Source organism: Ambystoma mexicanum, chromosome 4p (genome assembly GCF_040938575.1).
Source record: "Ambystoma mexicanum isolate Mex_15411 chromosome 4p, UKY_AmexF1_1, whole genome shotgun sequence".
NCBI classification, from domain to species: domain Eukaryota; kingdom Metazoa; phylum Chordata; class Amphibia; order Caudata; family Ambystomatidae; genus Ambystoma; species Ambystoma mexicanum.
The window spans coordinates 807,703,564-807,775,652 of NC_090927.1; the positions used below are offsets into that span (position 1 = coordinate 807,703,564).

Sequence of the window (72,089 nt, forward strand, 5' to 3'; positions counted from 1 at the left end):
GTCCCCGAGCCTGAAGGGCTTCTGATTGAGCTGTATTCTTCCTTCTCTGGTCTGTTAATCCCAGGATTGCCTGGTGTGTTAGAGGAGGTCTTGGTAGCAGGACTGCTGGCATTGTCCACGAGGGAGGCTAGTATTGCCTTGTTGTTAAACACTGGTTAGCCTAATAAGAAATGCTGATCATCTGGGCCACTTTAGATCATTAACAGCAACATTAAGATTTTAAGTACAATTTTAGCAAGCAGAACTACTCGTGTCTTGGCAAGGTTGGTAACTAAGGATCAGGTTGGCATTTTGCCAGGGAGGGAACAATATTCTTGAATTAAGACTGCTTTCTCTCATGCTCGCTTGAGTTGAACTCCACCCTGGCGATTACGCCTTAGCTAGATTGGATGCCAAGAAATAGTCCAATTCATTGGATAGGAAACGTATGGTTTGCATTCTACAAAGTTCTGGGTTTGGGCTCGGTTCCTGCGATGTATGAAGTTGTTAAATAACATGCCCTCAGCTAGAGTGAAGAGTAATTATTTAATTTCCAGGGAATTCTATATTGGAGAGGAACCAGGTGGGGGTGCCACCTTTTCTATACACTTTAATAATCGTGCTGCTTGTGAGTACGTTAGGAGCTGGCTTTGCTGACTCCGGTATAAGGGTCGCTGGAGAGCAACACATTGGGCCTCATTATGACTCAGGCGGTAAGGGTTTTACGGTGGCGTAAACAGCGCCGACCCTTACCGCCTGAGTACGAGGTCCCTTAGCGCCATGGCGGACTTAACACCTGCTTTTAGCAGGTGTTAAAATCCATGGCGCATAGGGACTATGGAGTTAATTACGCCACCGTAATTTACGGTGGCGTAATTAACGCCTTCCCCACTCCCATTATGCCCTATGGGGCAAAAATGGGAATGGGGAAGGGTAAATGGGGATTGGGGACTTACCGCCCCGCCAACCTCGGAATGGGGCGGAAAGTCCGCCAACCACCATGGCGTAAACGTAGTTTACGCATTGGTGGTAAAGTCACGGCCCAGACGGTAACTTACCGCCTGGGTCGTAATGAGGCCCACTATCTCGTTGTATGCTGACGTTTTTTTATTGTATGTATAGCCTCCGGCTGTGATATTGCCTGAGTTACTTGAATTATTTGAGCAGTTCTGTTTACTGTCCCGGATGAAGATCAATTGGTCTAAATCAGTTGTTCTGAATAAGATGTACCGGATACACGGCTTCACATTATTAGTGAGTCTTTAAAATATCTATGTGTGTGTTTTAATATAGATTATGATGCAATAGTATCAGAAAAGTATGGGGAAATGTTTTCAGAATTTGGCAAAGTCAGTTGAGTGGTGGTCCTCATTGCCATTATCCCTTATGGACAGAGTTGCCGTCAGTAAAAGGGCCATGTTGCCCTGGCTGATATACATGCGCCATGTTCTGCCAGCTCTGTTGCCTGCTAGTGTGTTCAAGACCCTCGATAAGCAGCTCCTTTATTTGCTTTGGGGCAGCAGACCAGCTCAGATAGCTTTGTCCTCTCTAAAACTGACTTATGGGTTGGAAGGTTTAGGGGTGCCAGATTTTGCTGAATATTATTGGGCTATGCAGTTGCAAAATGTGGTCTGAAGGTCAGTCACAGTTGTGCTGGAAAAAACCCTCTAGAATGATTAAGGCTTTAGTTTACCCTAATGAGTTGTTCAACTTTTTGTGGTCAGGTAGGGCTTTGGCTGGTATGTTCTTGGTCACGGTTAAAATGCTTTGGGGGGTGGTGCGCACAGTCCAGTCATGGGACTGTTTGAAATATGCACACACCAGAAATTCCTCTGTGAGGTAATTCAATTGTTAGGGGATCTATTTGTTCATGTGTTAGACCTTCATGGATTGGTCAACGCTGTATGACATTGATGGAAAGAGATTTACAATCATTTATAGGGCTTTGCTAACGTCCTCCACTGCGGTTGGGTTGAATTTAAGAGTAAATGGGGAAAGGATCTTGCTACTGAACTAGATCAAAGCGACTGGAAAGGTAATTTTTGGATACAAACACTGTTTAAATGAATGCTTAAGACGAATTCATTATAATTTTGTACACATGATAAATCTTACGCAGGTGATTCTGCAAAAATGGCATCCCTGAAGTAACTGGGGATTCTCTAGGTGTAGCTGTTCTGTGGCCAGATTGTGTCATAAGGTATGGCAGTGTGAACCAATTGAAGACTTATGGAGATCAAGAATTACTTTTCTGTCAAATATGACAGTACGGGACAATATGTTATCTCCCATGGGCCGCTTCTGTCGGATATTGCAGTATTGATCATTATGTTATCTCACATGTTCTGCTCCAGTCGAATATTACAGTATGGGACGTTATGGTATCTCCCATGGTCTGCTTCTTTCGGATATTGCAGTATTGGACTTTATGTTATCTCCCATGATCTGCTTCTGTCAGATATTGCAGTATTGGACATTGTGATATCTCCCATGGTCTGCTTCTGACAGATATTGCAGTATTGGACATTATGTTATCTCCCAGGACTGCTTGTTTCAGATATTGCAGTATTAGACATTATGTTATCTTGCATGGTCTGCTTCTGTTGGACATTACAGTATTGGACATTATGTTATCTCTAATGGTCTGCTTCTGTCGCATATAGCAGTATTCGACATTATGTTGTCCTCCATGGTCTGCTTGTGTTGGCTATTGCGTGATTGGACATTATGTTATCTCCCATGGCCTGCTTCTGATGGATATTGCAACATTGGACATTATGTTATCTCCTATGGTGTGCTTCTGTCGGGTATTGCAGCATTGGCCATTTGGTTATCTTCCATGGCCGGCTTCTGTCGGTTATTATTACAGTATGGCATATTGTGTTAACGTCCCTGCCCTGCTTCTGTCGGATATTTCAGTATGGGACATTTTTATCTCCCATGGCCTGTTTCTGTCGGATATAGCAGGATTGGACATTTTGTTATCTCCCATGGCCTGCTTCTGATGGATATTGCAACATTGGACATTATGCTATCTCCTATGGTGTGCTTCTGTCGGGTATTGCAGCATTGGCCATTTGGTTATCTTCCATGGCCGGCTTCTGTCGGTTATTATTACAGTATGGCACATTATGTTAACGTCCCTGCCCTGCTTCTGTCGGATATTTCAGTATGGGACATTTTTATCTCCCATGGCCTGTTTCTGTGGGATATAGCAGGATTGGACATTTTGCTATCTCCCATGGCCTGATGCTGTCAGATATTGCAGTATTGGACATTAGACATCATTACAAGTTTGGCGGTTCAGAAATAAGTGTGCCGGTAGCATCGTACTGGCACCCTTTCTGGACTTCCAAACTACAAATCTGCTGGCATGGGCACAGTACTCCCTGCAAGCCTGACCTGCCGGGAATGCAGGCCCCTACCGGAAGTGTTTTCACTGAAGCACCAGCACCATTAGCAACGGTGCCAGTTCTTCAGTGACCCCATTCCCGTGGAATCCTATTGGACTCCACGGGAATGGGGGTTTACTGTTCTGCCGCTACTCATGATATCCCGGTGGTACCGGGATATCGGGTGACGGAAACAGTGTTATGGGGTCGGCAGAAGCCCACCGCCTGCTGGCAGGTTCTACCGTCGACCTCGTCATGAGGACCATTATGTTATCTCCCATGGTCTGCTTCGGTCAAATATTGCAGTATCGGACATTATGTTATTTCCCATGGTCTGCTTCTGTCGGATATTGCAGTATCGGACATTACGTTATTTCCCATGGTCTTCTTCTGTCGGATATTGCAGTATTGGACATTATGTTATCTCCCATGGTCTGCTTCTGTCGAATATTGCAGTATTAGACATGTTATCTGTAATGGCCTATGTCTGCTGTATATTGCAGTATTGGACATTATGTTATGTCCCATGGCCTGCTTCTGCCAGATATTGCAGTATTGGACATTATGTTATCTCCCATGACCTGCTTCTGGCGGATATTGCAACGATGCATTTTTCTTGCAATGATATGCAAATTCAGTGATCCTCAGGCACTAGTGATCGTATCATTCACCTGTGCATTAATCTGAAGCAAATGCCAGTGTTATTATGTGATCTGGTGCTTTTTGCCAAATATAGGCTAAGAAGACCGAAGCACGAGCCATCCGAATGGTGTGTCTTTCATCCAGTGTAAATAAAATAATTACAGTCCTTTCAACTGGTTGAAATGGCTTACATACAACATTTTCATAAAATAATTAGTGGCTGCTATCCAAGCTAAGACAAGGCCGGGCTTGGTTATAGATACATTGGAGGTCATTACAACCCCGGTGTTAAGGGTTAACAACAGCGTTAACCATTAACGCTGGATTCCCACTTTAACGCCTGCTTTTGGCAGGCGTTAAAGTCCATGGCGCTAATCCGCCATGGTGCTAATTACGCCGCCGTAATTTACGGCGGCGTAATTAGCCCCTTCCCCACTCCCATTATGCCCTATGGGGCAAAAATGGGAATGGGGAAGGGAAAATGGGAAATGGGGATTTACCGCCCCACTCACCTTGGAATGGGGCGGTAAATCCGCCATCCACCATGGTGTAAACATAGTTTACACCATGGTGGTAAAGTTGGTGCACTTAGCACCAAGGTTGTAATGACCTCCATTGTCACCAAAATGCAAATACATTGGACTACCGTCTAACAGCATATTTTTATTTTCCGCCAGAATGCAGGGATGTTATTTGGGGGTGGACCCCTGAGGTCTCCCTTGCTACCCCTGTGGTCTCCCTTGCTACCCCTAAAGAAAAATGTAAAACTTTTTTTTTTTGTTTAAATGGAAGCCCCTGGGCTGTGGCCAGCGCCATGTGGTTCTTTGTTTCTGAAGTGGCTGGCTTTCTTGTTCAGGCCTCTTAAAAAACAGGGGGTTCCACAAGAGTACCACTTTGAGCAGTGACCCTAAATAAGAAAGAATAGGAATAACAAATAATGTGTCTTTCTACAATTCTATACAATAATTGCTAGACTCCTTAAAGGTTTATTTCAGGCACTGATTTAGTCTGTCCTTAAACACCTCAAATTCACAATGCCGACAAAAACTTCCAAAAAGCATTTAGAATAGAATAAGCATCAATTTTCAGACTATGTGAATTGCTTTTTGCGGGTTGCAGTTATAGCATGTTTTTTTATTCTGCCGTTGTCCCTGTTATGATCATCACAAGACATTCCATCTCAGTGTCCTCGTTCACTTGATAAAATCATTGTGCCTAAAAGCTTGTGTACATGTAATAGCAGTGTAGAAATGTTTGACCATAGCACAAAAAGTGGCCCTTGATTTCATTGTGCCACAATGAATGCTTTGTTGTAAATGGTCTATCTTTCCTATCTCCATGGCATGCTGTTCAGGATGTATGTTTGCATGTATGAGGTAACGAGGGCCCATAGTATGGGAAGACGTGTGAGTGCACTGCTTTCCCTGTGCTACTCTAAATTCTTTAATACACAGTTATGAACCCTCCCAATGGTATGTATTTAGCCAACTTCTGAAGCCTGAAAAGTAGATCCACGCTGACTTGACATGTGGCCAACTTTGCACCAGGCCTTCAGATGAACTGGCCTGCTGTTAAATCTCAGTTACCAGTGTAATGGTATCCGTAACAGAGTGGGCCTCATTACGACCCTGGCGGTAGAGTGATAACGGCGCAAGTAGTGCTGCCGGCGCCGTTATCACTCTAACGCCACATTACAAGCTCTGCTCGCGGGGCCGCTCTTCATGCCTGGTCAGACCAGACATGCACAGCGGCACCCGCTAGCAGACAGGTTGCTAGCAACGGACCCGTTAAGAATGGGTCCATTCTTACCATCCTCCCCATTCCCATTGAGCCCTATGGGGGCTCAAATGGGAATGGTGACGTACCGGGACCGGTTCCCTCGAATGGGAATTACCGGGTCTGGTTCCCTCGAATGGGAATTACCGGGCCCACAAAGGTCGGAATGGCCCAGTTATTCCCATTTTGCGGGACCCGGACCCAGGTTTTGGGGGTAGCCATGCTGGTAAAAACGGCATGGCTACCTCCAAACTCGTAATGAGGCCCAGTGTAATTTGCTTTCTGGCTTGGAGAGCATTCAGACATGTAATTGCTCATTTTACTGTAGCCGGTAAGATAGCTAAAGCTGGGAAGATAGCTCAATGGGTTGAGCGCTAGCTGCTACAATTTGTTATTGATCGGCAGGTTGCAGGTTCAAATTCTGGCATGGGCAACTCAGCCTTTCATCCTTCTGTAGTCGATAAATGAGTACCAACACACGTTGGGAGATATTGTCTGAATAGTTGTTCTATATGAAGCGCTTAAGCGTAAGTGTAATATAATAGCACATCATTCGGCCTTGCACTTCTGCTTGCATTCACACTCACAGTGACTTGATAATATGGGCCTATACACACTGATATTAACAATACATATGGTGATCCATTCTTGTATGAAATGTATATCACATTACAGCGATATCGTAACCATATTTCTTGTAGTGTACTTAGGAACAATGCGTTGTGATGCCACTTCCTATTTTTTCAAGGGGTGAAAGGTCGTGTTCCATGCTTCCCGTGATGTCACTACAGGGTGGGGTCAAATCACATCACTTCCTTTGATGTCATCAGAGATCAAGAGTCGTGTGATGTCACTTCCACTACCCCTGGCATGTTGGTGAAATGACATCCCTGCCAGAAAGCAGGTCAAATGTTCATCTGTGCAATGTAACTAACAATCTCCTTCAGAAGGGCTGAACAGCAAATCACCTGTGCTGTGCCAAACTGATGACTACTACTGATGCATACCCACTGCAACACTACAATGTAGAAACTCTTCAAACATAACATATGATGTTCACACCTTAATTAAGGCAAACTGCATCTAATCAGGAAATATGCATAGCAGGTGTCGGCCATAAACAAATTCCATTTTAAACTTTAACAAGATGAATGGGTCCGGGAGCATGTCATGTTTGCAGCCGTTCACTGATCTGCAAAACTACATGGCACGATACCCTGAAAGAGTGTCTGCAAGACTGCTATAAAGCATATGCACGCTGGAGGATGTAGGCATAGATGACATAGAGTATACAGTCTTTATATCGAATATTGTATATCGCACCCCACATATATCTAAACTTATATCTTGAAAACCTTTATATCGAACATATTTAGGGTGGGGTAAAGGGTTACATGTTTTGGGGAAACGTTCAGGATTGTTTTTAGGGGTCGGAAACACGGGTTTGGGTGGTTTCCCCTGACCCCCCAAAAGAATTCATTGAATATTAAGGTTTTCGAGATGTAAGTTAAGATATATGGGCATTCGGTATAAAATATCTTGGTATAAAGACATGTAACCATGACATAGATTCCAATAAAACAATACAAACTTGGGTTGTTTGCCAATCAGTCTTTCATATGGTAGCCCACATTGTGGGTTAGGCCACTGCATCATAAAGTGTTACTAGCCAAAAAGAGAAGGTCCTGGGCCATGATAGGGCGAATGGGCCTGCGATCCGAGAGTGAGTCACAGTGTGACCAGCCAGGACTCTCTGTCGGTATTATGCCTGCCATGCGAAGTGGGCACACATGTGGGAACACACTTGGCATCCATAAAAGGACGGAAAAGAAACAAAGGAATATTACCCGGACTGTGAATCTGAGCAGAGAAGAGAAAGATCTGGAATGTGCACGTAGCACAGCCACCTCTTCCGGACAAGGTCTCTCTTAAACTACGCCGTTTTATTTTCGTTGCATTTCGTTTTTGCATTCCGTTTTTAGCACTGTATGAAAGTCTATTGTGTGTAATGTCATGAAACTACAATTGATTTTAAATTGAATTTCAACTTGTGTCATCATTAGTTGGGGCCATTAGATAACGTACCTGCCCAAAATTTAGCATTTTATTAACACAGCTAAGATTTTAGCCTGTTTGTTTCCCTGCATGTGCTGCCTGGGCATCTGAACTACACAATCCAGCAGCCTTGTAGTTCTCTGCTGCCTCATTAGTTTAAACCCGGCGCGAACGCGCCGGCGCGAAGGGGGCAAGACGGTCTGTGCCGGTCTGGCCGGACGGGTCGGAGTTGGCGGAGCGGGGACTCGTCACACCTGTGTCAGTACCCGGGATTTGGGGAGCCTGGCGCTTAGGTAAGTCAAGATCTGCGCCATGTTGACTACAGGAGTAGCGAGAGAAACAGGTCAACATGAGAGGGATGAAGTTTTAATTAATGAGGTGGAGGGAAATTTGGTCACTGGTTCAGTACGGGAGGATCGGGGAAGTTCTCAGACCTTAATATCGGCCTACTTAACACACGATCGTTAACCAAACATGCTACCAATATTGGGGAGTTGATTACTTCCAACAATTTTGACATTCTCTGTTTAACAGAAACCTGGCTCAAGGACCCAGTAGGTCCCACATGTGAACAGGCTGTACCAGACGGCTACAGTATTTACTTTGAAAACAGACAGCAGGGTAGAGGCGGCGGGGTGGCAATTATTGCCAAAAACAGCCTTAAACGTTTTAAGGTTACTCTAGGACTTAGTGGATGCGAAGCTTTGCACCTTAAGTTAATGCTCTCACCCAATAATTGCTTAAATTTAATTGCTATTTACAGACCACCGGCTTTGGTCTCTGACTTTTCATCGGAACTTTGTTCATATATAAACACTCTGAGATCTGATGACGTATCTACAGTTATTATGGGTGACGTAAACTTTTGGCGAGGGAATAAGAAGGATAAGGGAGCTATTGCCCTGGAAAAAGCATTGAATAACCTGGATTTTTCTATTCTCAATATGGATCCAACCACCCCTCAGGGAAACCAGTTGGACTGGCTGTGTGGTTATAATGTACTATTACAAAATTGCAGAACCACTCCTTGTATATGGAGTGACCACTACTTAATATCAGCCATTTTAAGATTACCACTCTATGCACATAAACCCAATCCTCATATTAAAATAGTTAAGAGAAACTTCAATAATCTAAATGCGCTACTTCTTAAGACTTGTATGGATAAAATAGCCGACTCATTTCAGGATCAGGACTCATGTACTAACCTTCTAGATAAATATAATAAGCATCTTACAGAGTTAGTGGAATTAGAGGCACCGCTAATCTCAAAATTAGCTAGGAAAAATAACAACAGCCAAAAATGGTTTAGTCCAGAGCTCAACTCTTTGAAGAAAGAAAAACGCACTTTGGAAAGGAAATGGACTATAGATAAAACCACGGAGAGTAAAAAGAACTGGAAATTGAAGGATAAGGAATATAGAGATAAGATTAAGGTAGCCAAGGCTGACTTTCTCAATAGTGAAATTGAGCAGGCAGAAAATAAGACAAGCAAGCTCTTCGATATTTTGAAGAGCATGGAAAAGCCGGCCTCTCTCACCCCGCCTTTCATGCCCTCCGAGGAGGATTGTAACAAGGTGTCACAGGCCTTTCAAGCAAAAATAGAAAAAGCAAGACAGAACATTATCAAAGCCAGATTTATCGCTAAACAAGACAATGATCCCCCACTAACGGAGACTCTTGTCAGAGGACAGTTCTTCAAATTTAGCTCCATCTCAGAGGCAGAGATGTTAGAGGTGTTGAACAACATGAAACCAACCACTTGTGCAGAAAATATCCTGCCTCCTAGCATCATTCTCCAACATAAAGCTATCTTTTCGCCCATTCTTCAAAAAATAGTAAACGCCTCATTTAAAGAGGGCACAGTGCCGAGAGACATTAAGAAAGTTACTATCACCCCTCTTGTCAAAAAAGCAGGTCTGGATCCTAAAGATCCTGCGAATCTTCGCCCAATAACCAACTCAAACTTTGTTCTCAAGTTATTGGACAAGGTTGCTACACAACAACTGCAACAATTCGTTGAAAACGAGGAGATCCTGCATCGTCAACAATCGGGATTTAGAGCCTCCCATAGTACGGAAACAGCCATGCTGGATCTGCAGAGCCAGATGCTTAGCTTAATAGATAAAGGCAAGTTAGGAGTGTTAATGCTTTTAGATTTAAGTGCCGCCTTTGACCTGGTGGATCACCACCTTCTCATCAAGGCACTCAGAGAGAATGTGGGATGTTCAGAAGGAGCCATAGATTGGCTTCTGTCCTTCCTTTCGGACCGTCAAGCCAGAGTCCATTGGGGCAGTAGCTTCTCCGATCCCTGTGATATTTTATTTGGAGTCCCACAAGGGGCCAGCCTGTCCCCAATGCTGTTTAACATATACATGCATACTCTGTGCAGCTTACTGGTGAAGGAGGGGGTGTCGTTTACAAATTATGCAGACGACACCCAACTCATATTGGAACTGGATGGCAGCCATCATGACGCAGACAGTGAAGTAATAGCCAGGGTCTATAAGATAATTAATGCTTGGATGCAGACAAATTGGATGTGTCTGAACGACTCCAAAACTGAGCTTATGCTGTTTGGATCTAGTCGTCAGCTTGCCAACTTGGGGGCAGAGTATAACTCATTTAAAATCAAGAACGTCACTATCCAGGTAGTCCAGAAAGTGAAGACCCTGGGAATGATGGTTAACGCAATGGTAGACTCTCATGCTCAGACTAGCTATCTACAAAAAAACACGGCATATTACTTAAGGCTCATGAAAGCCATTAAGCCTTACCTTAATGAGGCCAACATGGCTACCATAGCCAGAGCCATTATATTATCAAGACTTGACTATGGTAATGCCCTGATGCTAGGGGCTTCCTCTAGGGATGTCTCTAGTTGTCAGGTGATTCAGAATAACGCGGTTAGGCTGGTCAAAAATTTGAGGAAAAGAGACCATATCACTAAAGATAGAATGGCGTTACACTGGCTAAGAGTAGAGGATCGTATGAAATTTAAAGCTCTCTGCCTGGTTCATAAATGCCTTTATGGCTCTGCTCCAGAGTATTTAAAAAAGAGGTTAGTGCGTCACACCCCCAGTAGAAGTCTTCGCTCCGGGGGTAAATGCCTGTTTATCGTTCCCAAGTTCAAGCTGAAATCGGGGTTGGGCAGCTCCTTTTTGGTTCAGGCACCCAGCTTGTGGAATAGTGTTCCGGAAACACTCAGGTCTGAAACAAACCTTCTGGCTTTCAGGAAGGGTTTGAAAACATATCTCTTCAGATGATGAACCGGGATAAGATGGATCAGGGACATCTTCAGGGTGCAGCTTTGGACTGGCCTCTTTCTGTGTTCTATGTGTGTCTCTGTTCGTTTAAAGCGCCCTGATGCCCTTGGGCTACCGGCGCTATATAAAAATGAAATGAAACAAAATGAATGAAAAATTACAAAAGCCTAGATGGGCTGCAAGCCTACACGTGCTACAGCCCCTTGCCAGCTCCTCGTCCTACTCCTTTGCAGGGGTGCCACTAGGGCAAGCAGGCCAAGCTGCAAGTGTCCCCTTTGCTCACCAATCGCAGCCCTGTTACCTGGGTGGATGTGTTCTTCCTCGTCTACCTGCATCGCGCGTGCCAGCGGGGGATTCCTTGCCGCCAGCACTTACCTTCAAGTTGCAAACTACCAGTCTTTGAAGAAACTTGAGATCATCTTTAGTGTGTAGAGGAGCAACAGTCGCGGATTCTTTATATTTTCTTCAAGAAACTATAACTAACTGAAAGGGCCCCATTTTCCCATTGGCCCCAGGGTGCTATAACACGGGGAAATCCACGCAACCAGGAGGCATACCTCTCCCCAAACTCCTCGTGGTTTACAACACCTTCCTGGCTTCCTACCACCTCCCTAGCCCCATTCCATATATTTGTATGGTCTAAATATGATGGCACTCATTACGAGTTGGTTGGAATTTCAGCGGTAAATCCACTGTAATACAGCCAAATGGAATTACCGTTACTACCAATTGGTACAGCGGAATTACTACCGGATTACAAGTGACTGTGACAGAGTTAATCCCCATTTTTTGAGAGTCCATTGGACTCTATGGACCATTTTTGGTGGAATTTACTGCCGCAGTAATTCTGCTGATTTTGCCGATTTTTGGCAGCAAGTGGGAGGAGTTACCTCCAGCATGATGCTGGAGGTAAATTCCCCACTAGAGGATCATTCTCATAGTATGGCGCAGCGGGAATAGTAGCAGCAATTCCATTACCGCCAATTGTTTCCCGCAACGCCATACTCATAATGAGCCCCATACTTAATTTTGGATGCCTGGTTATACTTTTAATATATCTATGTGTCTATGGAGGTCACCCAAGAGTATGAAAGCAACTATGCTTTATCCAGCGAACTTACAACCTCAGTGGTTTCGTCTACACCCATCAAATCACTTTGGGCCTCATTACACGGTAGGCGGTAAGGGTTTACCAGTACCGGTATTTTACCGGTACCGGTAAATCCTTACCACCTTACTACGAGGTCCCTTTGCGGGTTGGGGAATTTAACGCCTGCTTTTTGCAGGCGTTAAAAACCAACCCGCAAAGGGACCAGGGAGCTAATTACGGTTCCGCAATTTGCAGTTCCGTAATTAGCGCCTTCCCCATTCCCATATAGCCCTATGGGGCAAAAATGGGAATGGGGAAGGGCAATGGTGGAAGGGGGAATTACCGCCCCACCAACCTTGGAATAGGGCGGTAATTCCCCTTTCCACCAAGGCGGTGCCGGTATTTTACCGGCATGGACCAAGGTGCTAATAGCACCTTAGTCCACCGCCATCCGTGTAATGAGGCCCTTTATGTTCTGCTCTGGGTTTTTTTCAGGCATCAAACCTCTCCATTGACTTGCACTGACCCAATATTTCCCATGGACAGTTTTCCAAAAGTCTGACTGGTAGCAACTATGTGGGTTCAACCCTTCTTCTTTCCATCTTGATGTGCAAGCACAATGCACCATTTCCTGAAGCCACTGGCCTGCCTCTGCAATAGACTAGGAGAGAGTTGTAAAACCAGAGTGTTCAGAGATTTTTGTGCTGGAAACAACTAACGGCAGAAAAATGCCCAGGGGGAAAGAATGAAGTAGGAGTGGAAAGGTGACAACACAACACAAGCAACGGCCAAGTAACAAAGAAACCAAAGGTACACGAGGAGGAGAAAAATAATGTGGTGTGCCTTCCTCCCAACCAGCAATGCCTTAATGTTGACTGAAAAGAATTGCTCAAGCGCCATGATGGTTTGGGTAATGCCCCACCTTTAGAGCTGCAGAGCAAAAATTAGATCACACAGCTTCTTTCAATGCACAATCATGACGCTGAGCATACCGTCACCAGGGCCCAAGTCCCACAGGCCAACAAAGATGCCAGGAGCCCACCATGAAAGCAAGCAGCACACCTCCAGGAGTGAGCACTAACATTGCAACCCTGCTGCTCAGGAACCCAGTGTTGAACACTAGCAGGCAGTTCTTGACTCGACGGACTAATTATCGCACCCGATGAATGTGACGCACATCGCATGGACACCGATGTTCAATTATTTCCTATGGCGGGAACAATCAATACGATTTTCTTCACTCAAGCCGCTCCAATGTGTCTCTGTTTTTGTTTGTAGGAAGCCTTTGTACTACATTAGGATGAAAGACACCTTAAATGAGAGGGACCTAGGGCACTGCAAAACGTCATCCAAACCGATAGAAAACGTGGTGCAACCCTGGAACAGAATGCCAGAATTACATGGGTTTTACAGTTTACAAGCTCTTCCTCTCAAATATGCCTTTTTCCTCGTAAAGTAATTGTTGAAGTGTATACATAAAATGATGGTGCTGGATTATTGTGTACCTATTTTTCTCCTTGGAATCTCAAGAATTCCGATCTGTGACACCCGCCTAAAACCTCTAGTGAGCAGAATACCACCATCTACTGATCAAGCTACGCTTCCTTGATTCTTGAGGTTTGGAAATAGAGCCGAAATACATCCCCCTCCCTTCCCTCCACACAGACCACAGTAGTGAAAATAGAAAATGATGCTGGGTTCAAAGCGATGTAGCCTCCGAAAGCTAGTCGGATCTCGTCTGTTCAGCAACCACAGCTTTCTACGCAGAAAATGCAGATCCTGGCATCCTATTGCTGCCTTCCCAGCTCGTCAAACAATGTGTGATTCTGGGCAGATCTGGCTGTCTCCCTGCTCCTACTTATTCCCTCTAGCACAAACAGTAGCACATAGGTTGAAAATAAGTAGCAGGCGCGATCATAATGAAGGATAGTTCTGGACAGCCTCGAAGCACCCACATAGACAGTGTTGACCTACTCAGGTTAGCCAGCTAAAATGGACATAATCACTTTCAATATGTAGTATGAGGATACATAGTATGGTATGATTCATTCAAGTTATGATCTGGATCCACAACCATTCCTGCTCCTCAGTCAAAGAATGGATGCTACTCTTGGTCGTCCTCCTGATTAGTCAATAAAACGAGTCTTTTATAGTCATGCAAAATGCTTTATTCCAGTTTGAAAAGAAAAGAAATAAGATTTCATGTATCTGATGAAATAGATAACGAAAATGTATCCTACACAAAACACCTTGACTTCTAAACTTCAAGGTTTTGTGAAATGTCGCAATACAAACAGACTCTTAGGATCTCCCAGTTCCTATCTCCTGCCGCCATGTTTTCTGGTTCTTTAAGATTTGTGATAGTAGCAGGTGCTGCAGTGACAGTCGGTGTGGTTTTCAAGTTTGAGGCTTTCTAAGCGGGCAACCTGAAAGAGAAAAATGGCCAAATTACCAACAATAGCCTTGCTAAACGATGTGGTTAGGTCACATCTAAAGAAAACACAATTTTTAACAATAGTAGGCATGGACGCACTTTTCTGTCTATCAAAATGTGTTTAAAAACAAGTGTTTTGTAGCAGTATTGCCTGTGTGGATAGAGTTGCCATTTAACCATCATGTCAACTGGGACACTGTGCTCCAGGTCTGTCCTTTCCTTTTACAGTCTACTGTAATCGGGTAACTACATCCAAATGGACTGTTTGTTGAGAGGAAAGACTACAACTCTCAGAACACATTAGGAGGTCAGTGGGAAGTCTAGGGCTGGAGCAGCATGTTGTGCCTGGCACCTTGCAGTCCATAGGCAAGGACAGCAATTCTCTCTGCGAATAGCATTCTCTTCTAGAAATGAATTGACCAATTACTACCTCTGATTAAACATGTCCTCGACATCCCTGCCTTCCACAATTCATGCTGGTAATCCTGCTTTATGTGAAGCCAAGGGCCATAAATTGGGCAATGGTCATTATCCCAAGCAAATGACCCCTCCAAAGCCCTACAAGTCTATTAGCGCATAGTAGTACTAATACATGTTTTGGAGTTTTGGTGGCAAATACATTTTTTTTACTTTAGTAGTGAGTAAAGTAAATAAACTAAGTTGGTAAATTAAATGGTGGGTTATTTTGCAATATTTAATTAACAAGGTTGCCGTCCTAAATTAATAATTTCCCATGTTTTACCTTTCCGTAGCATGTTAGAGATAAAAAAAAAAGAAATCCTCCCAGAGAGGAAGTGTGTTTTTGCAAGAAATCATGTCTGGAAATTGCACCGTTGTTTCCCCGTCGGCTTTTGAAGACAGAATGCTCAGAATGAAGACAATACCAGTAGTTATTGACTTCACTACAAACATTTTTTGATTGGCTGAGAAAAGGTCAATAACAATCTCTTGCCCAGCAACACATAAATCAGGCAGTTCAGTAAGCGGTTAGCTCCAGAGGAAGTGTGAAAAAAGGGACTAGCGATGCTTCTTAAGGATTTCCCCAACACGAATATTGAATGCATTGCAATTCGTAAGTGACAATGTAGATGCCTGGTACAGGTAGAGAAGCAAGACTGAGGGAGCTAATGAGGTCAAAACATATGCGGTGCCCAAACCAAAGAGAATCGTGGGCATAGTGGAGCCTGGCAGAAATGGGGTACAGTTTTAGGTGGACCACAGGCTTTTCACATGATCCTTATATGGAAATGTATTTGTTTGGTTATCTGGGTATGACACCTGGGAATGACTATTTTAAGCACCCCTGATTAGATGACTTTGGGGAATTACATTTACTTTGCCAGAGGTCAGGGAAGCCCTCACTCAGCCAAAATCTGATTAGGACACATGTCCTGACAGGACTGGAGCAGATGTATTTAAATCATGCGGCAGCCTTTGGGCTCCAGCTCTTTAGAGGTCTCTAATGCGCTCTTGGAACCATGCCTCTCTTCCCAGTCTTGCACACAGGTGGTTATTGTATCAGTTATTAGAGGGATAATTGGGCTCACCCAATAGCTACCGCCAAATGTCTCTCCTAAACAACCGCACAAAAAAACCTAGCAAAGTACAGCTGATCTGGATGCAGGGGTGGTGCAGGAAGTCCAGGGCTTTGCTTGACGTGTGGTCTGGGCTCAGAGAAGGAGTCATTGTGGTTCCTTCAGACCCTCGCCCACACCAACACTGGCATGCTGAATGGAGGGAGGCCTGCTGAAAAGTCTTTGGCTAGGTAGACAGAATCTGACTCTGGGAGATTCCAAGGTCAATAGGGGTAGGCGCAGCACTCTTTTACGCAGTCCAATGGCTCTACAGTGATAATTAAACTCGGATTCGGTGTGGATGACAGAGTGAAAGACTTTTCCGATTGTCACAATGATATGGAGCCCTGCACGCCTTCTGTTTAATCTTTGCAACAATTAACCCCTGCAAACCACTTGTGGAGGTGTCTCATAATGTAGTGCAGTCTGGGGGAGGTCGGCAAAGACATCTGTGCTTCTATTTGCAGGTGATGCAGTTGTGTTACTCGGAAGAGCAGACGGATAAGGAATGCTTTGCAGTCTTTTCAGTTCTTTGAGTCATTCTGCTGGAGAAACGGAGCTGGCAATGCCTAAAATGGCGAGACCACGCTGGCACAAAAAACTGCGTTTATCTGGCACCCACCCCAGCTAGGGAAAGGCTCCTCACCTAACTACCTGGGCATAAAGTTTCCATTGATGAACTCATGCTCTCAGCAAACTGGAGCAAGCAGGACTGCCATTGGGCAGACTGACAGAAGCATCCAATGTGTCTATCAGTTTGGAAGTAATGCATTCAAGGAGTCCCTGCTGGCGAATCAGAAGAAAGCTGCCCATGTGGTGAAGCTCAAAGCTGAAGGAAACCTCCCCAGCAGAGTCTACATTTCTGGAATGATAACTTAGCATTTCATCGGCTACGCCAGTGGTTTCTCCAAAGGCTGAAACTGTGGCAACTGCAATATCCAATGAGAGCCGATGGGAATTGGCCCCCCATCTGTTGTGCAGGAGTTGCATAGCAATCCATTGGTGGAGGTGGCAAGAAGGCCCTGTGGTTTGCCACTTTATCTTGGGATTGCAGCAAATCTGGCAAATCCACATATTCTGAGTAAAGGCCACTGCCAAGACCTTTGGGCTGAAGGGCCAGGGGAAGATGAGCTGAGGCTTCAAGTGCCCAGGCCATGCTCGATTTTGAGCCTGAGGTCATTCATGGGTGGCAGAAATACTTGAGTGATATTTCACTCCCTGAGGTGATGAAACTAGTCTGGACCAGCTTCTCCTGCAACGGCTGTGGAAAAGTGGCAGCGGAGAGCGAGGAGGCCGGTACCCTTCTAACAAAGCACTAATACTGCCAGGCACGTCCTCCTGTTCTGCCCTTACACCGCAAGGCTGAGGAAATCCCAGCTCTTTGCGCGTTTCCCAACTACTGGTTTAAGAACAGCAAAGTAGTCCATGGCCTTTATGTGTTCAGCAGAATCCTTAGTAGCTGTGAAGTGTCTGCGTAGCGAGGAATGGCGTGGAAACAGTGACACCGATGTTGCAGGGAACTGGAGATGGTGTCAGCCGCCAAGCACGGATTGCACGGTGTACTTTATGCATAATAGTTGGACTTTTTGAAACTATTTCTTTGGTTCTCCCCATGTTTTGGAAGACAACTCCCGTGATCCCTGGCCATTGACTGTGCTGCCTGCATAGGACTGATGGCGGCTCTAGTGCAGGTTATGTAGGGAGCAAACGCATGCTGAGCCGCAGACTATTGCATCTTTACTTCTTCTATCTTATTGTTGGAAAAATGATGACATTTTTAAGGCGCCTTTTGGTGTCATTGGGCCTCATTACGAGGAGTGCGGTAGAGGGTTAACAGCGCCGGTAGAGCTGCCTGTGCCGTTAACCCTCTACCGCCTCATTACGAGGTCTGCTCGCGGGTCCCACTAAGGACGTCTGGTAAAACCGCGAGCAGACCAAGATGTTAAAAACGGGACGGTCATTAACGGGCCCGTTGTTAGCATCCTCCCCATTCCCATTCAGCCCTATGGGGGCTCAAATGGGAATGTGGATGTACCAGGTCCGGGTTCCAGGTATAGGGAATTACCGGGCCCTCCAAGGTCGGAATGGCCCAGTATTTCCCCATTCCAGGAACCAGGACCTGGTACCCGGTATGGGGTAGCCATGCCTCTAAAAGCGGCATGGCTACCTCCATACTCGTAATGAGGCCCATTGTATTTTTTAAATATGCATTTCTAAGAATCCATAAAAAGCACACTTGATTTGAATGTTCCTCGTACACAAAAGCTTAGTAGAATGAAACATCCTCTGAGGTGCAGGGACTTATGCTTAAAGTGAAGGTCGCAGGGTCGAATCACTCGCGACACAGCTCCTCATCTTTCTGAAGTTGGTAAAATACTGGAATATCATGCTACTTTCATGTCTGTGTCCACTGAGGGGTACAGGAGTACAGCCTCTCTCGTGTATCATGAACCTGAATCTTACAATCACTCAGAAACTCAACAACATGCTGAATTGCACATGGATGACTATGAGCTTCGGGGAAATATTCCTTGGAGAGGTTTTAGAGTCACACCTGCTAAACAATGAGTGAGAAGGTCGAGTTGTCTATGATGTGACTCTAAACCTCGAGGTGGAATATTTCCTCTTGGAGTCACACATGTGCAATTTTATTTTGCAAATGGGTGTCTATCAGTTACTTCATGTTTCACACAAAAAAGAAGGGTCCTTTACTTTAACAGAGTGCTCGCTTCCTGTTTTCAGCGCGTGCGGGCTGGAGGTGGGCTGTGGGTTTCTGTTAGGATGTGGTGGGAGGAGCATGAAGGGGATCAGGTGAATGTTTCTTTCAGGGACAGGGTTAGTGACATGGGTGTGTGACATCACCACAATGAAATTTGACTTTCTTATTTCACTGCAGTGATATCAACATCATAATATGAGTTATCACTTTTCAGTTCGACTATATGCGTTAATAGGAGTCAATGCAATCCATACACAACAGTGGCTTACTCTTTGCTTTCTATGAATGACTAGACTCTCGCAGGGTTGTCCAACTCCGAGACCTCAAGGCCCGGAATCCTAACAGGTTTTCAGGATAGCCCTCATGAATATTCATGGGGAGAAATGTGCATACAGTTAGAATCATTGTATGCAAATCTATCTCATCAATATTAATGAGGGATATCCTGAAAACCTGGGATGGATCTGGCCCTCGAGGCCTGGAGTTGGACAACCCTACTACAGCTTATTAGGTGAATATTTGGAAGAGCAACCAGGGTGCATACTGTATTGGTTTCGTGGTACATGGTGCCACAAAACAAAACTCCCCCAACGGACACCTGCCTTGGCCTCCGTGAGGCCATCTGGCTTCCAACATTTCTCTTTCAGCGGCCTCAGCCACATGACTCCTGTCCATTTCACTGCTATTTGGCACCAACCTGCCCACTGAACCCGTATTTCCCTTTTGACCATTACCCTGCTGCTACGAATTATACCTACACCACGCACATCAGATGCATCCAGTGGCAATCGCTAGGTGAGGGCCTGGGGGGGCTGGGGCCCCCCCTGTAAAACTCTGTGCCCCCCGTCGGGCCCCCCTACCTAAGACGAGCAGTGACCTTGTTCTCCACCTACCTTTGTCTGTGCCCCCCCTACTTTTGTCTTTGGCCCCCTCTGTGCCCCTCCTAAATTTGATTCCTGGCGACGTCACTGGATGCATCCCAGAGCCAGCTTATTTCTGATCAGCATTTGGACCTGAGATCATCTTCATCTGCACTAAAGCCTCCACATGCCACAGGTCTCACATGGGGAATAAGCTGCCATGAGCCGCTCTATGTGACCGATCCTTACCCGTGTGAAAGTCTTCGCCACGCAGCACGTGGCTTCCGATGTGATGTTCTTTGGGACCAGCATGGTCTTCTTGGATCTCATTGGAGTGGGGTAGGCTCTAGAGAAGCAGCATCCGGCGCACTGGAATATCGGCGCGCCCGGCCTTGAAAAATACTCATTGATGATCAGCTGGCACTCTGAGCAACCTGCCACAAAGAAGAAAAGGAAATGATGCTTTAAAACATGTGCTTATTAAGCTTGCCTTAGGGCAACAAACACAGTGGGCCAGATTCACAAGTGCACTTGCAAGTCGACAAATTCTGTATTTTGTGATCCGCATCAGCCTTAAAAGCGAATATGCCTTTGCGCAGGCAGATTTCTGCAACCTGCAGAATTTAGCCAGAGTTGACTCTGTGTCCTTGATTCACAAAGAGATACTCCCCGGGATGTGCACGTCCCTGCATCGGTGGCCCTGGCACATGGTCTCCTCTGCTGAAGACCAGGCACAAGGGAAATAAAGCACACAATTCAGACGAAGGGCCAGAATAGGACAATGCCACCATTTCATGTTCCCTGATGGAAAACCTTATGCAAAGCATGAGCATTTCCATCTGTGAAATAGGTGGAAAATGCCTTTCTAGTGGCGGGCAAATGCAGGGTCATCAAAGCAAATGAGTGCATGTGATGGTCACCTTTTATTGGGACCATCACATAGTGTATCCACTGATCTGTTCACCTTGCACTCCTGTTTTGGGTTGTTCAAGCATTTAAGGGAATACTCAACGGCACAGCAGTGCTTTTGATGATTTTAAGGTGCAGAGGAGATGACAATCAACCCTGGCATCTGGGTTGTGAAATATACGTGAACAAGATAAGTTCCTAATTAAGGAACTCCCGTCCCCTGCACACTATCCCAAGCTCATAAATGAGCTAAACATTTAGGAACATTTTAGAAGTAAAATTCAGTTCATACATTCAATTATGATTGCTGGCATACCAGCATATTGTAGTTTCCAATGATAGATCTCAAAGATGAGGATATTTCTTCAAAGGTATTTTTATTGTTCAAAAGTTCATAGAAGGCCCAACGCGTTTCGAGATAAACATCTCTTCTTCAGGGGTATATTCAACATTATGCAACACATCTATAGAAAAATTTCAAAAAAACATAATTACATTTATAGTAGAGTACTTTTTGTTACCGTTTTGCATATATAATGGTAACATTTTTATGTTCAAAAGGAAAAAATAGAAAAAAGTGGCTCTTGTGATACTATGTACAGCTGTCTAGTCATTCTAATAATTGTAACTTATTTTTCAAGTTATTTTCAACATTGACTCTGCTAATCTCAAATAGAATACTTGTCAACATACTTCTCTAAGCTAAATACGGTCCAAAGGAGACTGTTAGTCTAAAAACCAAAATGGAATCATCAAACAAAAGGCTATGGATTATCTGTAGGCACTGTATCATAGTTGGTCAAGGGGATAGTCTTGTGTGAGGGCATGGTACCCTAATAGTCTTACAAAAGTTTGCTGTGGAGTATAGAAGTGTGTGGTCTTAATGGCATTTGTGCCCGAGAGAGTTTAACAATTATAAGACAAAATAGCTTATACATAGGTCAGATTGGATGTTGGTAAACACTGATAAAGTGCCTGATGGTAGTGAGAGTATGTAAGTTCTTACCCTAGGTAAGGTTCCAGAAATCGCCGTTGTGTGCGGTGTGGAACTTAAGGTGAGAGATACCAGGTAAGTCAATGCGTTCTTATGGCGTTCCTTTTGCTAGGGAAAAGGTAAGTTTTAGTACCATTAGCTTAAGTGATAGAAGAACAGGTAAGTGAGGGCAAAGGGTAAGGTAGGGTATTGTCAGCAAAGGTTGAATGCTGCTTACCTCTGGCTATGACCCCAAGAGTGTGGAGGTTCTCTGCACGTCCGTAGTGTGATGTTAGTAAAGATCAAAATGGCCGTATATATTACGGCACTAAGTAATGACATCATTACGTTGTGGCGTGACGTGACGTCACGGATATAAACAAAAGAATTTTGTTCTAAATACAACAGAAGATGTTCATGTGTAATAAACAAAAAGATTTTGATAGTGGTCCGCTTGGACACGAGGAGTTTGTTATCCATGATCACGGAGTAAAATACCTTGCCGTAGAAGTGAAAGTAACGAGGTTACTAGACAGAGACAGAAGGTTAAATGGGGTTATGGGTTTAGGGAGCTGAGATGGTAAGGGAAGAATTTCCTGGTATAGATTTCTGATGGTGAATAATCAAGTATAACAAATTGATAACCTGTAGGATACTTTACATTGTGAGATGTCTTGGTAAAGCATGGTCTCACAAGTGATAAATCGTTTCAAACTTGTACAATGATTTCCTGTAGGAGACTTACATTCTGTCAGGTTACACACATTTTATGTACAAGATGATGTACTATTCAACAAAAATGACCTTGTCATTGTGACTTACATTCTAATGGGAAACACAACTTGGTCGTGTTATGACATCTATATTGTGGTTTGAGGGACCTTGTCCATTTTCTCCCTCATATGATGAACTCTCTAAGTGTATTAAATACTCTGTGGTGCCTAAAATAATGAGCACCCTATATCTGAAGAGCAAACTAGTTGTGACTATTCCAGAAATTGCTATCTATTGGTCTTTTGGGTTGTTCTATAAGTATGCACCCAAGTAGAAATCTTTGTTAAGACCTAATGGGGTCATTGCGTCCAGAGTATGGATCCAATATAATTCTCTTTGTGCCAATCTTTTGGCAATATCTCCTCCTCTGGGTGCTGGTCGAATCACTTCTAGTACAACTACTCTGAGTTGGGAGATATTGTGTCCATTTCCCTTAAAATGTCTTGCTACTGGGGATTTGATGTTGCCCGTCAGTATGTTGGACTTGTGTTCTGTCCATCTATCCCGTACTTTTCGTATGGTCTTCCCCACGTAGTACTTGCCACAAGGGCATTTCAGTCCGTAGATGACGTTCTTGCTTTCGCAAGTCGCGAAGTCTTTCAACATTTTTCTTGCCACTGTTGGGGTGTCCTATGATGTGGTCACTCTTGAGATTTAAGAAAAGAGGTTTCACAGAAGATACGATCAATAAAGCCTTGGCACGAACAAACATTACAACAAGAGAAGATCTACTACAGGAAAAACCGAAGAAAGAACAGACCAGATTAATTCACACCTTAAAATACTCTAGCCAATGCTACCAAGTGAAAAGAATAATCAATAAGAACTGGGACCTTATAAAATTAGTCCCCAACCTGAACAAACTATTCCCTGACCCACCAATGCTGGCCTACAAACGGGGTAAGAATCTGAAAGATAGACTTATTAGGGCCGAAAGCCAGAAACAAGCCACACAAACCACATTGAAAAAACAAAAGACAGGAACCCATGCATGTCTAAATTGCCAACATTGCTCCAATTTAATCAAGGGTGACCACATAAAACACCCCAACAGTGGCAAGAAAATTATTTTGAAAGACTTCGCGACTTGCGAAAGCAAGAACGTCATCTACGGACTGAAATGCCCTTGTGGCAAGTACTACGTGGGGAAGACCATGCGAAAGGTACGGGATAGATGGACAGAACACAAGTCCAACATACGGACGGGCAACACCAAATCCCCAGTAGCAAGACATTTTAAGGAAAATGGACACAATATCTCCCAACTCAGATTAGTTGTACTAGAAGTGATTCGACCAGCACCCAGAGGAGGAGATATGGCCAAAAGATTGGCACAAAGAGAATTATATTGGATCCATACTCTGGACGCAATGACCCCATTAGGTCTTAACGAAGATTTCTACTTGGGTGCATACTTATAGAACAACCAAAAAAACCAATAGATAACAATTTCTGGAATAGTCACAATTAGTTTGCTCTTCAGATATAGGGTGCTCATTGTTTTAGGCACCACAGAGTATTTAGTACACTTAGAGAGTTCACCATATGGGGGAGAAAATGGACAAGGTCCCTCAAACCACAATATAGATGTCATAACAGGACCAAGTTGTGTTTCCCATTAGAATGTAAGTCACAATGACAAGGTCATTGTTGTTGAATAGTACATCATCTTGTACATAAAATGTTTATAACTTGACAGAATGTAAGTCTCCTACAGGAAATAATTGTACAAGTTTGAAACAATTTATCACTTGTGAGACCATGCTTTACCTAGACATCTCACAATGTAAAGTATCCTACAGGTTATCAATTTGTTATACTTGATTATTCAACATCAGAAATCTATACCAGGAGATTCTTCCCTTGCCATCCCAGCTCCCTAAACCCATAACCCCATTTAACCTTCTGTCTCTGTCTAGTAACCGCGTTACTTTCACTTGTACGGCATGGTAATTTACTCCGTGATCACGGATAACAAACTCCTTTTTGTTTATTACACATGAACATCTTCTGTCGTATTAAGAACAAAAATTATTTTGTTTATATCCGTGACGTCACGTCACACCGCAACGTAATGACGTCATTACTTAGCGCCGTAATATATACGGCCATTTTGATCTTTACTAACATCACGCTATGGACGCGCAGAAAATCTCAACACTCTTGGGATCATAGCCATAGGTAAGCAGCATTCAACCTTTGCTGACAACACCCTACCCTACCCTTTACCCTCACTTACCTGTTCTTCTATCACTTAAGCTAACGGTACGAAAACTTACCTTTTCCCTAGCAAAAGGAACGCCATAAGAACGCATTGACTTACCTGGTATCTCTCACCTTAAGTTCTACACCGCACGCAACAGCGATTTCTGGAACCTTAACTAGGGTAAGAACTTACTTACTCTCACTACCATCAGGCACTTTATCAGTGTTTACCAACATCCAATCTGACCTATGTATAAGCTATTTTGTTTTATAATTGTTAAACTCTCTCGGGCACAAATGCCATTAAGACCACACATTTCTATACTCCATAGCAAACTTATTTAAGACTATTAGGGTACCATGCCCTCACACAAGACTATCCCCTTGACCAACTATGATACAGTGCCTACAGATAATCCATAGCCTTTTGTTTGATGATTCCATTTTGGTTTTTAGACTAACGGTCTGCTTTGGACCGTATTTAGCTTAGACAAGTATGTTGACAAGTATTCTATTTGAGATTAGCAGAGTCATTGTTGAAAATAAGTTGAAAAAATAAGTTACAATTATTAGAATGACTAGACAGCTGTACATAGTATCACAAGAACCACTTTGTTCTATTTTTTCCTTTTGAACATAAAAATGTTACCATTATATATGCAAAACAGTAACAAAAGTACTCTACTATAAATGTAATTATGTTTTTTTGAAAGTTTTCTATAGATGTGTTGCATAATGTTGAATATACCCCTGAAGTAGAGATGTTTATCTCGAAACGCGTTGGGCCTTCTATGAACTTTTGAACAATAAAAATACCTTTGAAGAAATATCCTCATCTTTGAGATCTATCATTGGAAACTACAATATGCTGGTATGCCAGCAATCATAATTGAATGTATGAACTGAATTTTACTTCTAAAATGTTCCTAAATGTTTAGGCCATTTATGAGCTTGGGATAGTGTGCAGGGGACGGGAGTTCCTTAATTAGGAACCTATATTGTTCACCATCACATGGTGTACCAGGTGTCACCAACAGGTGACACAGCACGAACCCTGGGAGGGGCTTGAAATCACAGCATCCCAGGCCAAGGGTAAATGATCAGAACAACATCACTAATCAACATTGCATAGATAAATCACTGCACATTACAATAATCAATCGTTGGTGGGAAAGCTCTGGGGCTTCCAAACGCAACACTGTCGCATACATTTAAAATTCTGCATGTGGGGCACTGGACATTGCACACACGAAAACACTTCATTAGTCCAGGGGATGATATGCAGTGATAAAATCCCAGCAGAAATGTCTCCTGTACAAAAAATTGCAGCAAAAATGCTGTGGTTTGACCCGTTAAAGGTGTACCCCATTACACCATTTAAGGGGAGCAGGGGTTGCAGGGGTGTCCCCCGCTCCCCTTAAATGGTATAATGGGTGTGGAGGTTAGAGGGGTGTCCCCCGCATCCTTTACATGGATTGTAGTCAGAAAACCACAGCCTTTTTGCCACGATATTTTGTGTCCACTGCCATTTTTGCTGCGATTTTAACACATGGAACCCAGGGGATGTGGTACAACAATGATACCCCTTTTTTTTACTGAGCCCGTTTTAAGCCTACAGACCGAACGCAGGACCACAGCTTCAGGCGGACACTTCACTATGTCCACTTTAAGCGTGCCACCCATATGCCGGCACAAAGCTTCAAACGTAAATCACAGTTCACGGGGTACCTTGAGCGAATACACTTGGACAATGACATTTTATTAGTCCAGGAGAGTTGAGAGTAATGGGCTGGCTGTAGGGCAAAGAGCAACATGGATTTTCACAGTGTCCATTTTCCTTGGCAGGCAAAGACAGGGGCCACATCTGCTGCAGTGCTTGGTGATCCGTCCGGCAGCAGTTTAGGGGTTTTGATTGGCCTCAATCCTCCAGGCAGCTCACATTAAATCAGGGCAGCAGCAGAAGAGGCTGCACTGCCATCTCCCTCAGTCAGGAGCTTTCTTTCTGTCTTTGCTGTGTCGGCAGCACGCCACTTCTCACTCTCCCCCAGAAGGGAGCCATCCACCTTCAATGCAGCAGCCCGCTGGCTTCCCCCAGGCCGCGGTACTCACAGGATCATGGTGAGCAATGTTGAATGTAGCGGCATGGGCCACACAACGTCGATCTCCCCCCGTCAGGAGTCGGGAGTCAACGGACTGCAGGAACGCTCTGGTCTCTCTGGCAGCGTCAGCCCATTGAGAACGGGACCTAGCCGCGGGGGCACCAAAACAAATCATGGCATTTACGCACTCCGAGCACGCCCTGGGGACCCCGCGGCATGATCCCGCACAAAACGGGACCTCGTTGGCATAAGCTGACAGTTATCAGAGAAGATCTGACAGAGCGTGAGAGCTTCGCAGGGCAGGTGCTGCCAACAGGTTGCTCCGGCATGGTTGCGCTGCACGCGGATCATGAAGTTCCTTTGTCACCAGTTGTTATGGGGCCGGATAAGGTCGGGCCCCTCCTGCATGCACGCAATGATTGTGACACAGAAGGCAGTGAGTTCAGTCGATAACTGGCACTCGGGAAGCCATACGCACCTTTTATTGGGACCATCACATGGTGTTCCAGGTGTCACCAGCACGTGAGACCGCACAAACCCTGGGAGGGGGTTGAAGTCACAACACATAGAGAGCTCAGGCTCTTTCAGAGGTCCGAAGGTCTGAAGGCCACTGCTTTTCCCTTTGACTTTCTGATTCCTCAATGCATCAATAGGAGGAGACCGCACTAAGATAAAGTAAGGGCTGAGCGAGATTGGAATCTTCTAAACTAGCAATTCCATGGATCCCCCCACCCCTTGCTCTTGTTTGACATGGCCTCAGGGGAACAGAAGGTATATTTTTCTGACAATTCTGTGCATTTCCTCTCACCTGGGACGTCAGCAGTATAACCTGTAGATGTCCCCCTGTGTATCAACTGGTCAATGACCAGTCTCCCACGGATGTCTAGGGCGGTAATAGCAAAGTTGAAATCTGCCTAACTATTCCTGGAAATAGATTTTTTAAATATATTTAACAATGTTCATATTGCACGATCCTCGTCACAAGGTGATGGAACAAAGTACATGCAAAATTGAGAGCTAGCTCTAAATGCAAAAAGAATCCGATAGCCAGACACTTCCACAGGTTAATAGGGGAATTAAAAGATCTTAAGAGCTTTCCGAAAACCCCAATTAGCCAGGTGGAATGTGGACTGTATCTGGCAAAGAGCTACAGAATTGCTGAATAGCAACTGAGACTGATTGATTTATGATTTTCGAGCTTTAGGATATTTAAACATAATAGGTCTTTGCTTCTTGTGACTCTGGAACCCCGGGAAATCAGTAAATTATCTCACATGCATAAAATTAATTATGAAATTAATGTGGGCCTCTAGAGGTAGCCTAGGCAAGTCGGCTAAGACAGGGATAACATGATAATATTCCATCAACAAATTCTGAAAAAAACTATCTGCTAAGGAAAATAGATTATTGTATTTTAAGCTTGCCTTTTTTACAGATTATGGGCCTGATCACGACTTTGGCGGTAACCCTTAAATCCGACGGTAGCGCTATTACCGCCAGATTTAAGGGTCTGCCAAATCAGGACTTTGGCGGATTTCGCCCCAGCTCTGAGCTTTGGAGAAATCCACGTAAATTTGCGCTATTACCGCCGGCGGGAAATCCGCCAGCGGTAAGAGCGCAAATTTTCCCCATTGAGCCCAATGGGGAATGGGGCATTCCCGAATGGGCTCAATGGGGAATGGGGATTAACATTACCGCCAAACTCATGATCCAGTGCTATTAGCGCCGGGGAGTTCGGCAGTAGGGCTAATACTGCTGGCGGTATTACCGCCAGTATTACCGCCAAAGTCGTGATCAGGCCCTATGTGAATTAAAAAGCATGCGCCCTTTTACAGATTACGTTTGATAATTAAAATGTAATATATTGACCAACATGTAACTGGCTGATGTTACTAGATCAACACATGTTTCACACTGTGGTGGCTTAATGATAGTCCACAATGCATGCTTCTTCAGGGCTTATCAGATAAATCAAACAAAAACTGTTTATTGCTCACCACTAATTATGGACACTGTTTTCCCTATAAAATACTGTAGTTGTAGTAAGCTTACTTTCTATCTTATTATGCATTATTATTTGATTTGGCCTTGATTATTTACATGATATAATTGTTATTATTGAAATTTCTTTCCAATAACTCCCACTTAGAAATCTTTTCATTATTTGACTTCTACTCATTTGGATAATAATTAAAATCCTAAAAAACGCAGGGGTTCTCAAAATATATTTTTACTTTCTCATTTCCATTTGTCATTAAATTATCGTTATCAGAACATTGTTCAGTTTCTCTTCACTTTAATGCAGGAGGTCACTGGTCTTCTTAATCGTTGCCCATTTTCAATGAACATTTTATTGTTTTCAGAACTGTTGTTCCTTTGAAAAATTATTGTGGAATAAACTTTCCCTGAAATGCGTTTACAATCCTGAAATTTAGAATGTTTTATTGACTACAAATTTAGCAACAAGTAGTAAATGAATATGTCTACTAAACTGTATTCACCTTACTGTATTGTTCTTAATGTAACAAATGTGCAGTATGACTGCCACATGGTATTGGCGTCTGTGGACCACAAACGTGCCATTTTTAATGTTATTTGTAATCTCGGCACCTTCTCCAAAATAAATGTGGAACTAGTTGTCAGTAAATGCTTAGTAAGAGCTGAGCAGGTGACATTTTAGACTGTCCATTATTTCCATGTTCTAGTTCTACAACATAGAGGAAGGACTTGTGAATTCATCATGTTAGGGCCATAATGATCATTGCTTCACCCATTGAATATTTAATCAAACTGCCTTCACATTGATCATTAAGACAGTATTTTCAATTTCATTTATAATTTGCTGCACTTCTACCAGCACCATTACACCTGAATAAAACGAATTATTTATTTATTAGCTTGATCCCAATTCTTTCTTCCCAGCACTTATGTGTTCCAATTTAGCAAAATGAAAGAAGGACTTATGACTACATCCTGTTTCAACCATATTGATCATCTCTTTAACCATTGCATATTTAATCATGGTGCCTTCACCTTGAACACTAAGTCCATATGTTCAATGTTTATTGTTATTTGCTGCACTTTTACCACCAACATTGCATATCTTTAATATGTATTCTTTCTTTTCATCTGCTTCATCCAATCCTTATTATCCAAGACGTATGTGTTTCTGTTCAACAACATTGATGAATGTATTTGAATGTATCCTGTTTCAGCCATATTGATCATGACTTCACCCTTTACATATTTCATTACGCTGTCTTCTCCTTCATTATTAATCTTTTCCATGTCTATTGTATGTTGCTGCACTTTTGCCAGTGCCATTACACCTATTTAATACTTATTCTTTGTATTTATCAGTTTGATCCTAATTTACTTCACTGACCATCATTAACTATCAGTGTGGTCTGTCAGGTATTCTTTGTGCTCTTAATCCAGATTGATTGTTGCTGTGTTATTCTGAATATTATTAATCATATATTGGATAAAACACGTGTTGAGAAACCATCAGGCTTTCACATACATGATCATTTTTGCCAGTAGTTCTGGAAATCATTCTAGGTTCAAAAAACATACTTCTCTTTTTTAATGCAAGCCCTACAATCTAGAAACTTGAACTGTCTATTAATATCTAATAACAACTATGTACTAATATGAATGAATACATCAGTTATGGAATATTCTCCTGAATCAACTACCAGAATAAAACAGGAATACTTGCAACATCATCAAGTCGTACAAACACATTCAATTCCTCATCCTTATTAAACCATTAGAAGTTTCTTTTAAAGTCAAATTCATTCTTACCTCTTGCTGGCTCATTCTCTCTTGTCTAAAACCCCCTCTCTCTACTTCCGCTACCTTCTCAATATAAAAGATTCCTATGTACCATATGTCATCCTTCTGGTGTTCCATTTTCCAGTGCGGCCCAAGGGATATCTTTCACCTTTCTAGATTCATTGTTTGATGTGTTCCATGATTATATCCTGAAGCTTTCTTTTTGTGCTGCTGATCTGAAGCTTGTTTCACACACATAGTTGCGTGAATTACATAGCAACTGTTACAATTCATAAACTGCTTCATCAATATTCTGCTCCCATGTAAATCAACGTATTCATTTAGATTGTTCATTACTTATTCACAATTATTGCATGTCCGACAAATTTAAAAACCCAACTTTCCCCCTCATCGAGCCACGATTTCTTAGTGATACTCATCCTCGCTAAATGACTGGGGCAATCTTTTCTTAGGCGTTTTTGCTTTTCATATGCAATGATGGGTTTTCTCGTAAAATGTCCTTCATTTCTGCTTCTAAGCTCACAATATGCCAATGGTTTTTAAAATGTTTATGTTCAAACTTCCAATGTACACTGTATTTTGTTATGAATCTTACTCTCGCTGGTTCATGTTATCTTGACATATTTTAGGAACCAACAAATTACTCCTTTTTTCTTCTGTCTGCTTCCTGAATCGCTGTCTTGGTATTTTGTGTTTCATACCCACGGTCTAAGAAACACTTACTGATTAATTCCACAACTCCATTATAATTATCGTCCAAACTGCCTTTTGTTGCTGATATGTTCTCCTCATGAAATGTTTCTAATTACACTTTGACAGTAAACTCGACTACTGCTCATTGGCCTTCCTCACCACTCCTTCCTCCCTCTAGATGTCTAAAAACGAAAACGCATATATCTACTGCGAACTTTAGGACATGCAAACAACGACACATACTTTTGTGTTTCTGATTTCTTCCTCCCAAACATAGCATACACCGTATAGAGAGAGTAAGCAGGAAGCAAGTCTGATGTTTCGGCCCAATCAGCGTCAGTTTCCTCTTGACCAGCTGTGGGGTAGCCCTTAGTTCGTCAATTGAGGGGCTGATCTGGTGCAAGATGCAACCCATGTTGTGCCTGAACTCTCTAATTGTAACTGCTGACTGGAGAAGTGATGTTTCCCCTAAACATTGGTAGATGGAATTGGCAGGCAAATTTAAAAATGTTGCATATTCCGCCAGCTTTTTCCACACTGCCCTGGCTGCTAGAGACGTAAGGCCTAATTCGTGCCTCACCACCGAATTTGGCACCCAGTTATTTAACCCCAAGGTCTTTTTCCAAAGCTTTCCCTGTAGAATGTTTAGAGGAACCCCCAAATCAAGGAGTACGATGTCCAGCCCATAGAGGATTGTTGGCTCGATCTGCTGTAGGTAAAACCTAATGAGAGGCAAGAGGGAGTATCGACATAATTGTGAATACACTCTCCTCATTTTAGCTAGGACAGGAGAAAAAACACCCCTGAAGAGGGACCGCCAAGCGTCTAAAGATTGAGCATAGATTACGTTGTATCCAAGGTACCTCATGGAGGACACCCTTTTGAGGGGGGTCACCCCCACCCTCCAGATAAAGGAGATAGGATGCTTACTAGTCATAAACATCATTCTCTTAGACCTGCCTGCATTTATCTTTAGGATATGATCCCCAGCATACTGATGGAAAAGCATCAATTTCCTGAACAGCCCAATAGGTGTGTTATCAAATAGGACAACATTGTCAGCAAAGGCTAGCCAGTCCAAGACGAGGGTGCTTATTTTTACTGGGTTTGTTGTGCCTGCCTTCCACACCAAAGCCAGATCCTCCATGTACAAGTTAAAAAGAGTAGGTGCCACCACACAACCCTGTCTGAGCCCCACAAATGTTCTGAATGGTGCTGAGGTAACCCCCTCCCTGGTCAATCTGACTATAAGTGAAGAATCAGTGTGTAGTAATGCCAAGATCTGAACCATTTCCCTCAGCATATTACCTCGGAGTAGGTTGTTCCATAGGGTTGGCCGACTGTGTTAAAGGAACTGGACATATCAATGGAGGCCATGTAAACGGGCCAACCACGCCTCTTTTACCCGCTGCTGAGAGATGGGAAATAACTGTGGCGTTAAGGGAGGTCCCAATTCCCTGCCAAAACCCCACTTGATACCTGGAGAGAAGACTTAAAGACTTAAAGATTTGACCTGAGACGAAAAATCTCTGAGCATTAGCGAGGCAAATATTTTTACTAGAAGCGTCCAGGGGGTTAGTTTAAACAATCCATCAAAATGGCATTTGATTGCAATTTATTGTAAGGGGAAACACTTCTTTATAGTTTTGAGACTTGGGGGAAGATGGCATGGCCCATGGCCATTCTTGTACATAGGGATCCACCCAACTTACTGCAGCCATTGGCCAAGGGCCATTTTACCACAATTTTGTGCTGCATTTTTAAGGAGGGGTTTTGGGAATCGAGGTAGAGAACATCGAATTTGAGGCTCAGGGCCTTCGGGGCAGAAGGAAGGCCACATGGGATGCTGGCCTCCATAAAAAATGCCCCAATAAATGTGGTGAAATGCCCCCTTGGTGAGTTGTCCCAGATCGAATCCTTATGGCCATTCCCTCTCACTGCCTGCTCATCTCAGCACAAAACGCATCCTCCTGGTATCTCTAAAAGCTAGCTCTATCAAACTGTAAAATCAGACTTTGTGCAGTCTCGGGCCTCCCAGTGTTATTTTTAAGCAACCTGCTAAGAGTTAATGGCAGCTGTAAATGCTACCGTAATCAAAATGCCTTAACCAAGTGTGAATTCAGCCTCTTGATTTATATCTGTTCCTTGTTTCTTTAAAAAACCGAGCTTTGACAAAGCCAACAGTCTTAGCTTGCGTATATGTATTAAATAGGCAGGCGCTGCTTTCATGTGCCCAGGTAATCACACTATTCTCCAGCTGTTGCCATGGTATAGCCAGGTAGAACCATTATGCAGTTTCTTGGCCTCATTTTTTGAAAGACGCCTGCATCTGTGGTTGTGCTGCAGGAAAGTAAACCAAATATTGACTTGGAGTGAAGCAGGATTACTTTCAGGGGCCTTTCCTATGGGACAACAGGTCATGTACCTGACCGTGATCTAGGGGAGCAACCCGGAAAAAGTCAGTGTTTATGCCGATTTCCGGTTCCGGATGAACACAAGGAATCCGTCACATAAAAATGAGGATGCGCTCTTCGTCCCCAAGATCTGGCACGCCTCTAGTGATGGGGATCTGTTAGAATTGCTAATCGTTTGCGAGATGATCCCAATTCACTGCTAATTGCAGATGCGTGCTTCTCATGTGCAAGCAGCTGTGCGGGGCATCATGACTACACGATGACATTTTTAGTTCTAGTTATTTGTTGCAAGTGAAAAGTGCTTAATCAAGAATCGCTTTACAAGGACACGTTGAAGGCTGGAGCCGTCCCATTACTGATGCAATAGTTAATATATGAAACCATCTCATGGTAGAGAAGGAGCTGGATACTGTAAATGTAGACAGCGCATGACAGATGTGAAATACACCTTCAGTAATTAAAGAATGTACAGATAAAACAGTGTGACAAGGTTCAGGCTGCTGGATGGCACTGGGAGAGGCATGGGGGCCAGGCCCACCACCAGCTCCATTAAGTATGCCGCAAAGGGGGTACATAGTGGGTCCCCTAGGCCGCGCATTTCATCTTTGTTTATTTTGCATAAACACCCCTTCAGGGACACCCCTACCTGTTCATGTGAAGACCCCTTGTTGTAATGAGGAGGTTGCTGTTGTCCATGTTGAGAGATATGCTCTTTATAATGCAAGGGCAGTTCTTCCTAAAATGCCAACAAAACCTGTTAAGTTCATGTTACAACAAAGAAGGGATGGCAATAGCAAGGGGAAGAGTTCCATCGACAAACACAATGGGGGTCATTACGACCTAGGCGCAAAGGGATACCGGGCACCGGTAATGACACTGGTGCCGGTAATCCCTTTGCGCCCTATTCCAAGGTCCCTTTGCGGGTCCCTCCCTTAACGCCTGGTTTTAGGGATACCAGGGTCAATAACGGTACCGCAATTTATGGTACCGTTATTGATGCCTTCCCCCTTCCCATTGAGCCCCATGGGGGCTCAAATGGGAATGGGGAATAGCTTTTCAAATGGGGACTTACCGGTCCCGCCAAGGTCGTACTGGACCGGTAAATCCCCATACTACCAAGTCGGTGGCGGTACCGGTATTGGTGCTAGCCATGGCGCTTATTGCGCCATGACTAGCACGAACCTCGGAATGAGGGCCAATGCATTTACACAGCTGTGACTAGCTCCCACAAGCAAGACTATTTGGGGTTAAAGACCTGGTTTGTGCAAAGAAAATGTTTGTTCACTGCGCTTCCCCGCAAAGCTGCCCGCAAGCAGTGCTTTAAGTGAGGTGCTAAATCGAAGGAGGGCTTTCGTTAGAGGGCATGGCCTAAGTACACGTGTACTTAAGCCATGCCCCCTAATGAGGGTCCTCCTTGCAGCCCTTTCAACCAAGGAGACACAAGGTTAAAGGGTTGCCTGCCGAGGTCACTGACCCATGCAGGCAACCCTTTAACCATGGGGCTCCTTGAGTGAAAGGGCTGCATGTTGCCTCTTTATTCAGAAACAGGAGGAGGGGTGGGTTTCTCAGCCCTCCTCCTGTTTCTTAGTTAAGAGCTCTCACTCATCAGGCAGTCCGTTTAGCTGAAGCGCTGCGCAGTTAAAGGTCTGACTGCAGGTGTCAACAAAAGAAGAAGCAATGCCCTTTCTTTTTTCTAATCTGAAGTGCTGACACCTGCAGGCAACCCTTAAACTGTGCAGCGCTTCCGCTAAATGGGCTGCCTAAGGGGCTGGCGTGGCTGGGGATAGTAGGATCCCTGTTCAGAGACTGCCGGGGCTCTGCCCCAGCTAGTTCCTGCCCAGTTAAAGCCCTTCCCGCAATCCTCCCTTGCTTGCGTTTGTGGAAAGCAACTTAGAACAAGAAAGCGGACACTTACTCAAAGCTTGGACTCAGAAGTGGCAGTCGCAAGTGAGTAGCTCAATATGCAGATACTGATCGACTGAATCCAAGATGGTGACCACCCGAAGATTGAAATGAACAGGGGCAGAGGCAATTTTGATTTGATAGAGTTAGGACAGTGTCCCATGATGGCAAGTTGTGAAGATAGAGGAGGAGACAACAAGATAAGAAGAGTGACGATCAAGCGACAGTTTGGAGAAGGAAATGAACTCTGAGAGCAGGCATAGAGAAGAGCAAGGGAAAGGTTAGAGAAGCAGTGACAGAGAAAAGTGGAAGAAAGCACAGTAAGGACCAGGATGGAGTAATATGGACAAGCGGGGAGAAAGGCAGAGGAGGAGGCATAACAATACTGAAAGATTGAGCAGAGAGAGGCCAAGATATGGTTGTAGCTGCAATGGAAGGCGAGAGAGGAAAAGGGAAGGGGCCCCTCCATAGCCTATTCTGCATTAGTTTAGCCTTTATACCTTGTAACTTAGAGTCAATCAAACGGTCTGAGTTTGACCACGTGGTTCCTGGTGCACCGGTCCTTCAGCAACGGTTGTGGGGCATCTATCACTGATTGTCCAATCTGGCAGTACAGTGATGAAGCCACTGTGGATGCACTTTGATGAAAATCAGTGAGGAACTGCTGAAGCTGTGGGCAATGCCACTGTCCAGTTTGACAGAGGCATATCTCCGGTGGTGAAAGGTGCCGATGATGTTAGTGAGCACAGTGCAGGCGGAAGACATACTCATGCACGTTCACTTTCAGTGTCTTAGTAGAGGAGTTACAGGATCCGTCCTTTAGCAGCTCCAGGTCTCAAATGCTCTTGGTTGATGGGGCTCAGCAACAGATGCTCTTGCCTCTTTGCACAAGCTCCACATTAGGATGAGCAACAGGGCTTGTTTCTTTTGAAGACTTGCCCCTTGGCTGTTCCACTGGCCAAGATGAGGAGAGCACGATGCCTTGGTCTCTCTCTCTCTGTCTGTCTGTCTGTGTGTCTGGTAATTGGAGGTGAATTACAGCAAGCATTCAGACAGAGTTTGACCATCCGGAAGAGTCTTGGCAGGTTTCAGGTTCCGGAAGGGCCTACTCGTGATCTGCCTTTGGGTTGGCATCTTGCACTGTTCTTAGGGACATATCCCCAAGTGTTACAAAGACATGTAACAGGACCTCCACTTTTAAGTGGTGTTGGGTTTTGGTTTGGGTAAGGGTCCTCACCCCCACCACCTCTCATCATAGGGGTGCATCCATTAAAATATCCGGCAGCTCGCCAATTATTGGGGGCTGCTGCATTTAACTTGTGCTGGCCTGTTTCTCTGCCAATTCCCAACTGTGGGTTCCAGCTTGAACCCGGAAACCATTCACATAATTGTTCACAGTGGGTCTTGCCATTGCAGCCCACACTCTTCTAGACTGGCACTTGCCATGCCCGTGTACGGTTGCGCTTGTATCACATTCACTGACACATATGAACAAGGCCTGGCCATTGGACCCTGTATTGTTAGGGACCTTCACCCCTGGGCACTGCATGCTGCACCCACACAAGAAGCACAAAGGCTGCAACCAACTAGTGAAGCCCAGAAACAAAGACATATGAGGAGACAAGAAGATGGAACCAGGTGTACCCTGTCCCAGAGAGAATTGAAGTCCCTCCAGGGCAGTGTTCTTCAATCTGTGGGGCGCGCCCCCCTGGTGGGGCATGGCAACATGCCTGGGGTTAGGGGGGTGGGTACGAATCCCACCGCTTGAAGAACAATGAAATGCTGATAAGCGATTATCAGCAGTGGCCGGCAAGTGCTGACTTGCATTCAGCCTTTCAGTACGATGCTACTTTCAAGAAGTAAACAGGAATCTCCTTCCATGCTGTGTTCACTTCTTGGCAGGAGCACCTGACAAAGGCAGAATGCAAAGATGGCGCTTGCCGCAACATAGCCACTTTAGCAGTGTTGTGGCAAGCGCTGCCTTTGCATTCTGCCTTTCCGCATGGAGCTACTTTCAGGGATGAGAGGGTGAACTGCAACAGGAATGGAAGAAGAGACAAAATAGAAGGCAGAGACAGCAGAGGAGACGAGATGGGAGGAGAGGTTTAGACAGAATAGGAATTCGGCAGAATTGAAGGGGGAGAGAGGGAGACAGAGCAGGAGTGATGGAAGGAGAAAGTGCAGGAGTGAGACAGAACAGGGGGCAGGAGAGACATAATAGGAGAGGGTGCGGGACCGAGTGCTGGAATGGGAAAGGAAAGCATACAGATTGAGGGGGGAAGACTTTGTGAAAGAGGAGGAGAGTGAGAGTGAGAGAAGTTAAAGGGGATGTTAGAGGGCAGACAATTGCAAGGTAAGAGAATATGGAAATGAGAACCTAACATAGAACAGTAAGGGAAGAGACACAACAGGAAAAGAGGCAAGCAGAATAGGAGAGAACCCAAGAGACTGCAAGGGGGAAAAGAAAGAATTGTAGAGCCAAGAGGGAAAGTAGAAACTGCAGGAGGGAGAGAAAGAGAAGACACAAATCAAGAATGAAATGAAGACAAGAGACAGATTGAGGGGTTTAGAGAGACAACAGACCAAATGGGTGCAGGGCTAGAGAAGTAAGAGACAGACCCAGGGGAAGAGGAAAGAGGGTTTAAGGGCGCTAGAATGGAAGTGGGAAGTGTGGAAGGTGGGGCGATAAGAGACAGAATTTGAGGGGATGAAAAGGAAAGGGATATTGCAAGTGGTAAGGTGACATAACAGGAGAATGGCAGTCAAGCTCAGAGAGGAGGGATCCAGACCGAGCAGGTGCAGTAAAGAGAGAAAACAGCACAGAGTTAGGGATGGGAGAGATTGTGTAAGGAAGAAGTGTGATGCAGAAGGGATTAACAGAGAAGGAGACAGTGACAAGGAATTTAAAAAAGTGATAAGGATGCAAGGGAGTCTGCTGCTGAAACAAACTGTGTAAATCCCACCAATAGCAGCTAAAATGATTATGCTGCCAACGATCTCAATGTCCTGGCGCAGGGGGCCCTGACTAAGAAACTTTTCTGCAAGGGGGGCTTGGGATAGAACAGTTTGAAGACCACTGCTTTAGGGCATATACATTATTCACATTGCAAAACTCAGAAGCAGAGCCTTGCGCCACAGGGTGAGAATGGGATCCCATCAACTTAGAGAGAGTTACACTCAGCACACAAGACTCTGCCAACAATGTGCAGCAAAGAAAGGTCTCCATACATATAATTCCCTGTAATGTCAGGATAAGGTGCTGTCAGAGTTCCCAGAATGCACGTTCCAATAGCTGATCTAAAGAACCAGGATCAATCCCCTTGGACCGCGGTAGTAGGTATATGATGTCACCAACATAAAGACTCTTTATTGCATGTTCATTTGTACAAAATATTCTCTATTGTCTCTGTTGACCTACATCACAGCATCAATAGCTTTGTGCAGTGCTAAACATGTTTTATTATTTTTATGCAGAAATTGAATTGAAAAACCCTGATATGTTCTGAGCGGTGTACGTTGAATGCTGCGCGGCAGAAAACATTGAGGACGAAAACCTTGAGTGATTTAAGCCGAATTTCAACACACATATATGTGGTGGGTGGTTTGGGTTATAATTAATATGGGGGGAGTATGGAGGGGTGGGGGTCTCCCCCCGCATATACTTGCATTGAAATGACCGAAAAGAAAAAAAACTGGAGTTTTTCGTTCTCGATTTATTTATTTTCGTTGTAATCACAGCAATCCTTCTGAGCTGCATGGCTCTCTTATGTGGGAGTGCCTACGAGGAAAATTGCTGCCAGAGGGTTTATAATTCGGAATGAACCACGCCTCTTCTTAGAAAATATCTAACAATGAGCTACATGAAGAGGTACTGGTAACAAATGCAGGAGAAAATGGCGTCTTCTTATAACAGATACAACCCAGGAGGTCAACAAACAGAATTTTTAAGTATTAACCAAGAAAGAAGAGCATATTAGGAAACTAGTATCACCTAAGTACGTTAAAGAAGGAAATTAAAGAATGTAAGGATTACACCACGGGCGAGAGAAACAAAATACTAAAGAAAGTCTTGCTACATTCAGCCACACAAGAGTATACCCCAACGCAGAAGGTGCTTACACCAAAACACTACACTGTACCAACAAAGGTGAAAAACCCAAAAAAATAAAAGACGGGTACACAGTAGGGGCCAATCACATATATCGGACATGGATACCTCAGAGCTCAGCAGATAAGAAACCTAACACATTCATTGGCAGATAAGGATTCAGGGGAGAAAAATGGGCAAGATAATAAAATAGAGAGGCAGGATGGGCAACAAAGGAAATGGAAACAGCTGAAGGTGGAACAATGTCTATGAGCCATCATCTTTTTTAGGAAAGGGCAAAAGAGCAGAAAGGACTGACGAGGAACCTCAGCGAGTGACATGTGGTTGATGCCTGTAGTCAATCAATCTAACTACGTCCTGAGCAAAGTTGAGAAAGACAGACTAGAAAAAGGTTTAGGTTTTGTAATGTCTAACCAACATAATCCCTTCTTATGAAGAAAGGAATTTAACACTTAAGGTTTTAAAAGAGTTGAAGAGGTTTTGTTCTGAACATACAGATTATGTAAATGATAATGCTTTGGTCTGAGAAGTCCACCTATATTTATGCCCTCAGATCCAGTGGCATCCCACAATCGAAGATCTTTGTGTAGCGAATTGACTTCTGCCCTGCAGGAGTACAAAGATAAGTAGAGGCTAAAATACCCACTTAACCCTCCCACCTCTACAAACCAAGTGCCAACACAATCATATAGGTAAAGCAGGCACAAGAAAGAGTTATACCTTTGTCGCCTTTGTGGTAACGTGAACTGAGGGAAGGCTATTCTCTCAAGAGGGGTATGAATGTGGTTCCGTAGCAACCCAAAAAGCGAAGTAGAACAGTCCAAAATAAAGGAATGTCCAATCAAGGCTCTATAAAAATATAAATACTTTCATTAAACACACCATGTACAATAATAACTAACTAGAAAACACTACACAAAACCCACCCCTGAGGAAAGAACACATAATAAGCAAAGATAGCCAGATTTAGCACTCTGAGTAATGAATCAGGGGTGTAAGGCAAGTAATAACCACAATGTTCTTTAAAAAGATATGTTGTTGGGGTGCAAAAGGAATATAGGTTACCTACCTAGTCTTTAGGGCCAAAAAATGGATCATGGGGACCAGGTAGCAGTCAATAATAACTGTTTGCATTTCTTGGTGGTCCGGCAGCACAAAACCAGAAGTCTTGGCGTTGTGTGAGGGATTCAAAGATTTGGAGAGTGCAAAAGGTAGCACTGGAAGGTCCTGGTGGTTTGAATGGTCAAACAGTTCTTGAAACACAGCTCCAAGCAGTTAATGGCAAAAACAGTTGTCTTGGCTCTCAGAATGCTGTGAGTCCCAATCCAGAGGCTCACGGACAAATATGTCATTTTCTCGTGCTCACAAACACAGAGCAGGCTGTGTTGGTGAGGTCTGCTATGCCAGAGGTCAGGGGATTACTACAAACTCACCCGTTCAGATCCTAAGGGCCCTACAACCCTGCCCCCAGAACACACGGAGGATTCAGCCAAGGGCAAGTTAGAACTGTCGTTTATTACAAAAACCGACAGGGATCATACAGGACATTTAACAATCTCCAGAATCACACTTTCCAAACTTGTGTGGACCTTTTTTGATACTGAATGGAGTCACAACCTCCCTGAAAAACCTATTATAACCTTTGGTTGAGTGCTCGGATAGGTATGCACTATGGATTGCCCTTATAGATCTTACTCAATTGGCCCCACCATGTCAGGTGGCTGGCCTGCCCCTTCCCCAAGAAACTATCTATTACATTGGTGCAGGGTCGCAGGATTTACATTGGCCCTTGCCCCCTGCCACCCACCCCTGGATTTCTGTCCCCTGATTGGCTGGAACTGGTCTCAGCGCTCTGTGCACCTCTTCAAGGTGGCGACAAATTACAGTGTGTACCCGATGTATCTAATAGCAGTACCACTTTTGCCTGTGAGAGTGCTCTCCATGTTGCAATGTTGTTAACTTGTTCATGTTTCACTTCACTTCTGTGGTGCTGAGAACTGTTTGTCTTCTCACCGAGGGTGAATACCCACAGGGACGTCATTTAGGGGTCGCCAGCAGTCGCAACTCCGACCTCTGAGGTCTCCCTTGCGACCTCTGTGGTCAACCTTGCAACCTCTAGAAAAGAAAATAGAATTTTATAAAAAAAAATTTGTAATGCAAGCTCATGGGCTGTGGCCAGCACCATGTGGCTCTTTAGTTCTAGAGTGGCTGGCTTTCTTGTTAAAGCCCCTTAAAAAAAGAAGAAAAGGAGTGACACAAGTCTAACACTTTCAGCACTGACACTTAATAAGAAAGATTAGGAATACCAAATAATGTGTCTTTCTGGAATTCTATACAATAATTGCTAGACTCATTAAAGGTTTATTTCAGGCACACTTCAGGGGGTGAGTCACTGATATAGTCTGTTCTTAAACGCCTCAACTCAGCCTTTCATCCTTCTGAGGTCGATAAATGAGTACCAACACAGGTTGGGTGATATTGGGTGTATATTTTTTCTATATAAAGCGCTTAAGCGTAAGTGCTATATAATAACACATCATTATCATTTGGTCATGGACGTCTGCTTGCATTCACAGTATTTTGATAATATGGGCCTATACACACTGATCTAAACAATAAATTTGGCCATCCATTCTTGTATGAAATGTACATCACAATATAGTGATATTGTAACCATATTTTTGTAGTGTACAATGCTATGTGATAGCACTTCCTTACTGTGATAGCGCAGTCAGGGATAACTCACTTGGAAGTCAGTTATCCCTGACTGCGGAGAGGTGATCTGACCTGTGGCACTGCAGTGGCTAAAAAGCCTTCATAGAGCAGAGGACAGCAAATTGGTTCTTCAGAAAAGCTGTGTCTGGAGTGGTGGGGGGCGAGCCAAATATGCTTCAGTGAAATGAGGGGGAACCGAAAAGTGCTACCCTCCTGCCGTAGCAACCATGGTAGATCCGAGGACAGGCCAGAGACAAGATGACTTGCGAGATGACTGATGTGGAGCCTGTGATGACTGAGCAGGGTGGGGTAAAGAACCAGATCATTGCTATAGGCCTGTGAGTGTGAAGAAAGAGTGAGAGACTAATGGAACCAGTCGTTAGAGTGGGGGTAGGGAAAAGAAGCCAACAATGGTCTGAATGAAGAAGAGAGGGAGAGCCTGAACGGATGTGCTTGAAAGTTGGGTAATGGGACAGATCCAAGCAGAAGAAGGTGAGACTGAGCCAGCCCGACTCCAACCCAGGAGTCCTCCAGGGCAAAACCTCAATCCAAGAAACAAAGCTTTGTCTTGGGAGCTGGAGTAATAGGCTCTAGAGCACCTTGGCAGAGAGAATTCTGAGCAGGTGTATCTAATGAGAAATGCTTCCTATTCAGTATGTGAGTTCATAGAGCAAACTGAGAAAGGCATTACCGCAGGAAATGCTGGAGGATGGGGATCAGAGTACAAGTTCCTAGAGGAAGCTAAGAAAGTCATTTGTAAAAGATATGCTGTAAGGTGGGATTTAAATTACTTACTGGAAGTGATACTGAATTGTGGGACTCAGAGTACTAGTTCTTATGATGAGTCAAGAAAGTAATACTGTGATGAAATGCTGCATGCTGTGACTGAGAGGGCAAATACTGAGAGTGAACCAAAAAAGTCATACCAATGCGAAATGCTGCATACCAGCAAGCATAGTATACACCTGTGCACTGCTCATCGGTAGCCTGATTGCAGTACCTGCCATACAATGGCACAGAAAAGGTTCAGGTCACACGTGTCCCCTTGACAGCTGAAGTGACGTCCAAAGTCACTGCAGCACAGGGCTAACATTTAAGATATGCACTCTGTGCCAGAATATTGTGATTATGGCTAGCCCATGCTGGTGGCAGTGTAAACTATAGAAATAAACCTTGCCTGAGTTAGGGTGTGGTGCTTGGCACTGCTCATAATCATTGCAGCTGCATCCAATTTGATATCACACATGTCACCCAGAACAGCAGTGGAAGGTGTTGTGTATTCTGAGTGGATAGGCTGTTCCTGCCAAGTGACAGAACAGGAACCTGAATGGCCATGCCCTTTCTGCGATCTCTTTATGAGGTTAGGTAACACCCTCCTCCAGAGACAGCCTCTCAACAGGAACTGTCCTAGTCCCAGGAATCAAAGGAGCAGACCCATTGGAAAGGAGTAGCCTGACACCAGAATGCTGCACACCAAACTGACCTTTGAATCTATTGAGAAGTGAAGGGGTGGAGAAGTCTAGAGAGGGAGTGTGCTGTACAGTTGGGGGAGGTTCAACCATCTTGTTTCTCTCTGCCACTCTCTTTCCCTTTACTTGATCTAGCACAAAGCACTTTGGGTGTGATGTCAGAAGGGCAAGGCCCACTCATTTAAAGAGATGGGATTGAACCCCTAAAGCATGCTAGCACAGTGCAATCACCGGTGGGCCTTTACCTTTAAAAGAAGGGGTATCACAACACATCTTTGAATCCTCTTTTGGACTTCAAGCCTTGAATATTTCATTGGATCCTGTTGAGAGAGGATTCCTTTCCAAAGTCCTCCAGTTGTGAGGTGAAGAGAGATGGTCTAAGGCAGAGGTAAGCTCTGTCCCTTAACTATCCAGAGGAACCATTGGGGTCGAACATGCTGCTGGAACAAGATCTGCCTCTCTGCCAGCCACAGCTGTACCCAGGACATCACCATGTTGAAGGACCCCTGCAGTGGTGTGCCAGCTGAAGAGAGGGTCCCAGGAATGCCTCCCTCGTCCCCATGAACATGACGGCCCGAAGAGTCAAGAATGCACAAAATCACTCAATATGCGGACAGCCCCCAGGAGCACCAGTGACTGCCACCTATGTAGAGAAATACTCTCTCAAGCAGCCATTCAAATCTTATCCAGTGAATGTCTCTATGGATACAGGTGCTTCAACAGTAGTTTTAGGGATGACATTGACTAATGCTGAAAAACCACTGTGCTGACATCATTAGTGACACCATGACACAGCGACGTTAGTCATGAAGCACACTTGCAACCATGCACAACAGTACACAAACACACACTTGTATACACGAAGAACATGCTTACACAGTTCTGTAGACGGAGAACATATACATATGCATACTGTCAAAAGCTTTTATTATTTCTTTCATCAGGCAAAGGCAGAAACGCTGAATGCATGGCAACAAAGAGATGCAGAGCAAGCTTGCAGATGATTATGGCAGCTAACCCTATGGAACAACAGGATCACATAAGGAGCCTGGCACGACGAAATATAACTAACCTATAGGAAACATAGCACGACATATGTGTGCAGAAACCATAGTGTAAGTATCCCAAAGATCACATAAGGCCTCAAGCTGCAGGATGAGAGAGGAGAGAAAAAGTAGTCCCATGCTGCAAAGAGGAGGAAGGCCAGGGCTCAAAGCCATGGTCAGACACAAGCAGCACATTCCAAACGTAAACGAAAAAGGGGACATCTACAGAAAAACAGAATAAATCCTCATAATTGCAGACCAGAAGAGCTCGATTTCGTGGTCCTCAACCACTTGATGCGGCCAAACTAAATAATGGGTATTCAGGGACGTCATTTCACCAAAATGCCTGGGGTAGCGGAAGTGACATCACAGGACCCTTGACCCCTGGTGACCTCACAGGAAGTGATGTCATTTGACCCCACCCCAAAGTGATATTGCGGGATGCGATGGAACGCAACCTTTCACCCGTTGCACTGCAGAGAGCAACCTCATGACATAAGTTGCCTATATAGTGGTTCTGAAACCTGAGAGAGACCAGGCCAGCAGGGTGTCCGGTTAAAGGTTTGAATCCAAAAGGATCGAATGCCATAGGGTCGAGTCAATAGGACCTAAAATAAAAGGGTCGATTTTTTTTAAAATATATCTTTTTTTTGGGTTTCCGTATAGAAAAAAAAGTGTTTTTGACCACAAAAAAGTGGGTTGGGGGGGCCCAAAAAAATTGATCCTTTTGTTTTCGGTCCTTTTGATTCGACCCTATTGTATTTCGATCCTTTTGCTTCAAACCTTTGACCTATAACCGGCCAGCAGCACAGTAGCTGAAATCCTGTCACCTCACTGACAAAATCCAGTTACAATTGTCAAGGCCTGGAGATGGCTGAATTGTCTGAGATTATTGATTTAGAGGAGCAGGAAACAGGAGGGAGGACACTGCTCCTGGAGAAGCAACTGACTTCATCTGTACAACTGCAGAGGTTCCTTCTGAGAGAGCCAAGGGACTAAACCCTGATACCAGCAAATACCCTAAGGATATCCTAATGAATACTATGGATGAAGGTAATGCTCAAATTGGATGGCTCAAAGAAACCCTCACAGAATTAACGGCAGGAAATTAGAAGATCCAAAAACAGTGCCTTTTAAATCCAGGCTGGAGAGACCGATGCCTACTGCATATTTCACCGAGCCATCTGGGAGCAAGGTCCAGGATACCTCTGTAAAACTTATCCACGAACACTGCCCTACTAGAAGCCTGGGATCATTGCCCAGCAAGAAGCTTCAGGCTATCACAGCCAAGAGAATCTGCCATGTTGGAAAGTCAATTTCATTCCAAGGTCCAAAAGGTTTCACACCTCCCCAACAATGGTGGAAGACCACAGGAAATGTAGGAAACTGCTAAAGCACAAACTATTTCAAACAAGCCTTCAACACTTAAAAGCCTCATTTTGGTTTCCGGAAAATGACACAGAGCGATGAACTTGTCTCTGCATGTTTTTTCATCTCTGTGCTATTTTGAGGGGGATTCTATGCACACAGTGGGCGTGAAGCGGGAAATCTGCACAGTGCATTTCCCCACTCTGTCAGCATCTGCAACCAAATCCCATTTTAATGCAGAGGGGGCTTGGATCCACTCTTTTGCATTGCTGAAGAGCAGGCAAAGCCCCAATTATGGGTGCCATTACAGACCACCACTGTCATTCACACATGCATGCAAGGCAATCATTCTGGCGCATCCACCACACAATGTGATCTAAGGCATAGGAACCCTGAAAATGCCCAGGTTTCCACACCTTACACTGCATCATGACACCATCAGTGAGCAAAATTTCTCTGAAGGAGGGAGCATCGTGGAAGCGGTTGCGGGCCCACGCAATCTGACAGATTACCTGTCTTCAAGAAAATTAGCCTGTTAATACTGATATTTACAGTAACAATTTTGGTCATGCTCCAGCATTTACTTTACTACATCAGCTTTTATTTTGTCTACTCTAATCTACTATTTTTGTTGACTGATTATTTAGCTTAGATTATGTATTCGTCTGGGTGGGGAGTACAGCACTTACTCACTTACTGTACTCCATTAAAATCCTACCACTCTTATTATTTTACATAATATAGCATACAGATGTTAGCCAGCTAGTAAGTAGTTTTCCAATCACTTCTGTGTCCCAATTGTGGGTGGTTCTCCATTTACTGCTGTATCTCATATTTAGGTGTTTTCTACCTGCTGCTGTGTCTCAAGTTTGGGCGTGTTTTCCCACTTGCCGGGTGTCTCAAATCTAGGTGTTTTATGCTTACTGATGGTACTGATATAGCTCAAATTTAGGTGTTTTTTCCCACTTGCCAGGTATCTCAAATCTAAGAGTTTTGTGCTTGCTCCTGTGTCTCAAATGTGGCAATGTTTCCCCCTGCCGCACCGTGTGCCAGTACTAGGGGTCTCCACACTGCTACTGTGTTCAAATCCAGGTGTTCTTCCATTAGCTGCTCCGGAGTGGACTGCAGCGAAGAAGAGAGGCGCCTGAATGGGAGGGGTGGTTTTTGAAACCTAGGGTATATCCTTCCCTATAGAGGGTCAAAGGGGAAATAGTGGAGGGAGATGGGTTCGACTTAATTGGACTACTGATAGAGGGCCAAATATGGAAACAGGGGAGAGAGAGGCGTCCCAATCTCGGAACAGATGGACGATGCAGGTGGGGTGGGTGCCCTGATTTTATTAGATCTGTCAGCGGTATTTGACACCGTTGTCCACCCCACCTTGCTTGCTCGCCTGTCTCAAATTGGCATCTCGGGCCAGGTCCTGGCATGTTTCTCTTCTTTCTTGGCTGATCGCTCTCAGGTGATGTCTCTTGCTTCTTTTCTTTCTGGCTCCTTCCGCCTGCCCTACAGTGTTCCGCAGGGCTCTGTCTTGTCACCCATTCTTTCCAACATTTACATCTGGTCTTTGATCTGTCTCATCCGCTCCCTTAGCTTCAGATGCTTCTCCTATGCCAGCGACACCCTGATCCTGATATAGTTAGATCTTAACTGGACTGAGGTGTCATTGTGCCTCCATCAGTGCCTGATTGCTGTAGGTGAGTGGATGAGCCGCAACTGGTTGAAATTGAATGAGAACAAGGTTAGTTGATGGTGGTAGGAGCCCCCCCTGATCGCACTCTTTGGGTGTCTTCTTTCGGGCATCCTTCCCTGCTCGCCCTTCCAGTTCCTGTGACCAAAGTGAGGAATCTCTGAGTAATTATCTCTACCTCTCTTTCCAAGAATGATCAAGTGTCTTCTGTATGTAAGGTTGGTCATTTTCACCTTAAAACGTTAAAGAAGGTGCTTCCTATGCTACCGGCTGTTCTTCATCCTCCGGTGGTTGCTGCCTTGTTGTTGAGCAGAGTCGACTATTGTAATTCCCTATATCTGGCACAGCCCAATGGCATGTTCCAACGGCTCCAGCGTCTTCAGAATCTAGCTGCCCAGGTGGCCACAGGGTCTCTTTATGGGGCCCATATCTCCCCTGTGTTACGCACCCTTCATTGCCTCCCAGTTATGCAGTGGATTAAGTTTAAGGATCTTTGCATAGTACACGGGGCATTGCATGGACAGGGGGTTGAGTATCTCCAGGCTTAATTTACTCGTTATCTCCTACCCGTTCTTGTTGCTCAGCCCCTGCTGGCCTGCTGTTGGTTCCCATTTTTCATAGGTCACGCATTGGAGGACGTGCTTTTTCAGTTGTAGCTGTTCAAATGTGGAATGACCTACCTTTGACACTTAAAAACCTGTCTAACCATCTGAGTTTCGGGAAAGTGCTTAAAACATGCCTGTTTTAGTTTCCTCTGCTTTGGCTCCTCACTACTCTCCTCCCTCTCTAGCACCAAGATACCTTTGGGGTAATGTTGCGCTCTACAAATTACATTAACTTAACATAACATAACATAGGATACATGGAACACATCCCCCTCGAGGAACTTGTGGGGGTGGTAATTGAGGCACACCAAAGGTGAAGGGATATGGGCGGCACTTAGAACACCATGGGTAGGAAAGGGTACTGCCACTAACCAACCCTACTAAAAACCCACCCTTCCGCATACACCTCTCAAACTCTGAACTAAACACAACCATACCTCTACAGCACAACAAACCGCACACACTTCACTACATCACAACAATGAAACAAACCCCACATCGCCTCACCCAACAGCATGTGGCGACTACCAAACAAAAAACACACCTATGCTCAGTGAAGAACTATAAATACATAGAGGTCTATCCAATGCACCTACCACTAATTTCTGTTACTAACATTGAATTCTGCCGAGGACAGCGCATGCAAGCTATCAAGAGCTTAATATAGGATCCAAGAATTGGAAGGTTTCCAATAGCAACCCGAATTTCTCAAAGTCAATGTACTTAGAAAAACATTTGTGAGGTATAGTTGTGGTTAGAGAAGAGTAACAATCAACCAGTGGGTTTGGAATTAAGTGGAGGATGTATCTTTGAGAGTATGCTAAGCCCTGACGAAGACCTAATCTGTGAAGGTCGAAACACGTGTTGGTAAAACCAAGCACATTATGAGAATACTATAATGTATTAAATATCAAGTTTGAAAAACAAAGGACTCACATTCAATGTTTGTAATAGAAATTGAGTGGTAGGCGCATTGGATAGACCCCAATGTCTTTATAGTTCTTCTCTAAACCGCTCATAGGGGATTTTTGAGCCTTTGGGTTTTCTGGTCCATGCTGATACACCACATACGTTCGAAGGCGTAGTAGCTTGTATGATTTAGTATCTAATCTATCAATGAGTGTTTTGGGCAAAAGAGTAAGAATCCCAGGATCTCTATCTACTAGATGCTCAGTGAATGTTGTCACCTGAACTGAAGCTGCCAACATCACATCATAGCTCTCTTGCTCTTTTCTCCCGCTCAGTACTAACTTGCCCTCCTTGCCCTTTGCTTTACAGATCCGCCAGAGCTAATGAAGCTGCTCGAGCTGTACAACAGTCAAATTCATCGAGCTTCAAATGAATGAGTCTAGCTGCAAAAAGAGAATGTGGCTGTGCAAATGAATGAGTCCAGTTACACAATGACCTTCCTCTAGCTGCGAAAAATAAATAATCCAGCAACAACAGCCAATGGAGCTGTCCCAAAAACTGACCTAGGTGCAGAGAATGAATCGAGCGACACGATGAATCATTATATCTGCAAGAGTCAATGTAGCGCTGCAAAAATTCATGAATTCCTCTAACCGCTATCACCAAATGCATAGTCTGCATAGGAAGTTTACCGTAATGTCTTTTTCGTTTTTTCCTTTTCTGAGTGGCACCAAGTAATTCATCTATGTAGATTGCTCCCGTTCTTTGGTAAATAATCGTATTTCTTTATTCTAATTATTTTTGACATTTTCAAATATGCAATCGCAAAAAATGTTTTAACAGATTGAACCCAATTCGCCACAGTTCACATGAATGGAACCTCAGTTTGCGTGACAACAGTGAGGAGCATTTCAAATGCTACATAACCTGAAGTGGAAGAACGGAAGGGATATGGGCAAAGGGGCAGATGAGTGTAGGCCCGGGGAGGAGGGGTGTGGGGAAGAGGAACGGTCTACACTCCTGTTGCTACTGCACTCGTGACAGCTGCCTCCTTTAATCAGGCAAACAGGCTTGATTCAGGTGCAGCAGTATGATATGATATGTTATTTTTTATAAAACGCTTAATACCCAGAGGATTCTAAGCACGAACCGGGGGATCGAACATGGCAAGCACGTTGCCCCTGAGCTATCCTCCCGAGACTCAGATGTCAAGATGTTAGACACCGAAGATGGCGGACGAGTAGAGCGCCCATTAGTTTGGGCTGATTGATGGAATAGCAGTTCATTGTCAGCAGTTGCCGTGTACATGGCAGAGGAAATCCACGGGAGTCTGTGTTGCATGCAAAGCATTCTGTACTCCATGCATGCCTTCGCTTGCAAAGTATTACAGGCCAGTAAGATACACCCCGATGCCAAACCTTGTCTACATAGTTCTAGGGGCACGGGGAGAGCAGAGTCTGCCCTTTCTGTGTGAAAGGTGGGCACACTCTGCAGCTCCTAACCCAGCGATGTGAGTACCTGGGCATATCATTACGAACCTGTGTTGCTTCCAAGACAAATGTGTTGCCCCTGAGCTATCCTCCCGCTACCATAGGTACGATGGCAATTCTAGGTAAATGAGTAAGTGCTGGGGCATTTGACTGCATTACTGAAACACCCTAGCAATAGCTGGCATGTGATATGAGAACGAGAGTAAACAATGGCAGAACCAAAACATGTGCTAGCTACCAAATGGCGAATCCCTAAACAAAAGATACAACTATTGGCTGTGTCAATGCTTGTTTCTGTGGGTATGTGAAATTCTGCTGCTGTGGTTTTCACCTTTGGGGATTGGCTTTGTTTGTACACAGAGGTCACAGCATAGCAGTACACAGCAGCTTCCATCTGTTAGGACTAGCGCCTGCCGCGTGACTGGAGTCCACGCGGAACACGTGGATCACCACGTATCCTCTGTTCTAGATATGTGAGACTTACCGGGTCGCATGACAGATTTTTCCTCTGGATAAGAATGTAGAACGTGAATGAACACAGACAGCATGGCCAGAATGACAGCTAGATATTTTCCATAGCAATCCATCCTTTTCTGTAAATATAAAGAAAAAGGTGCCTGTTAAAAACAGAGCTCCCGGTTTCATTTCATGCTACTAAGAACTGTAAATACAGAAACCGTCAGGCGGAAATGAGTTTCCAAATATAAAAAAAGAATGCTGCCGACTTTCCTGGAAGGTGAAACAATAAAACGCACCAGAGGTCAGTTACCAATCATGCAACGTGGTCTGCGTGATAAAGCAGGCCAGGCTAAAATGGACGCACACCCACCCAACCCATAAATAGGCATTGGCCCCCAGCATAAATGTGGGCGGGGGGCTGTTGACAGGATATGCATGTGATGAGGGTTAGAGTATGCTTTTTGCACTTATTTCAGAGCCGTTTAGCACATTTTTTGCAAGTGACGGCTGGTTAATTATTTAATTGGAGGGGTGTAAATATTTGTCACAAATGTGCATGAGGGGCCGAGCGTAGCGAGGGTGCCCAACCAAACCAAGTGGACTTTGGGGGGTCGCCCCCCATTAATTATTTTTTAATAAAGAGTTCAAATAGTGCATTATAGACATTGTTGAAGCCTAGACGCCCTGCCCATGAGCGCTCCTCCTATCGCCCACTTTCCCTGATCAACACAGACGCTAAGATCTACACAAAAGTACTTGCTACCAGATTGTTGCCCAAAATGACCACCCTAATACACCCCGACCAGTGCGGCTTCATTCCAACGAGGTCCACAGCCTTAAACTTACATAGACTATTTAGCATCATAGCACAGATTAATCCGGAAGTGCAAGCGGTGGCTATATCATTAGACACTGAAAAAGCATTCGATTCGGTTTCATGCACATACGTGTTCGAGGTCCTTAACAAATTCGGATTCGGCCCATACTTTAAGCAATATGTCAGATTGCTCCATACCGCACCCAAAGCTAGGGTCCTAACAAATCGCACTCTATCCAGCCACTTCACTCTACACAGGGGTACTAGACAGAGGTGTCGCTTTTCCCCCATCCTTTTTGCCCTCACGATCGAACCGGTGGCGGCTGCGATCAGACTGGAACTAGAACTGAGGGGCATAAAGATGGCCGGTGTTTACCAATCCATATCACTATATGCGGATGATGCACTATTGTATATACGTGAGCGAGAAAGGAACCTAGCTCTCACACTGACAGTGATAGAAGATTTCACCACACACTCAGGCTATAAAATTAACACCGCTAAGTCTGAAATCTTTCCGCTGACACAGGCTACTATCTGTCCGACACACAAGCATGGCTTGAGATGTGCCCCTAACCATATCAGATACTTGGGAATCCTGGTTTCCAGAGACAAAACTTCCATATATGTAGATAACTACGAATCCTCATTACAGACTATCCATACCAAACTCCATATTTGGGCTAGACTTCCCATAACACTCGCCGGCCGAGTCACGGTGCTCAAAATGGTAGTGCTCCCCGAACTCCTGTACATCTTCAGTAATGTTCCAATATGGCCAGGCAAACCCTTCTTTGAGAACCTATGCTCCATGGCGACCACCTTCATATGCAATGGGGGAGCCAATAGGCTGAAATGGGACAAACTAGTGGAACCCTATGAAATGGGTGGCTTCGCCGCACCCGACTTTGAGCTGTACTATCAAGTGGGCAGGCACAATATGCTAAACACTGGCAGGACCCCACAGATAGCGCACCACATGTCCCCATCGAACGGCACTCGGTCCGCCCATCAGACCTGAGATCCATAATTTTCGCGAGATCTCATAAAGACGAATGTAAATTTGACCCTGCATCTTGCACAATCGCGGCATGGGCCGCAATCAGTAAGCGGCTCCACATAGACATGCCCTATGACTCACAAGCCCCGTTATGGAACTTTCCAGGCATTAAGCCAACATACGACATTAGCATACAGAAGGCCTGGATCCCGGAAGGCGGATTTAAAATGAAAGCCATGTTCCCAGACGGTAGATTCGGAACCCCAGAGGACTTTGCGGACACAGTAGGAAAAAACCAACTTGTCACCTTGCAATACCACCGTATGAAGGCAGCATTCAAGAAACGATGGCCAACATACCCAGTAGAGCCGCCAGAACACGCATGTTATCAATCAGTGTATTCACAAACAGGTACAGGGGTGTCCAAACTATACAACATAGTTCAAACACACACGAAATCGGCGAACAACATCAAGGCCTCATGGGAAAAAGATATAGATGCAACAATAGAAGAAGGGAAATGGTCCAGTTTCTGTCTCCTTACTAGGAAGGTATCGCTGAATGCGGGCCTAAGGCTCATACAGTTCAAATTACTGAATAAACTCCATTATACCCAAATCAAAATGGTGAAATTTCATAATTCTGTATCTGGAAATTGCCCGAAATGTAGCAGCCCCCGTGCGGATGCATCCCACATGTACTGGGCCTGCCCCCTGATAGCCGGATTATGGCGTGAAGTGGCGAACATCTTAGAAGACATAACACAAATCCCAGCGCAGCTCAATCCTCAAAAATACCTCTTCGGTGACATAGGGAAAACCCCAGAAAAAAACAGGAGATTGTTTAACGTAGCCTTCGCAGCAGCTAAGAAGTGTATTCTGCAAAACTGGAAGAGTAGCCATGCCCCACGCGCAGAACAATTCCTTACAACCTTCACATATATTAATGTATGCGAGGAAACTTATATAGGAATGGTGTCCCCACCTTGCAGACCGAAAGACATTTGGACTCTGTTCAGAACATACCTGGGTGCCACCCCACCGGACATGGAGAACTCTGATAGTAAAAGAACTGACCACAAAGCCCATCAATCCGTAACCGTAGTGCAACTAAAACGATGTAAATACACAAACATGTATGTTCCTGAATGGACTGGGGGATGGAGGGGGAGAACCTTTATTAAAAAACATATGTACCCTGATGTAAGAGGGAAGCTGAAGCGAATGTGATGTGAGATGCAAACCAAAAATACATTTTTTTTAAAAAAAAGAATGCATTATACAGCACACTCGCTGTGAAAAATTGGGTAAAACGCCAGAGTTTGCAATCGGTATTGTAGGGCAACGCAGGAAAAAAAAACGCCAGATGCAGGTCACCAACAGCCCACAGCAGCATCTCCTAAATTTTCATAATGCCGTTCCCACAATATATTCCAGTATAAAAAACATTTTCACGCTGGCTGTGCCCATAGTGAGAAACCTGATGGTATTCTCCCACCTGCTCCCTCTGGATCTTCCATTCAGGTGGCCAGGGAAGGGCCACCACTTTTGGATCCCGACCCTGGGGGTGGACAAATGGGGGAGGATCACCTGAGTGGAGGGTCACGAGGGATTGGGGGGAGGTTACCCAATGGTGAGACATGGTATTCCCCCATTCCCAGTAATACCCCAACCCACTCTCCCTCAGCCTTCATGGGGCATTTTCAATCTCACCCCATCTTCCCCGCCCCATTTCCAACAAATACTGAGGCAGCTAAGATCAGTGAATATTACCCATAGAAACAACATGGGAAGAGCAAGGAAAACCTACTATAGAAAGAACTCAAGTTGTCCCACTCATAGAGTCGTGCAGGGTCAGGCATTTAATCAGTGGTCGAAGTGTACGAAAAGAAGTAGTTCAACTATGTTCCCTACTGGTCTGCTGCACTCTCCACAAACTCCATCCCACGCACAATGCAAACCCCCAAATAAACACACCTGTTATTTATGTGAATGTGCATTGCAGTGCACTGAAGTGCAAGCTTCAACTTCTTCCTACACTTTTATTTTAAAACTAAACCATTCCAGAACGGTTTATTTTTAAAATAAAAGTATAGGAACAGTGAAACTTAAAAAGAAAAAGTATGGGAGCACTCTTCGACCTCTGCATTTAATATTGAACACTCACACCTGACTCCACTTGACTGTTTTTTTCACTATGAAAGGTGTGGTTTTTCAAAAGAAGGAGAGCGAGCTGGGGATGCTGTCCGGACCAGAGAAGCCAAGGAGCACAGAGCAGCAGGATCTGAAGCCTGGAGGAGAACGGCGGGTCGAGACGCTGGCCCCATGTTTGTGAGGGGCTGCAGGGTTGCTTGGGAGCCATGCCTCCAAGGAGCCAGAATAAGGCAGCCTGTATCCTGCTAGTGGTGTCCAGTAAACTGCTTGTTCCCTTGAGACGTGTGCCGGTTCCAAGGTTGTCCAAGGGACAGGTGGTGAGACCCTGACCCCATCCCTGTGCATCCAGAGAGACCGCTTGTCAATGCGATGCTGCCCGGTGAGCAAGAGAGAAAGAAACTCAGGCGCATGCTTTTGACTGTAGCATAGCGCGAGAAAGACACCGTTTTAAAGCGGCACAGAGCGGAAAGTGAGATGAAGTGTACGAAGGTCAGAAAGTGTAAGGCATTGGTCGAATAAGAGGAATAGAAAGAAGGAAGCTGTGCTAACGGCGCTAAAGAAAGTAAAAGTGACAGAAAAGCATTTACAGAATGCAAAGAAAGGAAAGTGGAATAAAAGACTTTATAAAGAGTGCAAAACGTGCATGGTGAAGAAAAAAACAGTTTATCAAGTGTGCAGGAAGCACAGGAAAGAAACAGACAAGGGTGCATGTTAAGAGACAAGAAAGTATGTAAAGTGAGCAAGAGGCACGATAAGAAAGCAAAGGAAGGTGCAAGTGTGCCAAGTGACAAAAAAAGGGTACAGCAAAGGGAAGGTGCAAGTGTGCATGAGGAAGTGGTAAAGAAGAACAAGAAGGGGTGCAGGAAGCACCTAAATGCAAAAGGTTTAAAAGTAAGAGCAAGGAATAAAGAGAGAGGTTTCAGATCAGAGTGGTCACGCCTAGGAAGAGTAAAGAACTGTGTGGTTTCGAAAGTCTCTGATTGAACCCCACAAGTGACGTGTATGTGAAAGAATTGTATATGGGTACATCCTGACAAGCTGAACTTGTTTAAAACGAAATAGGGGTGTACGCTTGGGGAAGGGTACCCTGAGAGGCCTAACAAAGTGGAACATCTATTAAGTCATAGTGTTAACGGAAAAGCAAATTACATCCTGACAAAACTGAATTTGTGTTGGGAACTGAAAGGAGCCTGCATTTGGGGAAGCGAACCCTGAGAGGCCTCGTGACAAAACTGAATTTGTGTTGGAAACTGAAAGGGGGCTGAGCTTGGGGAAGGGAACCCTGAGAGGACTAGCAAAGTTGGAGACTCATTTTTGTGTAGTGTTGAAAGGATTGAAGCTTGGAGAAAGGAACCCTGAGAAGTTTCAAAAGGAACTGTGTAATATTTCTTTTATGGTGTTTGGAACTTGGACAAGTTGTTGAAGCTTAGGGAAGGGAACCCCAGAGCACCAAAAACACTGACATTATTTGAGAATATTGTAAGGGCTCTATGGAGAAGGTCTTACAAACAGCCCTTTTTGATTGAACTCACTTTTGTGACATTGACCAAACTACACCTGGTGAGAAACCCACCTGAAACCAACCCTGGTTTTCCATTTTCTGTTGAACCACTATTTTCCCTTTTAAATACTGTCTATCATATTTTTGTAAAGAGTGAGGGCAAGCATAGGTTTAAAATACAGACAGATTTTACTTTGGACTATCAGACATTGACGGCCCTTATAAACATCAGTTAAGGGAACCATCCCTTTAGAGTTGGGGCCAGTTAGGCCTTACACCAACCCAGGAATCTTAGTAAATAAAGGTTTTGAAACTAACATCTTTGAGTCTGTGTCTTGATACCATGCCTGTCTCACACCATACATTTCCATGCTGACTGCACCTATATATGTCTGTATTTCCCTATAAGAGCATATCCATGATGTGCATAATGCCAGTAATGATACCATAAGAAAACATGTCTGGGGGGGGGCGTGCGTTTGAAAAATGATTCAGCAGCACCCTTAACTATATTTATGTAACATATCTGCCACCACTAACCTGCCCATGCTGCGGTGGTGATTTCTTTGCATCTTTATCCACTTGCGGCTTGCCGCGATGCTTCCGGGCAGCTTCCTCAGCTGCGGCGGCGTGGAAGCCCGCCAGAGGCTGTCACACATGAGCAGAAGAGCGGCGGTGACCACTATGTAACGTCGCGGTTTCTGATGGGCCTCAGATACTACAGTAGGCTGCACCATCTATTGGCAATTTTATATATCCACAGTCCGAAAAATTTTCTTGACTCTTTGGCTCCATATTAATATATTTTACTGCATTTATTGGGCCTTACATATAGTGCTTCACAGGATTATTATTTCTACAGGTGACTCTTTATGTTTCTGTCAGAACGTGGTCATTTATGAATTTCTCCATCTTGTGTTGAAGATCCAGTAATCAACTTGGTCAATCACCTGTGCATTGGTGCTTGTAAATATGGCCTCTGGAAGGGGAGGTCAAAAGGGGCCTGTTGTAAAGGATGTGGCATCTTCTTCTACTCACAAAAGGCCAAAAAGCGAATCACCTCCACCCGTTTATTGCTCCTGATCCCAGTATGTATGTGTTATTTCAAGAAATAAGTCCACCCAAACCCTTCATGCAGGTTACTCACCAAAGGCTTCAACAACTTGATGACGGATGGTATTTAGATGGGAGCTTGTCAATGCTAGATACTTCGGCATAGAAATATCGCGGGACCCAAATGTATTATTCAGGGAAAATTATGGTTGGGCAGTTGACAGGCTACAGGACCAGGTTGGTAGATGGAAGGGCTTACCCCCCTCTCTGATGGGCCGCGTTGCAGTCATAAACACTTTTTTTTTACCCAAATGTCTTTATCTGTTTCATTATCTCCAAATTATTCTCTCCTCCGTCTCCCCTGTCACACCTGATGAGGTCTCTAGACTAGTCCGGTCAATGAAGGCCTCTTCCAAACAGGTAGACCCCTACCCCCCAAAACCATCAAGGACAATATTGACCCTCTCGCTCCAGCCTTGGCCGACCTCTGCAACCTCTCTTTCGCCACTGGAGTTTTCCCCACTCCTCTCAAGCACTCTCTTGTGCACCCTCTGCTCAGAAAACCCTTCGCCGACTTGTCTATTCCGGAATATTATCACCCAAACTCCATCACCCCTTTCCTGGGAAACCTCCAGGTGAAGTTGGCTTTCACCCAACTTACCCTCTGCACCAAATCTGTTGGTTGTCTCCATGACCATCGGTCTCGCTTTAGAGCACCGAGAGACACGGAAACTGCTCTTCTGAACACCTGTGAAGACCAGCTCTCAAATCTTGACTCTAACTCTCCCTCTGTCCTCATTCTTCTGGACCTCTCTTCTGATTTCAGTATGGTAAACCACAACATCCTGATCACCTGTCTCTGTGATACTCTTGGCATCACAGATTGGCCCTGGGCGTGGCTCACCTCCTTTCTCTCTGACCGGCCCTCCCAAGTGGAACTTGTGTCCTTTCTCTCATCTATCACTCTCTCTCTTTGTGGTGTCTCCCAGGGATCTATCCTGTCCCCCTGGTTCTTCCATATCTACATGGCTCCCTTGGCCGACAGGATCTCTACCTTTACCTCTAACTTTCTGTGTTATGCGGATGACACACAGCTCTCTTTCAGGCTACCCTCAGCCTCCTCCTCCTCCTCGCTTATCCCACTCTATCATCAATTGAGTCTGCATGTGCTGCTAACGATCTCTACCTGAATGCCAGTAAGAAAGAGATTGTCCTCATTGGAACCCCTGCTCCCGCTTTCCCACTTTCACACTGGCCGGCCTCCCTTGGCCCTGTGCCCCCACCTACCAATGAGGCTAAAAACCTTGGGGTAATCTTTGACTCCACTCTCTCCTTCTCTTCTCACATCTCAGACATCTCCAAAAAGTCCCACTACCAACTGCGCCTCCTCAGAGGTATTCTTCCTTTTCTCACTTTCCCCCAGAGGCTCACCACCTTGAGAGCCCTGGTTCCCTCTAGGCTGGACTATTGCAACAGCCTTGTTCTCAATCTTCCTACTTCTACTCTGCGTCCTCTACAACTCATCCAGAACAGAACCGCAAGACTTATCCTTTGCCTCAAGCCCAGAGACCGCATCTCTCCGGCGCTGAAATCCCTCCACTTGCTCCACGTGGCGGCAAGGATCAAGTTCAAGACCGTCCGCATAGTTCACAAGGCTTTCGGAGGCTGGGGCTCCCACTATCTACAACGCTCTCTTCCTAAATACTCTTCCTAGAGTCCTCCACTCGTCCTCCTCCAACTCTCTGCGGGTGAGCCTCTTACACAAACAGAGATTTGGGGGTAGATCTTTACCCTCTGCAGGTGACTCCCTCTGCAACAGCCTCCCTGCCTCTCTCCATGTTGAGCCAGAGCACCTTAAATTCTGGAAACTCCCCAAGACCTTCCTCTTCCTCCTTCTCTCTCCCTCTCCCCTGCTAACCTCCATTCTTTTTCTCTCCACCCTCCTTGCTTGTTCTCCTCCCTGCTCTGTTCAGTTTTTGCTGACTGGTTGCCTGGTTCACCTCCAGAGCCTTGAAGGTCCCAGGCTCCCCCGCCAGTCTTTGCACTTGCATCCGGGCCACTGCACTAGATTCAGTATTACTGCACTTTTCAACTTACGCTCCTTGAGCGAGGCAACCTCTCTGCACTTAACCCAGGGCCTTGTTGGACTGTATGCGTTTGTTCCCCCCACCCACTCCTCTTCGCGCCTCCGTCTGTACGCATGCATGACCTCAATATACTGTCCTGTCCCCCATCCCCTTTTTTCTGTCTCCCTCCCTAGCTTGGTCGCAACTGTAACACTTCATGCACTTACACTAGTAGAAATGCTGTTAGGCCTAGCATACTAGTTTTTCTGTTTAGATCATTTGCAAACTTCAAGGCCTAAGAATGATTACTGTATTCCTGTGTTCCCTTCCCGCCTTGAAGCGCTTTGAAGCACTCCACCTATGTATAAGCGCTGTATAAATAAACAATTACAATTACAATTCTTCCTAAATACTTCTTTAAAATATTGTAGGGGCTGTTGACGGACTTCCTATGGGTGGGGAAAGTCCTGAGAGTGAAATGGGAGGAGCTCACGCAATCATATCCTGGGGGTGGGGGGTCTGGCACTCCCAGACTTTGAACATTATCACTGGGCACCACAGGTCCACTTTCTATCCTTTTGGTATGAGACAAGGCCCAGTAGGCCCCATGTTCAGATTGAGATATCGATTGTGGCACTGCATCTTCTTCGCATGGTTATCTTGGAGAGGACAAGCTCAAAGAAAGCAGGCATTGGGTGGTTGCTGGCACGTGCGTGGCATGGCATATAATGGCAGATTAATTAGGAGTGGCGATGTAATGAGCATCATGTTAGGTATGGAGGATTATGTTGGGAACTCCAAGATGGCGTGCAATAAAAGTAGAGGTTTAATTGTTAGGAAACGGTTAGTCCATCTTCTCTGTTGATTAAGCCACACAAAATTATGTATGGGCCAGATTCAGGATAAAAGCTACGAGAGCGCTGATTTGTGATCAGACTGATGTACAGTCCATGAAAGTCCGGCTGCTTCCAATCGCGGTAAATTAACAGCCAAGCGTAGTGAACGCAAAACTCTTAGCTAACGCGTGTTTTATTTGGAAGTTGAAGTGCTGCGCATGAATGTTCGTTTTGTACTTTAATCCATAGGAGTAGCCGAGATTTTTGAAGCGTTATCATGCGCTCTCGTGTAGCAAATAAAAGTCCGTGCTTTTAGGCAATTGGATTCAAGGTGATGGGCAATGGCGATTCTAAAGGTGCATGTTTGTGTTTTTGAATGATGAATAGCACTTGCGAGTTGCTGCCCAGCCAGTGCTTATTCTTAAAGGTTTCATGTTTTCACATTACAGTATTTGGAATCACTCTTACCAGATTCATTACAAAAAAGGCGTATCCTGTGAGCTACAATCCACTGCAGGTCTGATTTAACCAAGGGTTAACATTCACAATATTTGTGTGAGTTAGAATGTGATGGAAGCACCAAGTTTTTTCATACATGTTTACCATCACGCTAGTGATGGGATTAGAGTGCACATATTTGGGAAACATAAGGGTGAAAGGACCATGCTTTCTTATCAGTTCATACCATCATTTGTTGTGATGCGCCCAGAGAAGACTTGGCCCATTTTGTATTCTTTTGCCCATTGGAGAGCGCACGCTGGAACCAGTTTTGCAGGCACAGCTGTTATGTGCCTTCTCTGTGTTACCTTTTAAGGGCAGATACAGTTTGTGTGGGCTGGGCTTTAGGGTCACTCTTGAAGAATGCATTAGATTGCGGAAAAATGCATCGTCCACGGGGCTTTCTGGGGCCTGGGACCGCTCTACCTCCAACTTTCTCTTCCGAAACATCTTCCTTCTCGAGCTCTCGCTCACCCACCTCCAACTCTCTAAATGGTCAGATGCTTCTCCCACCATAGAGTTGCGGCAGATCTATCTCCTCGTCTGGCGCCTCCCTCTGGAACAGCCTCCCCGCCTCTCTCAAGCTTGAGCAGAACCACCTCCGGTTCCGGAAACAACTCAAGTCCTTCCTATTCGCTTCCGCTTTCTCTCTTCCTCTCCCCTGCTGATGCACCTGACTGCTCGGCGCACTGGTCACCTGGTCACCCCCTGAACTCGGGCCCAGGCTCCTGCATGTCCAGTTGCCCTTGCACTGCCTCCGGGCTCCCCAGCACTAAAGGGTCTGTATCTGCAACTCTCTGCACTTATGAGGCACCCGCTGGCTGCACTTGTGAGTTAACTGCACTTCTCCCTTCCCCGCCCTCTCTGGCACTTCTCCCTTCGCTCTTCCCCGCACTTGCGCGATCTGAATCACAGAAGGCCTAGTAAGATTGTTTTTGTCCTCCCTAGTTTCCCCCTCCTTGTCTTGTTGTGCCTAGAGACAATTGTGTACAGGCGCGTTATAAATGTCATATCATATATATGATATCTGCGAGGACACTTTTATTGAAATCTGCTTGACATTTTTCTTTTTGTATTTTTGCAATGTTTTTATGGTTTTAATATTGTCTGAATCTTATTTTTTTTTATCTGTAATGATGTTGTTCTTGCTATTGTTTTTATGGGTATGTTGTGTATTCCCGAAATAAACCTTTACTACTACTAAAAGTGAGACTATTCTGGCACAGCTTCAATGTTACAAGCAGTTAACTCTTTACTTCATGTCTGAAACCACACACTTAAGGACCACTGTGAGAATTAGCTGTGTCCTGTACCCCCCCTCCTTCCCCTCCTAATCTATCCTCTGACATGTAAGTGCTGACCCCCTGTCGAATGGTCGTTGCGCCTCTGGATCCGCTCTATGGCTAGAGTTCCGAATCAAAGGTAAGCCGTTAAGGATGTCCTGCACATTGCCTCAGTGCAATGGCCCGTGTGTTTCAAGCAGCAGCCAAGACACGATCCGATGTCCAGGCCTACAGCTCGAGGAGCTCAGAGTGTGGGAGCCTCGCCAGGATAGAGGTATGACCACTGGCTCCCGGGGTGGGATCACGCCTTCCCGAGGGCAGCTCCAGGGAGGAACCTGCTTAAAGCATGTGTTGAGATAGCTCAGCGAGCCAAGTGCTTACCTGCGATGCAGTGAGCCACCTCTGCGTGTCAGCCTCTGAGGTTAATTATGGGATAAACAGCTCATTTGGGAAACATGAATACACATCGATACAGCCCTAGAAACAGGAGGAGTCCTGCCCTGAAATGCCCAAAAGCTGTCATGTTTCTCACATGCGAATGAAAGGCGCCCTGTTTCACCCTGGCCGGTTCCTTTCTATGGCTCTCCTTATGCGTATGAAAATATTGCCTATTTTAACTTCGCATCGGACTGCAGGCCAGCCTCTGGTTAAGCCATCGGGAATTTTTCGGGATACTCCATGAGGTGACTAGCACCTGATTGTGGGGTGTATTATGAAACATCCCTTCACTTCAGGAAGGAGGGCTCACAACCTGCCGTTAGTGATGAAGCTGGGCATCTTTCGCTCCCCGCCGTCTCACCCCCTTTACAATATAATGCACAGAAGAATCAAAAGTGACCCTTCTACTCATTGCTGAGAATGGCACAATAGCAGTCTGATTCACTACTCGACCCGCGCAATTCACATCCTCAAAATGGGGGCTGAAACGGATACAAAATCAATACTTTATGCAGATTTCCTAAAATACCACATGTGTATTTCTGGAAATCCACACACATTACCACTGCCTGGCGGTATACGTATATCAGATGGAGTTTCCAGATTACTCAAGGAGTAACGGTTATTACTGTATGCAGTAATCCTACCCAGGAATTCGCAAAATGTATGATGCGGGCCCATTTGTTTTAAATCTTCCAATTTGGGGAATTGTTTTTACGTTTAAACAAATGTGCACCGGTGCGGCCAGCTTTCTGAGAAAAGGGTGTGGCGTGCAAATGTTCAGGTGCCTCAGTTTTAGTTCCTGACTGGATACTGATACAATCTTCACACCCTTCTATTGAGTTCGTGTTATATTGCTTTTCATGCCATTATAGATGTGTCCTCAACAAAATAGTATTTTTGAATGCATCGCTACATTTTCGAACAAATAAAATATTTTAGAGGAAGCTAGAGGAAGCCCACTGTGAATGCACTTTGACGCCTGCAATCACCTGGCCACGCCGTACTGTGACCTTTGCCCTTTTCGTGAGAGAGAGCGGCCCTGCTGAGAATCTGTGCAGATTCCCTTCATATAACAAATATTTGAGTTGAGTGCAGATTACAACAGGAGAGGCACTACTCTGCTGTTTCTCACCCGCCCCACCTCATTATGGTTCTCCCATGAAGCTGACACGGGAAATGCATTAGTCCGGAAGTCGCGTGACTCTGTGCGGTGGCAATTCAGCATCCCGGTTTAATGCCAATCAATTGTATTTCCGATGCCACGGAAGCACCAAATCCTGATTCCTCTGTATGGAAGACAAAATGCTTGAATTAGTCAAAAAGGAAAAAAAGTGGTCATGTTGATCCTGCCAGACCGCCAACTGACTTGAAAACACCATGGGTATTGGGGGAAGTCCATTACAATGGAAAACAAGCTAACTTCTGGTCCCCACTACCCTAGTAAAGATAGGATAATTCAAGCCCTACATCTGCCCAAACCTCTGTCGGGGTCCTCGGTGCTTCATTCTGGTGCCCCTGGCTTTTCAACGTCTAGTGAGACTGCTGCTGGCCTGCCCGATTGAATACTTCAGCAACACTTATGCAGAGGACTCACAAATACCTCTAGACAATGTTCAGTCTGGACCTCCCTCCAACATTACCACACCAAACCTACAGAGGATTCAAGGCTGAACTATAGACAGTAATCTGTGTCTTAACGCTGGAAAAATGGATAGCGTCTACTTCGCAAACTCGTCACCCAAATCAGTTCCAATGGAATGCCCTGCAACTTGGTGTAAGGCACCACCCCCAGTCACCAAAGCAAAAAATACATGTATCATTTTCGATAACTTGTTAACCTGTGTAGGCCTATTTAGCCTTACATCCCAAGACACATGTTCCTAACTACCACTTCTAAAAACAAACATATCTCAAAATGAAACACAAAATATAGATGACACAGACCCTTATCATGTCTCGAGTGGACTACTGCAGCGACACTTATGTCGACCCGGGCGACGGAGTAACCTATCAGCTCCAACTATTACAAAGCAAATCTGTCAGTACAATCGCCTCACTCAAACCCCAATACTCCATCACCCCAGGCCTGGAGGCACTTCAGTGGCTCCCTAGTGAGCAGATAATCACCGAAAAGCCTGTGCTTCATCAATATAAATGTAGCAGTAGTGGTCCCAAACTTCCTCAACGCTAGTATTCTCTGTCACATCCCACACAAAGAACCTCAGATCAGCCTCTGTTGATGTGCCCACTGTCAGTGGTTAGAGTCAAAAATTGAACCCTCTCCCTCTGAAAATAATGTTGTATACCTCCTTCCTTTATTTCAAAAAGATGCTGGAAGCCTGGCTGTTGGATTGGCTTCACAGACTTCTGAGAACTTGGTCCTTCTCCCATAGCCGTTCTCCAGTAACAGCTTAGACTCTCTTGAACATTTGTTTTTCATAAACAGTAGCACCACCGGGACTTTGTTGTCTTGTTTTCCTGTCATCATTGCTTTTACTCTAGTGGATGCCCTGGAGTGTGTGCATGGTTCTGGAATGGACAGCATTAGCACTGCGATTGCAATCCTCACACCTTCAAGCTGATTACTATGTGTCCTGTGGCTTCTCCAAGTGGAACTCCCCATGTAATTTTCTGATTCTGAACTGAAGCAAACACTTAGATCCAGCAATGCTTCACTAGAACGAGTCCCCTTCTTCAACAAGAAATGGCGAGGAGGATACTCTTTTTCAGTCCTGGCCACAAAACTGTGTAACACCTTACCCACACTGCTCCACCTGGAAGTGAACCACCACATCACTTTCAGGAAAAAGCTGAAGACTTGGCTTTTTCGACCAACCACTTTGAAAGAAATGAAAGATAATAGCACACGGCAAAAGACTGTAAACCAGAAGCTTGCTCGACTTTAAGACGATCAATTGCGAAACTTTTTTCACTACCATCTGAGGGAATCCAATTTGATTGATGGATACTCTGCTGCATGACTCTGGTCTGCACCTGAATCTCAGTGAGATCTACAACCATCTCCAGGAAGAAACACCCTAACTCCCTTCTATCCACTGTCATTCCTCCACAAACTTCTCACTACCGAAATCTTGCATCCGCAAAAGACCCATACTCTTCAGACGGCTGACCAGCTGTAGTGCACTTAACACACTCAGACCCTATCCATCTTCTATCAACAACCATTCTGTCAATTTTTGCACTTCACAATCTGAGAGCTGCCCATACATCTAGCCTGGACACGCCATACCGACAACAAACACTGTAGTGATTTTCATAACAGCACAGAGCTAACAGGTGTTTCCAACCGGCATCCATCAACACCACAGGTTTCTGCATCTGTCTTCCCACTATCCAACTAACACACCCAGTCCTTATTCCTTACAGAGCCATGCGCAGTGAGGCCAAGATTATTGGAGAAGGGCGCTATATCAGACCACATTACATTACATCTTTGCCGGTTATTAGTTGTCTCGTATTGCATCCCCAATATTGCCTGTATGCAGGCCGCTGCTATGTGGAGCTTCATAAAACCTCCAAATTAATAAAAGATTGCACTCATCGTGGTGGGCAGACCTATTTCTTGTGTTTAGCTATTGAGTACATTGATCTGCTAAAACCTAAGTTCAATGCTGGTTTAATGGCTTCTGGGTAATATGCAGAATCTTGAACCATCCTGAGGGCAATCATTTACACCCGGACCATTCGGAATGGATTTTGTGGGTAGAAAAAGGGCGGGAAGCATAAAGCCCAGAGAGATAGACAGGTAGGGGCTAAACTGTAAATGAGCACTTAGCAGCGCTGTGTGGGCATTTACTTGTGTTAATGCCACTGCAGGGGGGCCCAACTACATTAGCTTCGGGTCCACTTGTTAGACAATCCTGACTACGCCTCTGAAAAGCCTTCTCTGCCTGTTTTCCCTGCTCTGTGCAGAAACCCGCAAGTGTCTCCTCCTGCATCCATTTTTTCTGCGGACAGTGGTTTGAGGCACTGCGGGTGCCGCCTGCTTTTTTACAACAACAGTCAAAAGCAGGTGGAATCCATAGGGATAGACTGTAATGCCGGGCGCCATGCACACACGTCAAAGGGGCCGTATGTACAATCCCGCCAGGAAAGGATCCGAATTTCATGGAGAGTGCTGCAGGAATGCAAGGGTTAGCGTACACGGTGGAATGAGTGTCTATGCCGTCTGAACACTCTGCAGCAGTAATGACTTCCCTTCTAGTGCGGGTGGGGAATTGCCATTTGAATACATTGATGTTTCGGAGGCCATTAAGTAGTTGGCCAGTTTGATGAATATGGTATACTGCCTCAAATATAATAGTGAAGTAATTGTTGAAGCTTTATACCATATCAGCGGCCTAGGCAGGGTGTGGGCCGAGGGCAAGGCCTGCTCTGTACCCCAAATGGGCTGTTCTGTGCAGGCCTCTTCCTCCTGCCTGAAGGACAGCAACCTTGGGGGAGCCTACAGTCAAGGACCTGCTCTGGGTGAGCAAGTCTACTCCTCACATGTACGGTTAGAGGAAAGAAAGGGTCGGGAGCAGGGGGAACGTGGTCCCACCACCTTGACACCTGGCAGACACCCTCCACACCAACTGAACCGCATCTACACTACACACAGAAGGCAACACGACTATGAGCAGAGTTTGCTTTTTGGAGGGGAGGTAAACACAGCCTTCTTTAATAGTTTGTTTTGCCATTCCAAGCTCTCAGAACCGCACACCTCCCTAATACATCACGTTTCTGGACGACCCCACAACCTGGAGCTGCACACCTGCACACCTTCGCGTGCACAGCGTGTATTTTCGAGGAACGTTTGCGCAGGTAGCCTTGTTTCCCTTTGCCTGTATGTGTGTTACTCATTCTTTGTCAAATTAAATTCTTGCAAAATCCAGTAATCTCACTTTACCTTGCCGAGGATGGCTAACGCCCTCTCCCCCTTTCTCCCAAAAATACCCCTCCCTCCAACCCCCGCTCGACCCTCCTCGGCCCCTCTGTCTTGTGTTTCCTCCCCACTTTGACTGGAACACTACTCCTCAATAGTTTGCTTCTCTTGCATTTCTTCTGCAGCGTTTAAAGCGCCAAAAGAAAGAGGGGGGAGGGGCGACACAGAGACGTGCCTAACTGGGGAGCGCAGTGTAAGGGGGAGCCTCGGCACAAAGTATGCTCTGAATCTGGGTGAACTTTTGCACCGAACTGAATTATTGGGGATAGGAAATGTGTTGCTTCTAACTAACCGCAATAAAAACTCACCTTTCTGCAGACTCACCCGCAAACTCTGAACTGAACACAACCATGCCTCAATCGCAACACAAACTGGGCGCAGCACAACACAAAACCAAACCATGCACAGTCATACCTCAACACCACATGACAGCTACCAACCGAAAACGCACCGACACTTAGTGACCGGTTTCTTCAAACGGAAGCTGCCAACAGCACGTCACAGCTCTCTTGCTCCTCTCCCTCTCGATCCCACTAACATCCCCCCAACTCTCCTTCCATTGGAGATCCGACAGAGGGCCAAGAGACTACGCTTGTGGCAACAGTGTGTTGTACAAGACCATACCATAAGATATTGACAAATAAATCAATCATGGTTCTTGTTAACTTGCTATGTGTGGCGTTCCCCACAGAGGCATTTGGGGCATGGCAGCATACTTGCAATGTGTACTGTTCAATACTTCGGTTAAAGGGTCCACCAACTTTTTGGGAGATGTCTTTTAGGTACTTGGGAGGATAGCTCAGGGGCAACGTGCTTGCCTTGGATGCAAGACGACACAGAGCAACACAGGTCTCCGCGCTTAGAAACATCTGGGTATTAAGCATATTATAATTAAAAATAAATAAAATATTATGGGCCTAAATTACAAATTGTTCTTCAAAGGGATGTTCCCATTGAAAAACGATTTGTGTAAATCAGGCCTTATGTGGTGTTCACATTGTTTCTTTAGCAGACTTTTCTTTTCAGCATCTTTGCACATCATATCCTGATGTTGTTATGGCCACTATTCTTAAAACGGCAAGCTTTTCCTAAGCACACTTAACTAAGTATACTTAAGCACTCTCCTCTTGTAGGTGTGCTGGGTCTCCGTATTGAAACCCCTTAAGTCATTGCCCCATATTCTACTGCCCATCCCAATGGGGTTTTCACATGGAAAGACGCTTTTGTAATTCAGGCCCACAGTGTCTTCCCTGAGATTTGGCTGACGCCATGTTTTAGATACTTGCTTGCTGTCTATAGGCAGGTGATGATCACGCAGTGAAGTGTGATCCTCGCCTGCCTCCAACCTCTGCTAACTATCCCGGCGGAAGTAGCTTATCCTAGCATGCGCTGGTGCCCCGCTTATCTAGGGTGAGGGGACAGAAGAAGAGACTGACCCTCAGCTTACTCCCTAAAACAACACACCGGCACGGATCAGACTGGCAGCTCATAGTGGCAGAGTAACTCAGCAGCCAATTGTGGGCCTTCGGTTCAGGGCCTGCGGGCCTGTTGAGTCCTATTGTGTATTTTGTATAAGCAGGTGATGTCATTACACACAGGCTCCTCTGTCGTGTGCCAACGTCTTGCAGTACACAGCGTTTGGCAGGTTCTCAAGGTGTCCTATTTAGGGGATGAGATAACCCGCCAGTCTTGGATTCTGCTGTTTGACCTGTATTTATGATCTGCACGTGAATGTAAAATTGCATACACTCCAAATGGCAGGAATGACTCAGCAGGATTGATTTGGGAGCTCAGTTTCAGCTTTTTCCAAGACACAATAATGTCAAGGAAATAGCTAAGTAAGAAAAGAGGCCAGTGGTGTGTCTGCAGGACTAGCTTAAGAATTGTCATGCTTGGAAGTGGCAGCTGTTTCTTATTCACATGCATGAGCATGTAAGTGGGCTCATCCCACGGGGAGAGGCACACACATATATATATATATATATATATATATATATATATATATATATATATATATATATATATATATATATATATATATATATATATATCCAGATCTACAGAGATCACTGTGCTATCTGCAGGCGCATGTTTGCATTTAGGGCGGTCCAGTGCTTCATTTGTGATGGTGTTTGCCAGGGCTCGGCCCTGGCACCTATTTCTTAGCCCCGGCACTTAATGTCTCAGACTCAGATTGATTATTTAGTAATGATAGCCAGAGCATCCATCAACTCCAATCAGCAGGTGCGAGCTGTAGTTTAACCCCAAATGTGTCAACACTGTGGGGTGCAGCTGTGGGTGGGGAGCTGCCCGTCTGCAGTGTCACAAGCATGCGAGAAAATATTTGAGCCCTCACACTTATTTTCTTACAAATTAAGCTCTGGGGCTGTCTATCTTTCATGGCTGTGCTGTCAATAAAACAGTACCATAATAAGTTAGATAATAGAAACACCTGCTTGGAATGAATTTAAGAAAGGTTTAAAAACGTTTGCTCGGTCCCCGAAAGCACAGATCAAAATCCAGTGAAATAATTGTATCCCTCTTAGTTTATGGTGACCCTTAGCTAGGCCCACCTGTGTAAGGTGCAGCCCCCACCCTCTGGTGGGAACTCCTGGCCACATCACTGTAACCTATGCTCGTTTTTCTTATCTTTTGTTAGGAGCAAAAATAAACTTTAACAATACACAGCTTCCTTTAGTTGTGGGGATATTGCAATGCAGTGCCCTAGAAGACCATGGAGCATTTCAGGAAACTGCTTAAATTAGCGAACTTTCCTAGGCGTCATCTGCACCTGATAAACAATTCATGCCCTGCTTCGTGGTTTCCTAGGAAGGCAGAGTGCTGCAACTGACAGAAGCAGGCGTCCTCCCAGGCCTCCCAGGCAGGCAGAGCGCTGCAACTGACAGAAGCAGGCGTCCTCCCAGGCAGGCAGAGGGCTGCAACTGACACAAGCAGGCGTCCTCCCAGGCAGACAGAGGGCTGCAACTGACAGAAGCAGGCGTCCTCCCAGGCAGACAGAGGGCTGCAACTGACAGAAGCAGGCGTCCTCCCTTGGTGTAATTGCTGGATTGCACTTGCTCCAGAATGAGACACAATGAAACTCTGTGTATTTAGGGTTTTTCATGACATCGCCCAAAGAAAGACTTGTGATGCTCAATTAAGCAGGCCTCCTGGGGAACGGAGATGCTGTTCTGCGTGTTGAGATGCCAGAGTGAAGTAAAGCCAACAGTAATAATGACCAATTTATTCTCAAAATGAAAGAGTAATGCAAAAAATAAGGGCCTCGTTATAGGCTTGGTGGTACTTTGTGCAGAAGGGCCGCCGGAGGTAATTAATACTACCTGCGGGGTCAATCTGAGTTGATACACCTGGAACAGCTTTGCTCTCAGTGCTGCGGTAAAGGTGATGAAAATACTGACCATGCAGGAGCTACATTCAAAAACATTGTCACTGCGGTGAACTTTCTGAAAACGCCATTACCACTGCCAGGAGGACAGAAACCCTGCTTTCCTCCTGCCATCAAGGAACAAGGTGCGTCTGGAGCCCTCAGCATCAAAAGCAAGCACTGCAAAGCAATAGAAGCTATGGAATCATGTAGCTGACAGGGGGCAGCGGTGTCCTGACAGCCCAGCATTATGAAACCCACAGGTGGCAGAATGACCTCAGGAGGCAGTCATGTGCCTATTTCACCCTTGCCACTGCTAGTCCTGTACGCATAGAGGAAGGTGGCTGCGACCCTGGGGCCTGCTGACCTGGAAGGGATCAGGAGCGGGCAGGTGGGAGCTGGATCCCTCACTTCTTCCGGTGAGTGAAGCACCCCTCATGCACAAACATACCAACATGCTGCTTTGAGTGTGGAAGATGGCCGTGCTGATCATGTGCCGAGCTTGCTAGACCGAGAGACTCAAGCTACTCCTCAGCTCATGATGCCCAGTAAGGCCGAAACATGTCTGGGGATGCTTGTGGTCTCGTGCAGAAGGGATTTCAACTAGCAGTTTGGGCTGGACTGCTCCTTTTGTAGTGGGTGCAAGTCTGATTTGCATACATGGTCTTTTCCATTCTGTAATGGCTTGGCAGACTGGA

At 45.0% G+C, this 72,089-nt stretch overlaps 1 protein-coding gene across 1 annotated transcript; it reads right to left on the bottom strand.

The window, feature by feature from the left end:
• Positions 1 to 14,384: 14,384 nt before the first annotated feature.
• Positions 14,385 to 51,599, bottom strand: CGA (glycoprotein hormones, alpha polypeptide). Its single transcript, XM_069605017.1, has 3 exons — positions 51,439 to 51,599; positions 20,037 to 20,221; positions 14,385 to 14,626 (listed from the first exon to the last, which is right to left on the bottom strand). Exons 1-3 carry the CDS (start codon positions 51,539 to 51,541, stop codon positions 14,549 to 14,551), a joined length of 366 nt encoding a protein of 121 aa, XP_069461118.1. The 5' UTR covers positions 51,542 to 51,599; the 3' UTR covers positions 14,385 to 14,548.
• Between the last annotated feature and the right edge of the window lie 20,490 nt (positions 51,600 to 72,089).

What these genes read in the sequence shown, in the direction of transcription:
- CGA (XM_069605017.1), bottom strand. Translation starts at nt 51,541, where the DNA reads ATGGATTGCTATGGAAAATATCTAGCTGTCATTCTGGCCATGCTGTCT. An exon ending in AAAATCTGTCATGCGACCCG is followed by an intron (nt 20,222 to 51,438) that starts GTAAGTCTCACA and finishes TCTTTGTGGCAG; the next exon opens with GTTGCTCAGAGTGCCAGCTG. An exon ending in TGGCGAAGACTTTCACACGG is followed by an intron (nt 14,627 to 20,036) that starts GTAAGGATCGGT and finishes TTTCTCTTTCAG; the next exon opens with GTTGCCCGCTTAGAAAGCCT.